The following is a 72,089-nucleotide window of genomic DNA, read 5'->3' as shown; positions in this document are numbered from 1 at the left end:
TGTAACTATATTACTTTTGCCAATGCGTTGGTAATTTTAGGTTTCCAAATTAAATTAAAGCTTCCACTAGGTAGGCCTTTCATCCCTTCACCTATATATATGATAACTTGTAAAAATAAAGTTGTTGTTAGCCTTTTATTTAGAATAATTAGGGAAAATGAAAAGAGACCGTCTTAATTTGAGGTGAATACGTAAGAGAAACTCAACTGTGTGATTGCGTGCAAGCAAAACTCAATTACCTATATATTATGAGTTTTTATGATTTTAAGTGTATGAATTGACAAGAACAAACATTTATATTATTAAGGAATGAAAACTATAGTCTCAAACGCACAAAAGGAAGAAGATAACCAGAACTTACAATGTGAAACCCAAAATTTCTTTAACCTTTGGATTTGCTAAGATTAGTCAAGGAAAAGAAAAAATAAAATTTATGGAAAAAGAAGGTATAAATATTTGGAATTTTAAATTTCGGTTTGAGTTTAAGAAAAAAATAAGAGAAAAGTTGGAAAATTTTGGCTAAGTGTCCAAAAGAAGTGATTTTCTTTTTAGAGGTTAGCATGGACGACAAGGAAGGCCAAAAGAACCTTTAAATGAGAATCTTGGACAGTAAAAAAGGTTTGAGAACCTCTAAGGATGGACATATGGACATGATGTGAGTGGCCAAGGAGAGAAGAACCTCCAAAGGAGTGTCACTAGGCAAGGGACTTGTTTTAAGAGGTTATTTGGCTAAATGTTGGCATTGCAAACGGCCTAAGCGAGAAAAACATGTGGGCATGAAGAGCCTCCAAGGACAAGGTGTGGTGTTGAGATGTTAGGTGTTGAAGCTTGCTAGGTGTTTGCCTAGGCGAGATAACCTCCAAAGAGGTTATTTATAGGCAAGGCAATGGGCTAGACGAGCAAGGAAACATGCTAAGCGAAAAGACTTTGAGAGGTTGGTAAGAGGTTTGTTGGGCGGTCCAAGGACTAGGTGTTTGAGAGGTTAGCAAGCTTGCAACCAAGACTAGGTGTTGAAAGACTTGTGCACGTGAAGAAGGAGTATTAGGCAAGGTCAGGTGACCATAAATATGGTGTATACTCGTAAGGAACTCCAATTGATTAGTGTTGTTTAGAAAAACCTAATGAAAATATGAACTATTACCAAAATGCTACTTTTATATTTTTAATTAATCAAAACACATTTTATCATTTTTGTTTGTTTACTAGAAAGATTAACGCTAAAAGAGAATTTTGGCTATTTTTGGGATTTGATACAATGGATTTTTTTTGGTAAAAAGAGAATCAAAACAAGCCTGACGCGAAAATAAAAAAATATAACATTGAAATAAATAATTAACCAAGTTACAAAACGAACAAAATATTTACTGTCATGAATTGAAAAAGTCTATGAAATTTACAATTTTTTAAAAGAATTTCAGTTTTATTTTCCTTATGATCGTCTTTCTTCTTTTCTCTATCTTTTTTTTTTCTCTTATGCGACATTTTTTTTTCTTTGCATCGTCTTTTTATATTCTTCTGCAATTTTTTTAAAAATATTTCCTTTTGTCTTTCCTTTTCATATTCATTCTTTTGTAATTTTTCTTTTCCATCCCATTGTCATTTTTTCTTCTTTTATATTTTTTTTCTTTCCAATGTCTTTTTCTTTCTTTGGTAATTTTTTAATATTTTTTCAACTGTTATTTGGTTCCAAATATCAAAGATCGTGGAAAATAATCGTTAAGATATTGAATTGTGAAATATAAATTATCATGTACTAAAATAGACAAATGTAAATAATTCGTGTACCAAAAATATCTTAAAAAAATGGTTGAGATTTGCTACCCTAATTTAAACAATCAAAGCGATCGTCCGTCGAATCTAAATTAAACGATCGTGTGCCAAATCTAAACGATCCTATACCAAAAACATCTTGAAAAAAACAGTTCCCAAATATAAACGATACCAAATCTAAACAATCGTGTTGGATGTCAATTAATCATGTAACATTTTTTTAATTTTTTAGGCTTGTGGAATTTTTTCATTTTTGAAATTGTTTCATAGACGGTAAATATTTGGTCTTTTTGTTCTATGTTGTAAAGACCCCTTAAAAATATAGTATTTTTCATATTTCTTTTTTTCTTTTGAAATTCACTCCAAATTTCTTCCATTTATCACTATATATATTTTTTAAAAAATCCAATATTTAAAGACAATTGGACAATTAGGGTGTGGTTCTACACATTTATTAGGAGTGTATAATTACAAGACATACAGATGACAAGTAAAAATACACATAAGTGATAGAGAAAATGAAATTTGATCTTTTAAAACACTAAATTACATACATATTATATAAACAACTTTTATTTTAATTAAATATAATGGAATTCTCATTTTTATTATAGGTTTTTTAAATCTTAAATTTACAATTTAGTTATAAAGTTTTATATTTTCAAGTGAAGAGAAATATGACGCCTTAGCTTTAAAAAAGGAAAAAAATATTGATTTCAATGAAAATTTTAAAGAAATAATTTATAATTTTCAAACAAATGAACATATATCTATTATTTAAATTATATTTAGTATCATTTTGATGCTTATTTATTATAACTATTGTTTTTTTGTTTCATGAATTTTCAAATCAAACAAGTGAATTAGTTAAAGTGAGACTAATCAACACTGTATATTTTCTAAATTCCTAATATTTCTCACCTATAACATCTACTAAGCTAAGTCCAATCAATGCTATGTAGCCAAAAAATTGTGAAACTTTAATACCTACTTACAATAATTCTTGAAAACATATGTTAGATCATGCTATTTTTAGTTAAATAATTGATGATAAAATAATAGTGGAAGAAACATACAATATTTTTGTAGGAGCAATACTTTTGGTTGTCACTTTAATATGAAACTCAATTGAATTTGGCCCCTTAAGGTTGGTTGTAGGTTAAAACATAGGGTTTGAAGAGTGAGTTGATTTGATTTGATGTTATTTATTTTGTTTGGTGTTGAGCATAATTTCTGTCTATAGTGCTATTTTGTGTTATTGTATTTTATATTTTTAGTATTTGAAAAGTAACTCACTTTCGAAAAGACTCATCAATTTGTTTTTCTTGATCAATTTCGGCCAACCTCGACATCGAGATTCTTCTCAAATTTTAGACAATTGTTTCAACATAATTTCTTGGTCCAACTTGGCCGAACTCGGCATCGAGATTGTGGGTTTTGTTTTTAAATTTCAAAATAAAGGTTATTCTCAATTGACCAAAATACTCATGGAAACGTGAAAGTTTGATATTCGTAAGCCCTAAACTCTATGCTCACTATGGTTGAAATGAAATATGTTTGCTCTCAAAATTGAAGAAATTTGACTAATTTTTACTCGTCAAGATTTCTTGAAGTCATTCTCAAGCTTAAATCTATGAAGAAAATTTACTTTGAATGATTTCATAGTTTAAGGCTGGATTATTTTAGGTTCTGTTATAGTGTTTTCTATGAAATCTAAGGCGGATAGAAAAATATGTAGTTGATTTTTTGGTGTAGTTGGATGTAGAACTAGATTTTAAGTTAACATATAGGTGGTTTCCTTTGATGAATCTCAACAACTTTATCAATCTAGGCTCGTGTAGATGAAAAATCTCGAAAGAAATTGATGAACTTAGCTCGAAACTTTTTAATGAGTTTCAAGATTGGTTGCGTTTCACATGCATTTTATGGTGTAATCTCGAGGACGATTTCACTTGAGATTGGTCCAAGATACATCACAGTTTTGACTTCTTCCTTAGTCAAGATTGACCCGAGATATCATCGAGATTTAGAACAGAAAACTTATTTTTTTTTATTATGTATTTTTCTATTTTGCAGATGCCTCTTGTCACCAAAATCCAAAGTTCTGACTTCTTTCTTGCAAACGTGTTGTTCGCATTTATCAAAGACCGTCTCAAACATAAAAAAATAAGTTAACTCTTAGGTAGCTTTATATGTTTAGGAAAACTGTGTTTGAACATTTCTTGGATGTCAAGTTGGTGTTCAATTAACCTATGTGCCATTACATCTTATTGAGGGAGGTTGAGGAGCGACAAGAAGACATAATTAGTTTAAATTACTAGGTGATAAGGTATCCTTTGGGCAAGAGGATTTTGACATTATAACGGGGTTGAGGTATATGTCGAGACGTGAGGTTCAGTTTGAACAGGCAAAAGCTCTTATATTAATACAATTATATTTGGGAGATAGCACAAACATGAATGGGGCTGAGTTGGACAAGAATAACCTAAACCTTCGGTTTGAAAGTGACGATGATGCATTGAAGATGTTCATATTCTATTTCATTGAGCTTGCAATGATATGTATGAAGATGAGGTAACATATGGATTGGACCATGTTAGGCCTCATTGATGATTAAGAGGACTCATCAGCTACGATTGAGGTGAGTTGATATGGGTTAAGACTCCGAGGACTTGTTATTCACAGGTTTCTTCTTGTGCAAGGCTACTTTTCCATTAAATGCCCCTTTTAAGTTGGCAAGGGTTTTAACCCATATCAACTCACCACAATCGTAGCTGATGAAGTCCTCCCAATTGTTAACAAGACTCAACATGATCCAATCCATATGTTGCCTCCTCTCCCTATCCATCTCGCTAGCTCAATGAAATAGAATACAAACATCTTCACCGCATCTTTGCCACTCTCAAAATTCAAGGTTGGGTACTCTTTATCCAACTTAGATCCATTCATATTTGTCATATTGCCCAAGTATAATCGTCTCAATCTAAGGGCTTTTTCATTTCCAACTGAACGTCATGTCACGGCTAAACCTCAACCCTGTGATAATGTCAAATCCTTTCACCCAAAGGAAACCTTTAGATCGAGTAATATAAAACTAGTTACATCGTCTCGTTCATCCTCGACCTCTCCCAACAAGATGTAATGGCACATAGGTCCATTAAACACCAACTTGACATCCAAGAAATGTCCAAAGAAGATTTTCCTAAATATATAAAGTTGTCTAGGTGTTAACTTACTTTTAATGTTTGAGACAGTCTTCGCTAAGTGTGAACAATAGGTCAAATTAGCTAGAAAGAAATCTTTAGTATTGATTTTAGTGATAAGAGGCATCTGCAAAACACAAAACGCACATAACAAAAAAACTCAATAATTTGTCCTAAAACTCAGAAAAATCTCAGTCGAGAATGTTAGAAATTAGCAATTGAACTTGAACAACATTGCACCGGGATACCATGAGATAAGGGTTTTATATGCATTCTTCTGTGATGTATCTTGGTCCAATCTTCGACGAAATCGTCCATGAGATCATCCCACAAAAAGCATGTGAAACACAAACAAATCTTTGGACTCATTCAACAAATCTGAGAGTAATTTCATCAATCTTGTCCAAATTTTGTTTGTATGTGTCTTGATTTATAGGTGGAAAATAAAAAGTTAGAGTATGATTGTTTGTAGTTGAATATTCTTCTTTAACATGCAAATAAAGACTAAAATGACAGCAAAGGGAAGTTACTAAATTTGAACCAAAACTTATGAGCCTAAGAAATGAAGTTGGACAGTTAGTTGGAATGAAAAGAATTACATTCAAATTGAAATCTTAAAATTAAAATTAAATGCTGTAGTTGACTTACTTAAAGAAAAGGACACATGTCCAAATCATTAACTTCAAAACACAAACCAAATCACCTCTAAGTTTGAGGCTTTAATTACTTTTAAATGGATAATAATAAATACAAAACATACCAAAATAAAGTTCATCATGAGAATTACTAACTTTTCCTATTTCATTTTTTAATTTTGTTTTATTATTCCTCGTCACTCTGTCGCTATTAAAAGAGTATTAATGAAAAGACAAAATCTCACAAATCTCATCTCATCTCAGGCTCAGATATCACGTGCACCCACGTGGAGCAAACCCGATCCGAGAACCCGCCAAATCGTACACAACCCGAAAACCTTGCTGTTGAATATTACCAATAATCGACAAACCCGAAATGGTACCCGCAAATGCAAAGCAAAAACTCCCATTCTCGTCCACCGGAATCAAATAATTCGTTGCCGGTAACGCCATGTCCGCTCCCCGAAAATGCAACACCACCGTCGGCACCTTCACCGACGACTGACCCGACAGGTCGTAACAAGTATCAAACAACGAAAACTCCGGCCCTCTTTTCAAATGTCTCGCTCCCACACGAAACGCGTCGCGAAGAGCCGTGTAAGCTGGCCGAGTCAGCCGGGTCACGGACGTACCGGAATCGATGATGACACCACCGTTACCGGCGGAATCAAGCTTGAAGAGAGAAGGGGAAACGCCACGTACTCGGACTCCACCGACGCTGATTCCAATAAGTCCAACGTAATAGAACGTGTCTAATTTCGGGTTCCGAATTAAAGGAGTGAACCGGGCGAGTCGGGAAATTGCCGCATCACCGAAGACCATGGAGGACGGTTTAGATGAAGCGGACCGGTCTACCAAACAGTAAGAGAATTTATGATTGAATCGGATTCCAGTTTGGGAAGGGAAAGACAACCGGCCTCTACCGAGACCCAACAAACCGGCGGCTCCGACGAACAAACCCTCATTATGGTGGCCGCAGCCGAGGGCGACTTTAGCGATTTTATTGCCACGAAATGTGAGGGTTTCGGTGGCGAAATCGCCGGTGGTGAAGGAGCCGTCGCCGTAAGAGACTTGGTAGAGACAGGTGTGGCGGCGGGTGCTGCAGCCGGAGGAATCGAGACGACGGCAGAGAGGGGAGGAACAGGGGATCCCGGCGAAGGATTTGGATTTATATGGGTTGAAAATGGGGTCAGATTGGGAGTAGCATTTGCGGCAAGGGGAGCATTGGAGCCAAACGACGTCGCTGCCGGTGTCGAGGACCATATAAAGGTATCTAGGAGGGGTTCCAACGCCAAGGCGGGTGAAGTATTCGCCGCTGCCTTGGGAGAGGCCGGAGACGACGGAGCTGCTGAAGCCAGCGGCGCGTGAGTTGAGAGCGTGAACGCGGAGGGTGTCGCGGTGGAGTCTGAGATTGAAGAGATCGGTGGGGGTTTTATTGAGAGAGAGTGAGTCCAGATGGTGGAGATCAAGCGTGAGGGGAGCGTCGGGGGAGGATTGGAGGGATTGAGAGTCAGGGAAGAGGGGAAGAGGAGAGGGGGTTGGAAGAGAGCGGAGAGTTAGGGTCTGAAACTCGGATGCGGCGGTGGAGATGAAAAAGAAGAGGAGGAGATATTTGAGTATAGAATGGAAATCCATTATAGAGAGAGGAATTGAGTGTGATTTTTGGTAGAAAAAGAGTAAAAGAGGAGATTATAATGAAAAGGAAAAGAGAGAGAGATGAGCGGTTTGTGCGGTACACTTTTAGAAGTGGGGGATTTCCAAAATGTAATGCAGCTCATTTTTTTTGCCTTTTTGTTGGTGCGGTGATTTCATCATTCAATTTCTTTCTCTTTTTCTTCTACTCTTCCTTCCTTTTTCCCTTTTTTCACTTTCAATTTAGTGCGGTAATGTTTCATCTTTGTTGTAATATAATTAGTATTCTTTCTTTTTTTCTTTCTAAGATTTGCACTTTACTTTTGTTAATTAGTGGGGTTTGCCTGATAGATTGACCCAAATTTTGGGGAAAAGAGAGATTTTGTCCTACTTTTTTTTAATATAAGCTTTCTTGTTCTTTTGCTAACGTTAAATTGGGTTGAAAGTACAAGAACGAACCTCACACATACAAAATCATCTTTCTCACTCTTGCTTCATCTCCTCTCTGTTTCTCTTATGGTCTTGCTTCCTACCACTTGATTTGATGTTTGGTTTTGCTTTGTAACACCTTATGAACAGAAGGAGAGAAGAAGATGAAGACGATAGGAGCTACTCATATGGACTTCTCAGAGTTGCTACATTGTCTCGTTTGGAGAAGTGGTTGAAGTTGAGATTTGAGTTATTATATGTGGATTATTATTCTAAGTAAGTTTGAGCAACTGGATTTATTAATTTAGGGCATTGACAATGGTTTGAAGACGAACATTTTCTTGATGATACATTTTAAGATTGAAAGTTGTCATTGAATATGTTTTAATTTTTCTGTATTAATCAACTTCAATATATCTTCACATTATTAAACATGGTCATCTACCTAAAAATTAACTTCATACGAGTTTCTTTAACATTGTCTAAATGTTATAGGGTTAGAGATCATCTCATAAGATTAGTCGAAGTGTACACAAGAAGACCCAAACAATCACGAATATTAAAATAAGAAAATCAATTATTGTTTTTTATTTACATTATAAAGTCATTGGTTAAGAGAGATAGATAGTTAGATTTTAGAATTGGAATAATCTCACTTGACTAAATTACCATATATACTTCTGCCACGCTCACATACATAAATAGTTTCATCTATGCTACTCTTGCCATTATAGATCTCTATACATATAGATATTCATATTGTTTTTTTTTCTTTCATTTTTTAAAGTATTTCCTAAGATCCAATCTAATATTCTTTATCCCTAACTAGATTGTGTGAATTAATTCACCCAATTTACTTCTAGATCAAGTTAATTCAAATCTTATGTTAGTAGATTTTAACTCTATAAACTCAAAGAAAGACGGGTAAAGTAATTTTGAGAAATAAATAGTAAATACATTCTAAAAAAGATTTAATGCATGTAATTTGCATACACATACTAGTAATAGTCCGTGAGAATATGGTTTTGCCAAAGTAGCAATTATTTAGATGTTGTTAGATAATGTGCGTACAATTGTTCTTAATTTAATTACATGATTTTATTCTTTGCCTTGTGAAGGACTAACGTACTCTTATTCAAGGAGATAAAAGAGTTACTCTAACGTAGATATATGAAACTCTATGGATAATCATCTAGGTTATCTCTCTTTCTATAAATACATCATTATAGCTAACTTTAAAAACAACAATTCAACAAATTTTCAAATATCCTATATATTAATTAGTTTATGAGTTAAACATCAACATGTGGTTACATGTCGTGTTATTTTACCTTCTATGTAAGTTTACCTTTATTGTTATACGAATGTCAAGGTCTTTTGTCTAGGTTTTGTTATGAATAAACTTAAAACGATAATTTTGTGATACAAATAAATACCACACACCAGTTGAAAATGTTTGTAAGTAAATTAAAACAATCATGGAGTTTAGTTTGAAAGAATACTAGTTTTTTAAACCTTCACAAAGTTACTCTACAAAGTACTTTTTTATGGTGACTTAAAAATCATAAAACATATATAGTCTCTCTTGTTTTAGAGAAGCATCAACGTAACAACAATAATAGAGAACATATTTCCTACATATATAACTGATTTATAGGGGAGTGTTCTTCAAAATCCATACACACAAAATATTGGGTTGCCTTGCATGCACCAAAGTTGTTCATAGATAGCAAAGAACGAACAAATTGGTTCTTTTTGCAAAATATAAAAAAGGATCTCCTTGTATCCTATGCCAGAATGACTCCATCCAAAAGTCTATATAAATACCTCTCTCGAGTTAATTTCTAATAGTATGTGTCAACAATAACAAAGTTTATGGCGCATAGCATGAACATTAATAATGTACATCCTCTTGTTAAAATCTCACCGTCCTAGTCGATTTTGTATCCTTAAACAATCTACTTTGTTAAATCAAAAGGGTTTAAATTATACTCCAAAGCTTTCTCCACATTTTAGAGAAACACTCAGATAATTAGACGCGAGTCCCTCCTCGGACGGATTCCTCCTTTTGCTCCTCAGCGTACAGGGTATTAGCAGCTGTTGTTCCCCCCCTCCCCCCCAAAGGGCAGGTTCTTACACGTTACTCACCCGTCCGCCACTGAAAATACTACTTCCCGTCCGACTTGCATGTGTTAAGCATGCCGTCAACGTTCATCCTGAGCCAGGATCGAACTCTCCATGAGATTCATAGTTGCATTACTTATAGCTTTCTTGTTCGTAGACAAAGCTAATTTGAAATTGTCTTTCATTCCAAGGCATAACTTGTATCCATGCGCTTCATATTCGCCTGGAGTTCGCTCCCAAAAATATAACCATCCCCACCCCCTCAAGTCAATCCCACGAGCCTCTTATCCATTCTCATTCGATCACTGCGAGGGAGCAAGTCAAAATAGAAAAACTCACATTGGGTTTAGGGATAAGAGTGTAGCTCGAGCTAAACCTATAGCCCACCAATTGTCTAAATAAAAGTTACTATGAGAAAATTTGATTTTTCTAAAAGAATTAAATTATTATTTTCTTGTTATGTGATAAACGAAGAGACTATAGGGAGGTATGTGTAGCGCCAGTCGCCAAGGCTACACACCTAATTGTTGTTTTACATTTTAGTACTCTAATTTTTTTTTTCTTTTGTATGGAGAAAACTTTATTTTTAGTACAACGATGATAGAAATGGTAGGTCAACATTTAACATTTATAGAAAAATGTCATATCAATTACCATTGAGTTAGACTCACTTTATAACAATAGATTACTATTGATCATTCCAACGTCAATCTATTTAGAGCTCTCAAGATATCAATCATAAAATTAAAAAATGACACATATTTTAGCATTGAAATGGAATACAGTTAGACATGAAATTTCATTTGCAAACATAGAAATTCACTTGACAATATAAATATATAAGAAGTGGTTGGTTAAAGATATGCATTTAAAATGAGAAGGGAAGAAACTCAAATTTCATTAACACAGAAAGGAGGAAAACTTGAAGGCTTTATTGAACAAAAAATTAAAGCTAGCGTTTGTACTCACAATAAATAATACGTAGTAGTACACTAGGGATTGGTAGAAGAAGACATACTTTCAAGTTTCCTCCGTTCGTGCATGCATTTATTGTAATTAAAAGTTTGGCAACTGCGTATGTTTATTTAATTAGTTTAGTTCACAATAATAGTTAAATATATTTATTACGTCCACCCATATCTTAACTATACCTTTATTACTGTTTTAAATTTATTTATTCATACAGTTAATAGAGCTATGTATGATATGGTTGATGCCAAACTTTAACAACGATCTGTAATTAAGAAGAGAGAACATATAAAACAAAGAAAAAAGTTTCAATATATGTCGTTAGGAAGAGAACAAGTCGTAAATTTTAGTTATCTCGTATGAAAATATTATGGTGTATTTATGGAGAATTTGATCAAGTATTTATCTCAAATTTAGTAGAGTTAGGATATGTATGTGATAGATTTTTCTAATTCTAAATAAGATTGTATCTTATATCTTATCTTGATTTTTGGTTTTGTTTTATCAAGCAAAAATTTAGTCCTCAACGTCAATTTCCACTCTAAGTTTGGTTTTGAATACCGACTCCTTTCTTGATGTGTGTGCATGTTGATCCAAAACTTAGAAGTTTTTCTCTAACCTTTGTCCAATTTTAACTATCCAAACCTTCTCATTATATCAAACTTGGCTCCTCTTCTTACATCTCAGAGCATGCATGAAATATCTATCTAAATCCTACTTTCTTTTTCGATGATATAGCTAAGTTCCTAGCGTGCATTCACTATAACTAGCAGCATTGAGCACAAACATTGGTATCGTGCTCGTCTTATCTTGAGGGGCATGGATATACTCGGATTTAGATTTTCCTGTCAATCTTGTCCAACCTATTTGACAAGCCTACTCGTTGAGAGTGTTGATTACATTTTTGTTGTATCTAATCAGTTTTTTTATTTTCATTATCTTGCACTTAGGCGAAGTTAACTTGTCTTTCTTTTAAGATGAATGACTTTGACACATGTCTTTAGTAGAATCCAAGGTGTTTCATTTGATTATGGACTTTGAATTTGCTAATTGACAGGTGGTGACCAACCCTTAATTTTTTACCTAATATCTTTGCTTATAGAATTTTCTTTGAGTCCCAATTGGATTTCTCATACATTTTTTCTCTTCTATAAATGGTTATGTGATGTCCTTTTGAGACCCTTTTGATTGATTTTATAAATTTTTGCATCCAAGTATATAGTTTCACTCTTCCAAAACTCTTAAAAAATATTCATTTGTAAATTTTAATCTGCGGCACTCCAACCAATAACTTGTGATATATGTGAAGTAACATGAAAGTAAAACTAATATTGTATTTTGCAACTTTGTGAAAATCTTTGACATTGATGCCCAAGTGAGACATTATTCTTTGGATTTGATTGAAATGAAGTATTGTTGTCGCTAGAATTCTTCTACTGTCAATAAATGAAAAAAACAGTTCGATCGTTAAAAGTAGAATCTATAAAATAAGAACTTGTTTACGATTGAGTCGTGGAGCTCACTCTCTTTAAGACGTTTTGCAACTTGTCCTTGGTTGTGCAAGTAGTTATCAAGATACCGCAACTTAAAATATGATATTGCACGGAAAGCAATCGACTTAACCAACACCTTTTTCAAAAATATGATATTGCTTGAAAAATAAATAAATAATGTAGAACGTAGAACGTGTTAGTTTGAGGAAATTAGCCCTTCCAAAACATAGTTTTGCTAGATCTTCAAGGTCTATATTTTTAGACCTAAATCTTGTTAGTTTAAGGAAATTTTATAGTTTAATTGTAACGTCCTAGGCCCAGGATCCGAACCAGACAACACCATTCTTACTATCCTCTAAAGCTAATTAGAGTAAGAGTTCTCCACACAAACCAACACGAGTTATTTCAGGATGCTTTGTCCTCACTCACATGCATCCTAGAAAAATTCCCAAGAGGTCACCCAACATAAAATTACTCTAAGCTAAGCACGTTTAACTTTGGTGTGATTGAACCACCAAAAAGGAAGATGCACCATGTTCGTATAGGTATTAACTTTTAATTCTTTTAAGTCTTTCTTAACATTACTCTTATGTCCTCAGGATCCTTTTCATTCAGATGTGATATCGGTTCATTCATGTCTCCCTCCTAATCTCGAACGTTACATGTCCACCAGTTACAGCTTGGTTGATCCCCGAACCACATAAAAATCACTCCATTTTCTATTACCTTATCATTGTTTTCTTTCTTTCTTTTTATATTTGAACTTTTACTTTTTAGAAGTGAATTTTCATGTAATTATATTGAAATTAGAGAATATATAGGTGAGAGTCGTGGTTCTTTGTAAATTTGTTTAGAGATTAGGAACCTAGCTTGTAATTTAATTATAAGGTTTGGACTTATTATAAATATACCTATATCTTAATTAATACCTTTAGTTTTTGTTTAATCAAATCAAGGGTTGATTATTATTTCTTGTCTAATACCTAAAATATCACATAATATATTCATAAGTGTGTGTATAGAATACCTATGAGTAAGATTTGATTCATGAATACAACTTTTTTGTTCCAAGGAATTTATGCTCACATGATCAATCTAGGATTAAGAGAAAAAAAAAAATCAGTTAGATTTACTTAGGTTACTAATGTGGTTAATTGTCCTTGACCTTTTTCCTTTGTGTTCAATCCAAAGTGTTTATACTTACATAGAAAATGCTATTGTGCTAGGTTAAAATTAAGATATGCTTGTAATTAATACCATAAGACACATGTTTCAATCTTATCGAATGACTTTTGATTGACGTACATGTGATCCATTTACAATTTAGTGGATCTCCTCTTCCTCTGAGCTAGGTTGTTTCATGAGAGAATAAACTTTATGTTTAAATAATGGAAGATAATTCAAACCTACATTGAAAGAAACACAATAATTTGAATATATGAACAATAATAAGAATAGTATTACCTTTTTACAATTATTTAGCAATAATTCTTTAAAACAATTATATAAAAAAGAAAAAGAAAAAGAAAAGGAAAGAAAAATATCTTTTCCCAACTAAAGCTCTACAAAGAATAGGTTTTAGAGTAAATTAGAATGGGGCCTCCCACTATAAGCCAAAAAAAAACAACTTCAACTCTTAGTTTTTATCAACTTTTGCTTTGCTTCTCTCTCTCTCTCTCTCAATGTTGACACAAATGGTTGCCTTTTTCTAAAGAGTTGGGAATTTGAGGTCTGAGAGGTTGATGTAACTTACAAGCTTGGAATCAAATGAAACTAAACTCCAAACTTTTATTATCTACCAATTGTTTTTTATTTGTTGAATCCAATGCCCTCTTATATGCTTAACATGTAGGGTTAAATGTGTATTTAAGAAAAAATCATTACAAAATTGTATCCGTCTAAAAATGAAATATTAGTATAGATGTCGTATATTCATATAATTAAATCGATACGAATTTGAATATATAAGGATAAAAGATATTATTATTTTTTATATATATATATATATATTTATTTATTTTGTATCATTAATTATTTAAAATATATATCTTATCTTCTTCCAACTTTATATTTTTTAAAGAATTTCTTTATTGACTTGAGCAATTATTATTGGTATCTACGTAATCTTATATTTACATATATATATTCTTTTATACATTTAGGTTGGTGAATGAAGTGATACTTTATCCAAGCAAAAGAATGAAAGAGATGGCAAGTACTCAACTACATGGTTACTATAGCGTGTATTGAACACTTAGTGAATTTTGTATTTTGTCAACTAATTTATGTTTTGTAATTACATTATATTCAATGAATACTTTATCTTGCATTGTTTTGATTGCTTCTTTATTTGAGCAAATTATTGAATACTTTTCTTCACAATCTAAATGGTTTATAAATTTTCAATATAGAAGGAAAGTTGTTCATGCCTCTTTGAATTTAACTAAAACCAAAAGTAATTTATTTGAATGATACTTAAACAATAAAACTAATTTATTTCTGGAACCAAAAGCAAATTAGACGAGAAAGGAAATGATTGTTGAAAAATAAAATTAATTGGTGGTAGGTATTGAGTAAAAGCTATAAGAAATTTTGTATAGCAAAAAAGAAAGCTATCAAAAGTTTATTGCTATACCTATAGTAATAATAAATAAAAACGGACCAACTTTATTATTGCATGAAATTACAGCTATAAACATTAATTATATTATAACGTTAAAGAATAATATTATAAGTTAAAGATAGTTTATAAGTTATAAGTTTCCTAAAACACATCTTGGAATGTTTTGATAGCAACAAATATAAGTTATACCTTCATACTCTATTATAACATGGACTGTTAAAACGGAAAGGGAGGGATGAAAATGAAGTTTGAATAATAAAGTATGGAGTTTATTGAATTGTACGACAAAGGGCCCACGGAAAAAGGAAGAAAAGAAAAGAAAAGAAAAGAATAAGAATAGAAGAAATAGTTAATAGAGAGAAAAAGAAGAAGAGGAAATTTTATGAGTAAAAGAGAGGTCCCACGAGAGGGGTGCACATGAAGAGGAAGAGATGAGATGTGTATTGCTGTCGGATGTTGAGATAATAATAGACAAATTCCATAAATCAAGGGAATCGCATCCCACTCTTCCCTTCTTCTCTTCAATATATTTCTCATACCCATTTTTTAAATATAGTAGTTATTATTTTGTCAATGGTTTTAGTAGTTTGCTGCTTTTAGAAATGACTAATTAATCTTGAGCTAAAACGTGTCTTTTGTTTGCTCATCAAATATTCATAATCTAATCAACAAAGTTTCTTGACTAGTGTGAGTAATTGGCCTCTATGTAGAGACATATAAACGTAGATCAAGTTTCAATAATAGACTAAATGATCTATAGTATATGAATAAAGTTGAGTGTCTTACTTTCGGGACATTTTGGATGTCACATCTTATTCAATTCTCACACCACACGGATAAATGGAGGACGTGCCACATAGACATTCAATGCATCTTTCTCGTATAATGACTCGCCAAACGCTTAGTAAGTAGGACAACTTCTTAAAGTAAAATTTTAAATGTAGGAGATGAGTTTGAAGGCAGGAAGAACACTTCATTGATGAGAAACTATAAGGGTACATTTGATCATTGGTACCCACGTTTTCCAAAAGGGACAAAATACAGACTTGACTCGACTTTACTCGTCTAACCCATACATGTTATGCGTCAGCCAAAGTATTGTTGATGTCAAACCCTCCGTCAGCAAGAACGTCGTCGGAAAACTTAGTCTGACGTGCAAAATGGAAGACGTCGACATTGCTTATCTCCGACGCACTGAATTTCAAAGTGTAGACGACGTCTGTATTGAAATAAGACCGATGTAATCTAAGTGCATCGGAGAACTAGGAATATCGACATCGCATCAGGAAACGTTTCCTCCGACGTGATCTACATATGTCACAGAAAATCATGATACGCGTTGAGATAAATATTTCAACTATTTTGTTATTTTTTTAATTTTTAATTTTGTTTTTTTTTTTGTTTTTGTTATCTGAGGTATTGTTTTTGGTTATGCTTTATAAGACAATAAATTAAATTTGTAACAAATTATGAAAATTAAAAAATTGCAATTTATAAAACAAGATATGAAATATATATCACAAAATTTACAAATAAGATGTTTAAAATAATTACATTAAAATAAAAAAAAAATCTACACCTATGTCCTATTACATATTAGCGGACACCAAATAAAGAATGTCAAAACTACAAATGGTATAAAATTGCAATTAGAATATCACAGATGCAAAATTAAACAAATTAAATGTTGAAAAGTACGTACCCCAAGTGTTCACAATCCTCTCTGTGCCCGACTCATCTCCTCGATCATCTTCTCCATCTCTTCCATTTGTCATGCATGTTCTGCTATTTGTCGATCCCGCTCATCCACCCTTAATCTTCAATAAGGTGGTTAGCATTTTCAAGGCTGACCTTTAGTTTGCTAACTTGTGTCATGTGTGCCTGGTGGTTATAAGAGGAGGAAGAAGTGGAAGCAGAACTCTTTCGGGACTTGAGCTTGGAGCCCCAACCAAGACCTTTTGAATAGCCCAATTGTTTATCCAAAATGGTCTCACATATCTCTCCCCTAGAGAGTGGTTGAGAACTTGAAATCAAGCATGAACCATTGCTACAAAAGAAATAGGTTTGAGGATTAGTCTTCTACACACGTAGGTTCAACATATATATATGTTCAAAAATTTTAAAACTTATTGCTAGGTCGCCCTTGGACCATCGATGTACTCTGGAGGTACATTGGCCCACTTTAGGGTCTGGATAAGAAACATGTCTCGTGTTAACACACCAATCGTTCAGCTGAAACGAGGGGCGTGTGACGAGACAGACCTGTCCCCTCCTAGGGGAATTGAAATGGGGATCCTCCCATTTTATTGTACATACCTTTTCAACTCCATGTTTCGGGAGTGCTGTCATCTCCTCAAGGTAGGAGAGGGTTGAAAAGGATGTACTAAAAAACACACTATCAAATCCAGTAACCATAACTACAAATATTTATGGTAACGAGACTAACCTAAAGTGTTGCGCCCACCGAAGACAATCCTCTCGCGTTATCTAACTCGTCCAAGTTCAAAAAAATGTATGCCTTATGAACACCACTCAGAAATGACATAATTTCTGTAGACATAAAAACCATTAAACGTTAAACAAATGTGAATATCACAAACTAAATATATAGAAAAATGACTAATGTGTATACGTGAAGAAGCCATTGTTATTCATCATCGCTTAACCCACTTTCCGATCTTTCCACCACTGTAGGGTTAACTTCAATTTTGCACAGAGTGTCATTCTTAATAATGTGTTCGTCCACACAATGTCTAACGATGATTTCCATTACATTAAGTTGGTCATTCTCAATATCTTCCACTTATGGCACATCTTATACACGTTTATTTTGTACCACTTGAACAGTTTTCCAATTGGTACCATTTTTAGGGTCCTCGAGGTAGAACACTTAATGTGCTGGATTACGAGAATACATCGGTTTCTCAGCAAACAAAAAATGCGTGTTTATTGATTTGTAGTCTAGTTCCATGTGCGTTCTATGATTTTTATGTTACTATCTATGTCACCACCTACACTTAAATAGCCAAGCACATCATCCAAATGGATATTGAACGTGCAACACTTCATCCAAAATATCGTATAAATTATTGTTGACACGTTCACTACCTTCACCAACTACCATGACTTCACTGTTTTGTGTTGTGCATTGGGAATCATGCTCCAACATGTGAAATCGTATGCCACCGACAACACATCCACTATAAGAGCGAACCTTAAGTGAAGGCTTAAGAAAGGTTTTCTCTCTCACACATTTCTATAACCTGAAATTGATGTAAATGAATTATATATAAAGTATCAAATAAGCATGTACGAATTATTGAATTCTTTTTCTATATATACTTGAGCTCTGAACCATCAGGAAATGCTTGTTAATGTCTTTTTAAAATCTTAGAGATGCTTTCACCTCGATGATGTATCAATCTCAGGTGTTTCTTAAAGTACATTATGGTGAGTTTGTGTGTCGACAATAACAAAGACTTAAGATATAAGATGAAAGTATGAATTGAGGTTAGAAATACGTACTTGCGGTAGTCCGTTATTTCATGCACATTGTTGTGGATGTACCAATGAAAGAGCAGTTCCCCTTCCTGTGATATGCTTAAAAAATATGACGCTCCTAATGGACGTACTTTCTGAATGAATGCTTTGATCTCACCAATCACCTCATCCTATGAAATGCCATAATCATTTCGTTCATCTCTGATGAATCAAGTCTCAATCCCACTTAGATACCTCAAACAAAAAGTCCATAATTTAGTCATCAAATATTCTTTTGCAATAGATCCCTCAAGACGTGATTTGTTACAAACATACTATTTTAGTGTGAAAAGACTTCTTTCAATGGGATACATCTAACTGTAAGAAACCAAACCAATAAACTTGGTTGCATATGGTAAGTGAATGACAAGGTGTACCATTACGCTGAAAAAATGCAAGTGGAAATATTTTTTCCAATTTGCAAAGTATGATTATGATATCTGCTTGTAATCTGTTCAAATCACTTTTATCGTCCTAGCGCACATATCACGAAAACAACTACATAGTTCAGTAATAACGGTATAGACATTTCTCAATAAGAATGCTCGAACACCAATGGGTAGAAGTCGGTGTAGCAAAACATGATAGTCGTGTGTATTGAGACCTGATATTTTTCTCTTGTATCCCTTTCACAATTCTGAAATATTAGAAATAAATCCATCAGAAAACTTAACTACTATTAGGAACTTGCAAAACTCAACTCGCTCACTGTTAGTCACTGTGTAACTCGCATATGGTTTCACCCATTTGTTACCGACTTCTATCAAATGTAAATACTTTCTTATTTTTAAAATCTTAGAGATGTTTTCTCTTGTTTCCAACCAGGCATTCATGGTATCCTTGGTTTTTCCTTTAATATTCAACAATGTACCGACCGAGTTGTTACAAACATTCGTTTCAATATGCATTAGATCAAGTTTGTGATGAATTAGTAATCTCGACCAGTAAGGAAGATTGAAGAAAATATTTTTCTTAGTCCAATTAAAAGCTATTTTTTTTAATCTTTTAACGAATGATGCTTACTCATAATTGAAAACTCCAACAAATCTAATTGTTCTAGGATTTCACGGCCATTCATTACTATTTGAGGTGCCTTACACTCTACTTTTCTATCATGTAGCCTACTTCTACGCCAAACATGGTTATTTGGAAGATAACGTTGATGCCCTATGAAATTTATTTTTCCTATCATCTCAAACAATGATCTATCTCTCATTCAAATGGGACATGCCTAATACCCCTCCATACTCCATCCAAATAGGTCTCCATTTGTCGGAAAGTCATTAATTGTCCACAACAAGGCTGCATCAACTGAAAACATTGATCTGTAAGACAATCATACATACACACACTAAAAGTCCATAAACTTTTTAGTTCCACAATCAATGGTTGTAAGTACACATCAATTTTCGTACCAGGAGATTTTGGATCGGGAATAAGTAATGACACAAAGAAGCCCACATACTGTAAGGAATTAACACCATAGGACACATACTGTACGAGGTACTCATATGATCGAATGAATTAAATCTATCTAAAGCTAACCTGAAACAAACGTTTCATGGATCTAAAGCAAAATCAGGAAATTTAGAATCAAAGTGCTTCCATTCCTTTACATCAGTTGAATGTCTCAACACATCCTCTATTTTCATTCATTTATCCTTATGCCATCTCATGTCCGACGAGCTTTCTAGTGATACAACAAGCATAGTAATATCTGCACCAATGGAAAGTAGCGTAATACTTTTTGCGATATTTTTGTCTTTGATCTTTTAGAACTAACCTTGTATCGAGACTCACCACAAGTCTAACACTATTGGAAATTTCCAAATTCCTTCCAGAATAATATACAGTCATACTTACAGGCTTGAATAGCCTCATATCACAATCCCAACTCATGCAACTTCCGTTTGGCTTCATAGAATGAACTAGGGATTTTGGTACCTTGTTGTGGATTAATTGGAATTAATAATCTCAGGTAATTTGCATTGACATATAATTATTTTCGATGAAACATAAGAATAATTTGTATTCAATTTATATACATGCAGTCCCCTCGTTAATTGGATTATGTAGGTTGTGGGTACAATGTCCAAAAGTACATACACAAAATAGTGCATAATTATAGTACTTCCATTACTACCCTTGTAAGTTTCTACCTTCACTTTTTATATGTTGTAATTCAATAAATGATCTAAACTCATTCTTTCCATATCTTTCTTTCTTTGTGTAGTTCTTTACAAAAAATACATATAGACAAGAGGAGATTGACGAGATTCAAACAAAATGGACAAGTTTTGTTGACCAATTTGTGTAAGGTTTTACATTATCTTTTGTAATATATAAGTTGGTAGTTGACTTTAGTTTGTGGGTTGTTGTACATACTATGGATTTTTCTGCTTGTAGCTTTCTACATGTAGTTTTGAAGGGACGGGTGGTCTTATAGTTTTTGAAATGGTGTGGGGTCCTGTAGTAATTGATGTTTATTAGACATCGTGTACATATACTTTAGTTAGTGGAGGAACTTGTTGTATACATACTTTAGTTTTGTAATATATCATGATCTTACATATTATTTTTAGATGTTGACTTTTCACTTATAGTGGTTGGATATATTGTGTTTATTGATATGTGATTATATATAGGTGTTGGATTATGCGTATTTGTTGTAGTACTATATGGAAGTGTGGACAAGTGTGTTGGTATATTAGGTGTTGGATCTTGTGCATTGCAAGTGAAATAGAAATATTATTGGTTTGTCATGGACGACAATATGCGTTTATTGATACGTGATTATATATAGGTGTTGGATGATGTGTATTTGTTGTAGTTCTATATGGAAGTGTGGAAAAGTGTATGTTGGTTTTTAGGTGTTGATATTTTGCCTTGCAGATGAAATATAAATAATATAAGGTTTGCCATAGAGTAATAGTCATTCTATAGCTAGCAAGCGTGCAACGATTTTTTTTTAATATATTTTCCATAATATTCTATGACAAACATTTCATGTCGTAATTCGTGGTAAATAATGTCGGTTTTGACATAATAAAAAATAGAAAATAATACAATAATTTAATAAAAATGAATTTGAAAAAACGGACCAAACAAAGCTTTGATGTTAGTTTTAAAACTACATTAAAGGTCTCTTTAATGCCGGTTTTAAAACAATACTAAAGGTCAATCGACACTAGAGACCTTCAATAACACCATCATAGTTTAAAAAGGATATTAAAGTGACCTTTAATGTCGTTTCTAAACCGATATAAATCGTTATTAAAGCCAAAATGACATAAAGTCCTTTAATAACGCTAGCAAAGATGTTGGTTGTCAACTAACACTAAAGGCCTTTAATGTAAATTTTAAACCGACATTAAAGGCCAAATTTCTTCTAGTGAGTTGAGTTGCAATGCTAAAAGTCAAACTAAAGTTCTTGACAGAATCCAGCCAGAATTTGGTTTTAATAAAAATCTGAATTTCATGAGAGAATTTGAAAAGATATTAAAACCCGCTTGCAATTTAATTTTTGTGTATACAATTAAAATTTTCAATCAGATGCATGAAATGTTGGAAACAATTAGGTATGAAATGAATGATTTGGTTGGGGACATTTGTGAATATATAAGTTTCATATATTTTATACTTTGGTAAAAATAGTATTTTCTCTTGCAATATAAAAATAATGTTGAGAGTGGGATTTGAACCCACGCCCTTTCGGACCAGAACCTTAATCTGGCGCCTTAGACCAACTCGGCCATCTCAACAATTGATGGCTACAAAGTTAAATTGAATTAAATCTCCCCTTTAATTAATATAGTTAATGAAAAGGTGGAAGAATAAGAAAGAGATTTTTGAAAAAAAAAACAGTGGTGGATGAAACAGAAATTTTTAGTCACCAAAATTTGAGTCCTATCAATTATTTATAAATTAAAATATGTGTGAGGTTAATATAATTAATGCTTAATATTTGTAGACAGTTTAGTGGTAACTATGCTTATCAGCCTCCTTCCAATCAGAGTTCAATTCTATTTATATACATATATACACACACGTATACGTGCGTCCATGTGTTTTGTTGAATTGGCTCAGAAAACAAATATTTGAAATTGCAAAAAAAAAAAAAAAACAGTTTGATTGCGCTCGATTAAAGTAATGGTGTGTTTTTTCTTAAGAGTATGTTTGCCAACTTTTCAACCATTCAATTAAACATACATACTTTGCTTGTTCAATATTTTAGCACTCGAGAAAATCCATATACATGTTTCAATATTTTGCATAACATTCATTGTAGTTCTTTGAAGTTGACAAAAGCTATTTCTTCACATATTCAATAATAAGCTATTTCTTCACACGTTCAATAAAATTTACAACATACGACCTTAAGAATAGGAAATAATTAGACCATCTAAGTTCTATTTATATGTGTTGAATGATAAATTTTGAATCAATAAAAGATTAACATGTCGTTTATCAAATTAAAAACAAAATTACAAACCATCATATTTGAGACTTATTAAAGGTTAACCTGCATTCCAAATTGAAATTGAACTCATACGTTAATTAATTTCAATGATGTCAAGTGTTTTCACTGTGACCATTTGATCAAACAAAATAATTTAGTTCAGTTTCATATTAATATTTAATCTAAAAAGTTGGTTGAGCCCCAAATAGACTCAATTTGGCCAAAAGGCCAGTCACTCAAGCACAAGATCCAATTATTGGGGCATGGGATATGGCCATGGACCAAGCAAGTCCAAGCCTAAGCCTACGAAACCCATAAAAGAACTCTATAAATAGAAGAATTTCTTTTCCATTTAAAGGATTGAAAATTTTACACTCTAAATGGTCTAAAGAGATACAAACACTTGAAGAGTGGAGTTCCTTAAGGATACAAACATTCTCCCAAGACTTCAACTTCTTATAGAACATCACTCTTTGCTTTCATACATGCATCAGGTGTACTCGTTCAACCAAAAAAGAATCAGTCGATCAACTACTAAAGATCAAACCACATTGCATCAAATCAACATAAATACAAATTCAAGTCCACGAAACATGCTTCTTCGAAAACTTCATGTAAACAACTTGTCCACAATAAAATATATCATGACAACCAATCATTCAACTCCATGCGCCCTTATAGAGACACGTGAGGAGGGGCAATGATATTGTATAAGACTGGACCATGAAATAGTCCGAACATGTGAGTAGGGACATCCTATATTTTTCTAAAAAGTTACTTGACGTTTTTTTTTTTAAAATGGTTAATACTAACATTTTTAAAACAAAAACGTTAAGTATATAAAAGTGGTAAGTGTCAAGTAAAGCAGATTTTATCGTAATAGGGTGCTCATCTAGAGATATGTGAATTAGGACATCATGTGCAATGAGATTGTACAAGACGGGGTCATGATCTTTCCCTTTATTGACTTTCTACTTCAGGCCTATTTCACCTTTTCTCTTATCTTCTTTCACATGATAGAGTTTGAATGAGAAATTTTAACTTAAATAAAATAGTTTTGAAAATGTTTGCGAAGTCTTCACTTTTTTAACAAGTTACTTGAAGTTTTTTCTTTAAAATGGTTAATACTTGACATTTTTATAACAAAAGCGTCAAGTATGTAAAAATTGCAAGTGTCAATTAAAGCAGATTTTGTAGTAATGTGCTCAGTTAGAGACACATGAGTAAGGACTAGATATTATTGTCGGTTTGCAGAAGTATTCTTTAAAATAGCATGCTCATGGACTAACTTGATGAAAAAGAATAAAAGTTTGTGTGGATACAGAAGAATATGAACAAAGCTTTCCAGAACTGAAGAAGAGGCTAGCCTTGACTTCTATATTATCCTGTTTTGTGTCTGGTGAGAAGTATGTTGCTTATATTGATGCTTCATATTAGGGACTTGGATGTGTTTTGATGCAGAAGGGTAAGGGGTAGCTTACGTATCTAGACAATCGAAGAAACATGAACACAATTATCCAACTCATAACTTGGAATTAGCTGCTGTGGTGTTGGCATTGAAGGTTTGGTGACACTATTTGTTTAGAGAAAAATGTCATACATATTCGCATACCATAAAAGTTTGAAGTATATTTTTTATCAAAAAAAAATTGAACCTACGATAGAGAAAGTAGCTTGAGTTGATAAAAGATTATGATATTATCATGGAATACCATCCAAAAAAAGCTAATGTGGTAGTTGATGTCATAGGAATCCTATAAGTCTAAAGATATTGTTGAATACGCTTGGTTTTTCTTTATTGCATGAGCTAAAAGGTTTGAATGTTGAAGTAGTAGTGAATAGTTTTGGGAGGTTTACTTGCTCACTTCCAAGTAAGACGTACTTTCATTAATAAAATCACATAGGCTCAAATGAGGGTTCAAACTTAAGTAGAGTGAAAGAAGAACTGAGGAGCTATCAACAAATTAATTGTGCATTGAGCTCTGATGGAGCTCTGATGAAATGTAATGCTCATGTGTATGAAACAAATTGGAGCTAAAGAATGAATTCTTGAAGGAAGCACATACCTTAAAGCATTAAAATGTATAGAACCTTGAAAGATCATTATTGGTGGCATGAAATAAAAAGGGAGATTATAGAATATGTCTCCAAATGCTTAATTTGTCAGCAAGTGAAACTAGAACGTCATAAAACTAGTGGACTTTTAAACCCACCTCCTGTTCTTAAATGAAAGTAAGAACATATTACTATGAATTTCTTATTTGGACTTTCTCGTACAAAAGTTGGTCATGATGGAATTTAGGTCATAATTGACAAGTTAACTAAAACAACTCGATTTTTATCTGTCAACATTACATATACCTTTTACATCTCGTACGTGGATGAAATACTACAATTTATTTAAACGAAGTTAGGGAAAGGAAGTTGCTGGGACCTAAGCTTGTTCAAGTCACATCAGAAAAAGGTGAAATTCAAAAGGAAAAGATTGAAGTGCCTTAGGATCAACAAAAAAGTTGTTGAACATTGAAAAGATTAAAACTTCACGGTGCGTGAAAAGTGTTTCATATTGTGTCCTTGGAAAGGTGTGTTGAGGAAGTTAAGACTAAATACGTAAAGGTTCATATGAGATACTTGAACATCTTGAACTAATGGAATACCATTTGGAGTTGTCAACAGAATTACTCTATCAAATACATGATGCCTTCCATGTCTTTATGCTTCACAAGTATGTATCAAACCCAACACGTATATATTCAAGAATCTCAACCAGTGAAATTGAAAGAGAATCTAACTTATGTGGGAGAGACAAAGCAAATTTCAGATAAAAAAGAACAGGCGACACAAAACAAAACCATTCCACTGGATAAGGTTTCATGGGGAATCAAGCAGTGGAAGAGGTAACTTTGGAGAATGAAGAACAAATGTGAACTCAATACCGTCAACTTTTTTCTTAATTGGAATCGTAGAATTTTGATGACGAAATTCTTAAATATGGGGTAATATTTTGTTAGGTCCAACTTATATATTTAGGTTTATTATTATTATTTCAAAAAAAAAAAAAGCAAAATAAAAGAAAGAGAGAGGCAGAAAGAAGAGAAGTAAGTCAGTTAGGTGTGTCATGCATCGTCTCAAAAAAAATGAAAAAATAATTTCGAGAGGTAATGAGGCAATCTGGTTAAAAAGATAAAAACTGATGTCTTTAAGATTTGTGCACCGTCAACATGACCGAACCAAGCACGTGTAAGTTGATGATTATAAAGAAGCCATATGATAACTTGTAGAAATACAAATTATTGTAGCCTTTTATGTAAAATAATGAGGTCTAAACACATGAGAATAAAAGAAAACAAAGGAAAAAATAGGCGATTTGGCTAACTTGTAAATAACATAGTGTGAAAGAGCCTTATCTCTCTTATATCGCGTTTTAGTGATTAAATCACTGGATTTCTAGGCAAAAGAAGTGAAGCTCATCGATTCAATGATTAGACGAGAAGAAGCGTCCAACCAAGGCTTTTAGCTACACTAGCAGACAAAAATTAATTGGCGTGAAAGTTGAAAAGTACCAAAAAGGACAGTCTGTGAAGCGCCGCTGCAGCTTTTCAGGGCATTAAATGAAGTGTGACCGCTATGAAATGAATTGAAATGAATCGAGGGACGTTCCTCTTGCCCTTATGTGCATCCATTCCTGTTTTGCATGTATGTGTAAATTCAATTCAATGTCTATAAAACTTTCAAACCAAAACACTCTTTGGTAAAAATTAAAATATTAAAATACCAAAAAATAAAATAAAATAAAATAAATTCCTTCATCAAACAAAGGAAAATATGAGGGTTAGAGAAATTGATAAGAACCTTAAAAGTGGAAGCCATCACATCACATCACATCCACACATGCGCGCTTACAAATTTTCTAATAAACATTCTATACTCCGTGATTTTCTCCCCTCTTCTCAAGGAATTAGAATTAATGATTAAATTTGACGTTATTCTTTCAACATTTTAATCATTCTTTTATTAAAATCTTCCAAGAATAATGCTTTTCATTCTTTGTTTTTTTTTTTTTTTTGAAAACTTATGTCAATAAGAAAAGGAAAACCCACTTTTGTTTATACGGATAAATTCTTCTTTATATCATCACTAGGTTTCAAGCAACCGACCTACGTATTCAAGAAAAGAAATCTTAAATACTAGTACATATACAATACTTACAACTCCCACTATTAAAGGTTCTTTGGAGCAGCAACGGGTAGAGTTGTGAATTCTAGAATATCATAGTTTTATCATTGATGTTTTTGTAGTAGCAGAGCCACAAACTCCTTTGATCAAACTAGAAAAGTTCTAAAATCTACACTTTCCAACTCCCTACTCCTTGACCCAAACACTTCTGAGTGGATTAAAATCAAAATATGCACTAAAAATAAAAGAAGCCTTCAAATTGCTCATGAGTGACAACTTCAATGCTCAAATTCAACCTTTTGCAAACATTGACCATAAAAGCTTTAAATTGGTCCCTCTCAAATTAGGTTGTAAGTTGTAACACATGAAATAGAGGTTGAAGAAAGTCCACCCAATTATCTAGATGAAGAACAAACATTGGTTGAATCTTCTTTGCTTTGGAATCGTGTAATAGGTCCAATTGAAACTTGTGGGACACCCCAATCCTCGTTACAAACAAGAAGTAATAATGAAAAATTAAAAAGATGAAGACAAACGTTATCCATCACAGATTAATTTGCTTAAAGTGCTTTGAATGATTAAACTATGAATATGGATGCCAACACCAAAATAATAATAACAATAATAAGTTCAAAATAAAATGTTGAACACCAGGACGCTGAGATCCAACAGGAATACAAAATGGTTCTATGCTAAAGTCAAGTTTGGAATGAAATTATAGGAATTTTGGATGATAAAAAGCCAATAACGAAGGAATATAAGTTATGTTTAAGGAATCTTTCTTATTTCCTATTTAAAGTTAATCTTCAATCTTTTAACCACTTCGAGGTAACGAGGTTCGAAAGTATTAGAGGAAAATAATGTAAATTTGATAGCTTCATAAAGTATAGAAAGGAATGAAATGACTGATACACAAATGTATTCGACCAAAGTATTCGAGACTAGATGACTTTCTTACATTTTCTTATAGTTGAACGATTAGACCCTGTGAAGTCTTAGTCAAAGATATATGTCATAACTAGATAAGATATGTTCAAAGAAACGTATCTTTAGAAGTTAAAACAATTTATGTATTTATGTGTAAATAGAAAAATCAGACTGGTGGACAAAATGATACAATTATATTCTTAATCCTATAAAATAACCGTCTATAGGTATATTTGATTTTGATAACCAAATGGTTTTCATTCCTTGGAGAGCAATAATAGACAGCTCATATTCCTTCAACTTGATTTCTTCCAAGAAAAGGAACGATGGCAAGATGTGTATGTGAGACCTCTAGTCAAGGATATATTGGGATTATTAGTGGAATATTAGTAAGGGCATTAGCTAGGAGTTCCTAAAGAGGTGAAATTTTTTTTATTAGAAATTCAATTGTTGGAACTCGGAGAGAGGTAGTCCGGTAGCCTATCGAGAAGTTTGAACAATGTAAATTCCTACCAAAATCTTCACTCTCTAAGGATCCTAAGACACTACACATATTGTAACCATTGCACTAGTTATTGACCCTTACGTCCTTAAAAATAAGTAATATCTCACCAATAAACCAAATGTCTCCCAAAAACTAGGCTCTCACAGTGTTTTCTGAACAAAGGAAATGACAATGAAGGGATGTATGATACATTATCTGATCTTTTTGTGTTGTCTTCTGTTGATTCCAAACAACCCAAGCAAGCTCCCATTTGCAATTCAAAAACACAACAAACCCACAAATAGAGTTCTGAGCTTGTCTCTTCTAGTTTCCTCCTCAGTCCTTCACAAAAGACCTCAGTACCGAGAGAAGTTCTAACCCTTCAAAGGGTTTCGATAATCAAGAAACAACTAAAACCCAACATTTCTTTAATAATTCTTCTTGGCCAAAGAATGAACCTGGTGGCTATTTGGTTTAAGGAAGAAAATAAGAAGAATAATACATGAAATTGTTAGCATGAGATGCATCAACGTAGAGAAAGTAGGAGAAATTGTTTCCATGTATATATGCACTGACAAATTTAGTATAGACTCGAGAGCTTGAGAAGATAATAAATGAAATTGTTAGCATGAGGTGCATCAATATAGAGAATGTTGTTTTCTATGAAAAGATTATGTGATCATTTAGCAAAAGTACATGCCTAAATACACTAAATGAGAAATAAAGAATCGGCAGAATAATATCTCCTAAAAACTTCAGGTTCGAATCACGAACTTGAGTTTGCTAAGAAAAGAAACAAATCAGTAGATCAGAAACCCATAGAGAACAAACTTACAAAACTTCTAGGCTAAAACAAACCCAAGAAGAACAAAACAAAGAACTACTGGGATAGAAACATAAATTCTCGAATAGAGATCTATAACAGAACCTACGAAGAATGAAACAAGAACTCTTGAGCTTGATAGAGAGATGGCGGAACGACATGGGAGAAGGTTGGCTGGATCTATGGCGGACATATCAGAATTGAACAGAGACAAAGTTGAACAGATCTTGAAACAAAACTGGTCGATAGTGGAGCAAATCGAAACCTGAGGCGAAAACCAAATCAGAGCAGGTTGGAATCAGTGAACACATTCGAAATCTGGAGGTGAACAAAACAAAAACCGAATTGATCGAAGCTGAAAGACTAAGCGAAACTAAACAACGGTGGTGGCGGATTTGCAGATCTAATGGACAGCGACTAATGCGGATTGGAAAATTAGAAGATTTACCAACAAATTCTAATATAAGAATTAGAATTCGTTATTGTAATTGCAATATTCGAGACAAAGTTCGTAAACCATATCTTAAAGTCATACTTTGTCGTTAAGAAATTTGGGTCACAATCAAAAATGTTTAATTCAATTTGGTTTACTCAATATCACAAGCTATGAAAAGATGACGAGGTAGAATAAAAAAAGTTGAAAAATTAAAAAACCAAAAAAAATTAAGTTTAAGTTTTATAAAAATAAAAAATATAAATATAAACAAAGTTGAATAGCCTAGTAGTTTGGAGAAGAGTATAATTATTATTTCTGGTGGGTGGATCGAAGGATTATAATTTAGAAAAAAAAAGAAAAAATTAGAAAATAAATTACATAGGTAAGATTTAAACCTAGGGGCTAACAAACAGGGTAACCACTAAGCTACCTCCGAATATTAAAAATTAAATAATTTTATATATATATATTTAAGTTGAGGGAAGCGCAGGTTTAGATTAAATCCTAGGACATTTGAATCATCATTTTCTATAAACAACTTTTCTTCGCCCAATGGAATCCATTATCATCCGTCTCCTTTCCATTGTTCTTTAATTTCTCATACTAACATAAAACTTTCGAAGGATATTTTTTTTTTTCCTTTGGGAAGCTGAACCGCCTTATTTGGAATTGAATCAATAGGTTGCCATGACTAACTAAGTGGGAATGCAAACTTCAGCATAATCAATTAAAATTGGGAGCTTTTTAAACATTAACCCCACTAAGAGATCGGGTAATTTGATTGACTACCATGAGTTCCCTAATAATCTGAAGGACAAATCACTTTTCAATTCAAGTTGTAAAATCCTCAAACATTCAGGATAAGGAAAACAACTCACGTACCTTTGCAAGGTAGCTATACCTCCTCCCTAGACCATTGTCCACTCTTTCCACCAGTTTTGCTTTCAAGTCGCACGTTTGTAATCTGTATATCTTTTGAAGCTGCTTTACACATATCATAGACCGTAAGGCCAGCAATGGTCACTGCTGTCATTGCTTCCATTTCAACTCCTGTTTTGCCTGTTGATGCAGCTTCTCCTTCAATATCCACACTGTAATTTTTGGGATTTAAATGAAGATCGACTCGTACATGTGTCAAGGTTATGTTATGACAAAGTGGAATTAGAGTGCTTGTATGTTTTGCTCCGCTTATTCCTGCAATTTTAGCAACACTGAGGACGTCTCCCTTGGACATCTGGTTAGCTAAGACCAAATCAAACACCTTCTTGCCAAGAATTACATTGCAACTAGCAACAGCAATTCTGTCAGTACTTTTTTTTGGAGAAACATCCACCATTTGAGCTTCCCCACCTCCTCCAACATGAGTCAAAGCCGAAGTATTTTCATCCATTTGAGATACTATTTCTGACTTTTCGGCAGTAAAATTGCTACTTGAAGAATCTGAAATCCCACTCAGGGGAGGCTCTCCAAATACTGATTCCATTTCCTGATCAAAAAGTACGAAGTTGAATGAGAAGGGATCCAAGAGACATGCAGAGTACAGCTCCAGAAGCAAACTACACGTCTATAATAAGTGTAGCAAGAGCAATTCATAGTATACAGTCCAAATTGGGTGTGCCTGGCCAGCAATAAAATATTTCCGTGAAGCAGATTTTTAATAATGAATTGTTTTTATTTTTATTTTATTTTTACTTTTTTGTGTAAAAGAAAGTGATGGATGAGATTGTTGCACCGAATCATTGCTCTATAAAAATATCAAAGATACTATTTCAAAAAGAGTTCCTAAGCAACCAGAGACTACAACATGATGCTAAATTTTGTAAGAGACCACTGGAAGAAGTTTCCTTTTTCTACTCTTGTCCAGCTCATCTACCTGATAGAACACCAAAATGTGTTCGTATTTATTGATATCGAACTGAGAATTAAAAAGCAATATGAACTACTTTTTGTAGAACAAAAATGTTGCTTACAATTACATCTCAAAGTAAAAGTCAGAACTCAGAACAATCAAATAAAGGACAAACGAGTCAAGATTCAAGAACAATTAAAAGGAACCCTAACCCTCTTTCTTACTCATTCTATTATATTGTAGAATAATAGAATGTCTATCACTACCACACAAAGACGAGCAAACCAACACCATGTTTTCAAAAGAATGTATAGAATACTGTTAGCCAGCAAGTACTATAACAAGGGAAACTTTTGTACAGCTTCTGAAAATAAAATTTCTTTTAGTCGTCAACAAAAAAAGTATTTTTAAGTGACATTATTTATATTTTCTAATTGAGAAGAAGCAGCGGCAGCATAATGTAAGACTATTAAGAAACCACAAATAGACGCCTCCTTTTTCTGTTCTAGTTCAGCAAACCACACAGAAACAAAGTGGAGCAAACCAAAGCCATGAAAAGAATACTGTTATCCAGCAAATACTATATTATGATTAAAACAGCAAATACTATTTTATGGTTAAGCTTGGTTTAGAATTTGTTCATAACTGAGGTATTTTTCTCACCAACACTTTTAGAAAAGGACGAAGAGAAAAGGGTTAGCGTTTGAGATGAATATTTTAATTAGGTGCTTGCTTCAAAATCATTTTTGAAGTGTTTCCAAGGGTTTCTGAACTTCCCCAAAGCAGTTTGTCTGCTCTCAATTCAAACCTTTTTTTGTTTAGTTTTTTCTGTTTTTTTAATGAAAGACCAACTTTTATTGAGATTTATAAAAAATAAAAAATAAAATAAATAAACAAAGACCACAAAAGGGAATGCACTAGATTGTCGCCAATCTAACACAAAATAAAGTGTAACAAATAACTACAAAAAGAACTTATCACAAATGTCTAGAGAGAAACACTAAAGTTTGTCAAGGACCAAGCATCAAAAGATTTCCTCTCAATTCCAAAAACGATCCTACTCTTTCACCCCAAATGCCCTCGTAACAAAGCACATCCCAACCTTCAGTGAAAAAACCCCAACCTTAAGTGAAAATACCCCTCCCCTCCAAGCGGCGAATGGAAGAGAAACTCCTCAATCATAACACTGAAATCTCTGTGACCGTAACCAATAGTCAAACACCCCGATGAAAATGTTTCAAACCAATCCGGCATAAATGCAATTCCAAAACAAGTGATCCAAGTCTTCCTCTGTCTCTTGATAAAGAATACAACAGAAAGACCCAACCACAGACAACATCTTCCTTAAAAAGTCTATCCAAGGTATTAACTATACCATGAATAACCTGTCAAATAAAGAATTTGTGTTTTTCGGAATTTTCACCTTTCAAAGAAAAAAAACAACTCTCTAAAGGAAAAAGGGTCCAATAAGAAAAGAACACAAGATTTAGAAGCAAACCCCTCAGAAGGGTTGAAACACCAACAAAGAGGATCCTTTCTCCCTTGCCCAACCACTTCTGTTGAGAATCGCACACTGGAAACACCAAGGTGACTCCTACTCTTTACATGATAGATGAGTTACTCCTCTTATTCCCAATTGGTTATAGATGGAACCACATATTATCAAATATGGTATTAGAACCCATAAAGCCCAAATGGATATTTGGTCCAAGAAAATGAAATTGAGATCTGTGACCCCAAAGAGGCACCATCAAGAGGAAGCTTGCTAAGAATTCTACATTGGAAAAACAAAGGCGACTCATACTCTTTAAGATAGATGAGGTACTACTCTCGTTGTCAATTGGTTTTGAGATGGAGCCTCGTACTATCAAATAACCTCCATTTTTTCCCTATTAACCAAAGGAAGCGAAAATTGAACAAGAAACATGATGAGCTCCCCAAAAGCAACAAAACATTAGCAGTGAAAAAAAATCTTAGTAGAAAGGTGATAAAAATGAGGACCATCTACTACAAAGGAGTCAGTCCCCCATCTATCCTCCCATAAATAATTCACCAACCCATCTCCCACCACATATTGAATCAAATGAGAGAAAGATTAGGATCGTGTTTGCTTGTGATCATCCAAGTCTAGAAGGAAGAGGACTCAAAGGGAAAACACCATAACCATTTTTTCAGTGACACCCTAATACAAGCCCTTGGGTTCCCTAGCTGCAACCCTCTCAGGCAAACAGGTTCACCAATGGTCTCCCAATTCACCAAGTGGGTTTTTGCCTTCCCCAACATCTTCCTACAAAGGATTCCTCATAAGCTTTTCTAGGCTCTAACACATCGAACACAGGGCTCTGAAAAGCGAGAAGAAGATGGGCATCCCACTCAAAACAACTAAATTCATATGAGTCTTCCTCCTTTTGGAAAATAACTTCTCTTCAAGAAAGCTAATCTCTTCCTACTTTACCCTCCACCGACCTTTAAAGAGACAAAAGTCGCAGGTTATTTCCCAAAGGGAGCCCAAGATACAATATCAGAAAGACAGCTACCTCACAAACAACCCACCATATTGGCCCACTCTCCCACCCTAACAAAATCACAACTCAGACTCGGGATCTAACACTCATGTAAAATACTTAAGCTTGAGAAAATCAGAATGTTTTATTCTATTCACTGAAGAAATATATATACAAGCGAACAAAAGTAACCAAAGAAGGAAAGTGTAGAAAAGGCCATAAAAGAATAATATAACAAAGATATTTACAACAATAAAATATCCCTGAGATTAGAACTATAACATTTCTATTGATCTTAAGCCCCGAGATAGCTTAAAAAAAAGCAGGAATGTGGTTCAAAAGACAAAAATGTTTAGTTATCCCGTCTATCAAGTTTAGCCCTTCTTTCTACAACGCTGTTTGAGTTATTGGTCCTTAACATAAGCAAAACTGACCCTAAGACAAATGGATTGAAGAATAGCCCTTCCACAATGAGTTACAAACAAAAAAAAGCAAACAATTAACAACAATATCATAATCATAAAAGCAAGACCCCATTTGATAACTATTTGGTTTTTGGTTTATAGTCTTTTAAATTTTGCTTTCTTACAACTTCTTTACCACTCTTTTCATTTTTTCTAAGTACATTTGAATTCAAAGCTAAATTTTAAAAAATCCTAGATAACAAAACAAAGAAATCGTAGAGAAGTGTTCATAAGCTTAATTTTTAAAAGCGAAAAGGTTATCAAAGAAGACCTAAATTACTAACCCTTGTTAAACTCTTTGTGTTTTTTTTAATGAAAACAACTTTCATTGACAAAACCCCAGGGATACAAAAACAAAGCCCACAAAAAAGGAGTTTCCCTCTGCAATAAGGGGCTCCAACTAAGCAACAAAATGGCTATAAAATAGTTACAACAAAATCAAAGCCCAGAAAGAAACATGAAAGCGAACGGGAGACCAAAAATTTAAAGGATCTTTATCCACTTTCCTAAACACTCTTCTATATCTCTCAGCCCACAACACCAATAAGATCGCACCCACCCAGCAAACCATAAAAAGCAACCGTTCTTCCTACAAGGTGGATTGAAGAGGAGCTCCTAAGTCGTAGCACTGACATTAAACACTTAATTTAGACAATGGGAGCCATAATAGTATTTAACCATCACTGCCATTACTAGGTTATGTAAAACGTGAACATAATCACTTGACAATAATTTTAAGCAGTAGGATGATTCCGTTAAAACATATAGTGAAAACCGATGTCTGGAAATAACCATCTATGCCTTTCTCCTAAACGTAATAGTACCACCCCACAAAATGGCCAGACACGGAGTATTTTGGTTATCTAGTAAACAATACAAGAAATGCCTCATGAAATTTCCTTTTTTTTTTTTTTTCCCTTTCCCTATGGTAGCGCACCGTATAAGGGTTGATCAGCTATAACAAAGATCATAATTACGATAATATGAACTTCGAATTCTGTACAAACGCTAACTATTGAAACTCAAAGTACCTTGTTAAATTCAGCGATGGTACTTGCTAAATCATGGTCGCTGTTGCTGCAAAATAACCTTCTTGATGAAGGAAATACAGCTCCAAATCGGCGAAGAAGCATTTGAGGAGAACAAAACTATTTCAAACAGCGGCCATGGAATCGTAAAGATTGCAAGAACAACCAAGACTGGGCCGCACCCTTCACCGCGTAAGGCAATACGAAGATGGAGAGGACGGTTCAGTAGGGATTTATTTTGACGTAACAAAACCTAAAGTGCCGTTTGGATCGATGGAATTGCGATGGAAATAACATTGGTGAGAGTTAAGAAATGAAGGATGCCTGTATTGGTTGGGATTTGGAAATAAATCCATTTTGTATTTCTTTTACAAAATTAATCAAGAAAACTCTATAAAAATTTTAATACATTAAAATTAGGATGTAAATTAAACCTAATTCAGAATTTTGAGGAAAATTAATTATGTAACAATAAAATAATAATATTAATTACTACTATTTGTAGAATGAGTCAAATTTGATGAATGTATATAATTATGATGTACTAATCAATATAATAATTAATCAATGATAAACTAATTGTAATATTAGTGAGGAATAAGTTCGTATTATATTAATCCTAATGATCATTAACTAAAATGTGAGGTTATATTGATCTTAGGGCTATCTCGGTGCTTGTTTGGCCGAGATGAAGGACATAATACTTAAGGAGATGGGAATTTGGACAATCTCGAGGCCGAGTTCAACTGAGATTTGACGTAAAGAAGCAAGTCTAAGGAGATCTCGGGCCATCTTGAGGACGATTTTCGATCAAGATTAAAAGCCAAAAAAAGAAATTTAAGGGCTTTTGCACAATTTCAGAGTTGTGCGACCGAGACTGAAGATAGAGAATGTTTTGTTGAGGTACTTGGGGTGATCTCGGGATAATTTTGGTCGGGGTCATTAAGAGTTAAGTGTTCGACTAGTTGGATATCACGTGTATAGTCATGCAAACCCATCATTTTGGATGGATATAGTTCGACTAGTTGGATATCACGTGTATAGTCATGCAAACCCATCATTTTGGATGGATATAGTTCATGGGCATAAATGATGCATGGAATTAGTTTATTCTCATGCCTAAACTATACAAAACCTTGAACCAAACAAGGACATTTGTATCTCATACCCATTCTCATCTTAATTCTCTCAATCCAAACGATCTCTAAGAAATGTTTAGGGCGAGTAGTAACTTATAATAGTTTGGGTATTATAATAGTCAAAACATTTATAATAGTCCGTGTTTAAAATGTAAACTATTATAGTATATGTTATTATAATTTGTGTTTGGGGTACAGTCTGTTATAATCTGTATTTGAGGTGTAGATTATTTATACGTACCATTTTAAAATTTAAAGTTTATGTGTAGTTTTCTAATTTGTTTGAAAGAATCAACTATTATTTTGTTTAATGTGTTAGAGATGTATCCACTTTTTCTAAGGGGACGAAATCTTATGGGGACCCGCTTTGAACGAGGTGGAGATTCTTTGTTTAGGTGAAGAATGGGAAGGAAGTGGGAAAAATATTTCCATGAAACCTAAACTTTTAATATTTATTGGTTAATGTTATATAAATATTATATTTAACTTTGAATGATCAAAATAATAAATAAAGAAATATGTTTTGAATTCTAATGAGTTTTGATTATATTTATGAATAATTTGATAGACAACTATTTTCTTCGACCTTAGAATTTTGGGTTTAGGGTAATTTTTCTTTAATTTCTAGTTGTCCATATGCAACTAATCATATGACACTTAATTAAAACGTTTTCTTAATAGTGATTTACGTTAGTTAATTAATTTTATTTTAAAATATCAAAAAGAAAAAAATTCCCAACCCTTATGGACATTTCTACTAATTCCTAAAACCCAATTGATTAGAGGCATTAAACATTTGCAAGTAATTTAGGTGAAATTAATACTAGGATAGAGCTAATTTTGTAGGTGTGGAATTTTTAGTACAGGAAGTGTGTGAGGAGTATCAAAAGTATCAAATGTATACCAGTAGTATAGAAGTGTATTATTAATGATGTCAATTCGTATCATATATATTGTATCACAATAACAAGACTTAATTTTTAAAACTTATTTTGCCAACTATCCAAAAATATCAATAGCGTATCGTATGTATCATAGTCATAAGTTTGAGCTATTGATTTAATTTTTAAACTTATTTTGTCACCTAAGAATAAGACCATCTTACAACGCACCAAAGTATTTCTCTAGTTTATATTTGCTTTAATAATTTATTTCAATAAAAGTTGCAACTATATCAATATTTCATTTCAAAAACTATATCAACTATTTCAAGTTAATGTTGTGATTTACCCAAGCTTGAGTATTATAACCAAATATCAAACAAAATATAAACATAATAATCTATTGTCGAATAAAAATCCATCAAATATCAAATAAAACACGTATATATTACCTTTGTGATAATTTAATATTGAAATTTGGAGCGTCATTTTTCATCGTTGAAAAATACCTTGCTTGAAGACACTTTTTTTATTTTTATCTTTTCTTTTCTTTTCTTTTTTTTTTTTTTTGTTAATCTCTTTGGTCACTTTTCAACAAGTCCATCCATATTTTCAGCTGCAAACTTTGATGTATATTGTTATTTTAAACCATTTTCCAATTCTTGAAGGCTAAATATATACTTCCCATGTGAATTTTATGTGTGTAGGTCTTGGCTATCATCTGTTTTGTGTTGGCCAATTGGGGGATCCTTTGGAGAAGGGAAGTTATCACTTCAAAGGGGAAGGTGGAGAGTGAGCTATGCTCAAGTGTTTTGAAGTTTGTGTTTTGGATAGGAGGAGACATTTTGAGATAACACTTCACAATAAGAAGTTGATGTTTGAATTAATCTACGAAAAGAATTAAGAGATAAAATCTTTTATGGTTAAGTATAAGTTTTGCAATTTAGAAAGTAATTCACAAGGAAGTTTAGAGAAAAGAAGGATTTTCGGTAGAACCTATAAGTCTAAACGCTCACAAGAGAAAGAGTCTTCGCAAGAAAAGGAGTTATTGCGTTAAGACCTTCGAAAGCTATATTGAGTGGTTGGAGTTATTCGCGGAATGGAGTTGAGCAAGAAGAAAAGGTCTGGCGAATAAAATGACAAATTTGATTTGATAGGAGTTAACGTGTAAGATTAAGGATTTAAACATGACTAAGTTAAATATTAAATTAACACGTGTAAAATTTTAAGCAGGAGCTAGCAAGCTGAGAAGAGCTAAAACATGAATAAGTTAGTTTAAAGGCTCTATAAATAAAGGACTTAGTCATTAAGTAAGCACAAAGATTTTAAAACTAAAATCTTGATGTTTTGCTTTGACGAGAAGAAGAGAAACAAAGTGTTAAGTGTTGCGGTTTGTTCCGTGAGAAGACTCCGTAAAAAGAGAAAGAAGAAGATGATATTTAGTAAAGTGTGGTGAATGTTTTTTCTTAAATGAATTTATGTTAAAAATTTTATTATGATTTCTCTTTACTGATTTGAAAGAAGAATTCAACTATAAAGTGTTTTAAAAGAGATTTCTATGAAAAATTTATATGTTTTCAAGCATGATGTATAATATTAAAGCTTGATTTGATGATTATGATTTCAATATTATAAATGGTTTTCAAATCATTAGTTGTTTCCTTTAGATGATGTTAACTTTTATGTGCATATAAAGTATCAAGGCCACCATGAGAGGTACAGAGCTACACGTGATAAGTAGTTGACTTATGTGTTGAAAGAAGCGTATACAGTTTAGTCGTCTGAGCAACAAGAACGAATTTGTATGTTCTCGGATGTTGTTAATACAATAGTCTACATGTGAGATAATGAGACCAAGCGTAGAGAACGATTCGGAATCCTTGACAAAAAGAATAATTGACTAATTGATGTTTATGCGAAATGCATACTGATATAATTTGCGAGTTATTTAATTCTATTGTAAAAATGATTACATGTATTAAATAAAGTATTTATTGATAAACTGATTTGTGTTGGTATTTATGATTTGGTGAAAATGATTTACTATACAACATAGCAAAAAGGATCTCATAAAACCTCACTAAATCTTTTAGACTTATGTTTTTATCTTCCAGGATTTGGCGTTTGGGCCAAGTAAAGAAGAAAGTTGAAGGGCTTGCGGGAAGTTGAGAAAGCCACTGGCCGTTTAAGAGTTGTTATTTATGTTTGGTCAAAATGTTGTAATTGTATATTCTTACCAAATGCCTATTATTAATAAAGTGTACGTTTTGGTTATGTTATTTATCATTTTTGGCATTTAAAGTTGACTACCATTGTGTTTTGAGTTTTGTTGATAGTTTATAAGGAGTTGAGAATAAGCTTAGCGATAAGACCAGTTCCAAAGTGTAAGTTAAATCGTATCATATTCACACTACTTGCTACATTTGGTTGTCTTGCGAATTAGAGTGTGACACCAACCATTTGATTCAAGAATAATTAAAGACTTCACTAAATAATTAAAGACTTCACTTCACTGGACCCACTCCATAATTACTTCGCTAAATAATTACCAACTCAATTTAACTCAACTCTATATTTTTATCCCCAACCAAACACTTCCTGTCACACCTCAAACCGTACTGCGATGATAACGTCGAAGGAGTAGGAATAAGATGTGAGTTTGTTACAACCTTGAAATTTTCTTATCGCAAAATGTTATTTCAACTCCTTTTAAACTATCAACAAAAATCAAAACGTAACAGTAGTCAACCTAAACGCCAAGTATCATAAATACATATCAAAACGTATACTTTATTAATAACAGACATTTGATACATAATTACAACATTTTGATCAAATCACTAATGTTTAACTATTTCCAAAATGTTTGGAGAAATCTCGTCGCAAATCTTTCAACCTTCTTCTCTACTTGGCCTAAACACCTGATCTTGGAAGATGAAAATTTTAAAACGTAAGTCTAAATGACTTAGTGAGGTTTTGCGAAATTCTTTTAGCAATACGACCCTTTGATAAATCCTTTTTGTCAAATATATATAAATACCAACACAAATCAGCTTATCAATTAAACACTTATTTCGTAAAACATGTCAAAACGCATGTGTTCATTTTCACCATAGAATTAAATCATCCGTAAATCATATCAATATACATTTCACATAAACACGCATAACACATCTTTTTCGCATAACATAAATAATCTCAAACAAACACACATTAGTTAATTATTCTTTGCGTCAAGGATCCCGTATTGTTCTCTACGCTTGGTCTCATTACCTCGCGTTTAGACTACTGTATCAACAACATCAAAAAACATACAGATTCGTTCTTGTTGCTCAAGTCGCTAAGCTTTATACGCACCTTTCAATGTATAAGCCAACGTACTTCTCACCATGTAGACTATACACCCCATGATGTCCTTGATTCTTTATGTGCACATAAAAGTTAGCATCATCTCAAACAAACAACTAATGGTTTGAAAACCATTTAATAGTATGAAAATCATAGTCATCAAATCAAGCTTTAACATTATAAATCATGCTTGAAAACATATAAACTTTTCATAGAAATCTCTTTTGAAACACTTTTCATTTGAATTCTTCTTCAAAATAGTAAAGCGGAACCACAAAACTTTTAAAAAGAAAATCACTCACCACACTTTACCAAAAATTTTCCTCTTCCTTCTCTTATGCTGGAGCCTTCTCGCGGAACAAAAACTTTTAACATTAACACTTTGTTTTTCTTCTTCTTGCCAAAGCAAAACATCAGCATTTTAGCTCTTCTTTTATAAATAAAATCTTTTATGCTTACTTAATGACCAAGTCATCTATTTATAGAGCGCTTAAAACTATCATAGTCATGCTTACATTATTCTCAATTTGCTAGCTCCTGCTTAAAACTTGACACGTGTAAATTTAATACTCAATTCAGTCATGCTTAACTCCTTAATCTTATATGTTAACTCTGTCGAATCAGATTTGACATTTTATTCGGCAGACCTTACTTCTCGCCTAACCCCGTACCGCAAATAACTTTAACCACTTAACACTTCTCGCAAATAATCTTATCGTGTGATTGTACTTTTACTACAAGAAACCTTCTTGCGAACTAACAAACTTTTACTCGCTTAGAACACTTATCGCAATTTTAAACTTCAAGGTTTCCTCGCAACTTCTTCATCGCGTAACCGTTGGTTCTTATCGCGAAAACTACCCAAAGACCTAGTCGTTTTAGTCAAAACTTCACTTCTTAACTTACATGAAGACTTTCTTTTGAGAGCGTTTAGACTTATAGATTTTACTGCAAATCCATATTTTCTCAAATCTTTCTAGCGAATTAACTTCTTAATCGCAAAACTTATACTTAACCACAAAATTTTTTATAGCTTAATCATTTCTGTAGATTTATTCAAACGCCAACTTCTTTAATACTTAGCCAAATTTTACTTCTTATACTCACAAATTAAAAACAGGTCTTACACTTCCTAAGCAGATCGATAAATAACAATTTACTATCTTGAAGGTCTATAATACGAATCTCTCACTTAATCTTAGAAAAAGTTAGATCACATCTCATAAATGTTTAATTATATAAAATACTCTTAAACTTTATAGTTTGTTTATAGAATTTAAGAAATTTTGGGCTTGTTTAGTTTACACTTCAAATTTTGTTATATGTTTTCAAATTTAAACGAATATATACATGTTCGGCACACAACCTAAATTCAAATTAAATTCTATATTTTGAGATTCTATTTTTGAATTTTATGATTCAAATACCACCAAGCCTAAAAACAACACTCTTTATGTTTTCTTTATATCTATAATTTGAATTTTAAATTTTAAAATACACAAATATATTAAACATGAATAAAAGATATAGAAATGTAATAGGTTGTTTAAATTCAATTTCTCGAAATCAAAATATGTATTATTGAATGTATCATATATTAAATTAAGTTAAACTCTAAGTTTGTTCCTATGACTTTGATAAAATTGTAACATGAGAGTTATATGAAATTTAGATAAAGTTGTAACATAAGAGTTAATTTCATATATAGTTCCTATAATTTGTTAAATCCTCTTAAACCGGCCTTACTTTAGTAATTATTTACTTTTATCAAATCCGATAGAGTAAATTCTAATTGTAAATCATAAGATCTAAATTTTAACTTATTCCAAATCGTAGGATCAAAATGTCAACTTTTTTATATAAATTATATAATGTTACAAAACAATAATTATACTTTTTTTTTAAACATAAAACATGTTCATAAATAAAATAATAATAAATTATTATCAAGAGTTTAACTCATCTACAATTATTTAAATTAGAATCTAATTCTCGAATTCTACTATCAAACACATGAGTAAAACCATGAAATCTAACTCTGTTTTTGTTAAAAAAAAAAAAATTCAAATTGTCTACCCAACGGGCGTTCATTAACCTTTTTAACTTTGACATTAATTTGTTATTAAAAATATCAATGTAGACTCTCATCGAAATAAGATGGAAGTTGATGTTAACAAAAACTTAACTAAACTGATATTTTAGTATAAAAAGTTAATATATAATAATTGATTATGTAAGTGGATGTAAATATATCTTTGATATAAAATAAATATAAAAAAATTGGAATGGACAGCCTTTTGAAAATATCATATAGCAAATATAGCACATTGTTTTAGAATTTTGCAAATATAACAAAATTCTCACTTTTTAAAATAGTCTACTTTTTAAATTTGTTATTATTTCCAAACTACCGTTTAATAACTTATTTCTTCTTCCTTTTTTTCAGTTTCGTACTCACCCCTTATTTCTTTTTCCACTTTTAAGGTCCTAATAATAATTTCTTTATACGGAAAAAACAATTTCTTCTTTCTGTCTTAACTTTGATTTCGAGCTATTAATGGTACATTAATTGCAATATGAAAATATAATGGTCATTGATCGGAGTCATTTAACTTCATTTGTGATTTTTCTCTACTTTCTTCGATGTGTTTTTTGAGTTCAATTTGATTTCAAATGATTTTGTTTTATGTTGGTTTTGTTTTGATTTTACTTTGTATCAGTATATCAGTGTTGTGATGTACTTATATTATATGTATTAGTTAGTTGATATACTTGTTACATAATTTTGATTTTTTAATTTTATTAAGTATATGAATGATATAACTCAGCGTATTATTATCAAGTATATCAACAATATATTATTAAAGTACATCAGTATATCACTAAAGTGAATTATTATCAACTATATCAATCGACTTTGCAAGTGTATATCAATAGTGTATCGAGTGTATAAGTAGGGCTTCAAGCATATCAAGTGTATTTAATCAATCAAGTGTATTTAACCAAACAAATGTATCAATGAAAAATACTAAGTATATTTGCAGTACTTCAGCTGTATCAAATATATCACGTACATCAAGTGTAACAAATTTGTTAAGTGTACTAATGAAGCATAACATATTTATTAGCTACATCAAGTGTATAAACTCATCAATGAAGCCTTTTAAGTGTATGAAGACCTAAAAATATCAAGTGTATTAAGAAGAATAAAGTGTAACAAGAAGTATTAAGTGTATCAAGGTGTTTCAAGTGTATAAAAAAATATTGGGTATATCAAAGAGTGTTATTGTGAGACTTGTTTCTAATTTGAGTATAAAAAAAAATGTGGTTAAGTGTTTTGAAAATTTGCGTTTTGGATAAAATGAGGTATTTTGAAGTAACACTTTGCGATAAAAAGTTGGCATTTGAATTAATCCGTGAAAAGGGTTAAGAGATAAAATCTTTTATGGTTAAATATAAATTTTGTGATTAAGAAGTCAATTCGTGAGAAAATTTGAGAAAAGAAGGAGTTGGGCGTTTTGAGTCACAAGAGTCTTCGCGAGAAAAAGAGTTATTCGAAAGTTATGTTGAGTGGTTGAAGTTATTCAAAAAATGGAGTTGGACGAGAAGAAAGGTAAGAAGAAAATGTCAAATCTGATTTGACAGTAGTTAATGTGTAAGATTAAGGATTTAATCATGACTCAGTTAAATATTAAATTTACACGTGTAAAGTTTTAAGTAGAGCTGTCAAATTGAGAAGAGTTAAAGTATGACTAAGTTTGTTTAAGGGCTCTATAAATAGATAACTTTGTCATTAAGCGAACACAAAGATTTTATTAAAAAAAAAAGCTAAAATGTTGTTTGCTTTGCTTTGACGAGAAGAAGAAAAACAAAGTATTAAGTGTTGTGGTTTGTTCCGCGAGAAGACTCTGCGAAAAGAGAATGAAGAAAAAGATCTTTGGTAAAGTGTGGTGAGTGTTTTCTCTCAAATGAATTTATGTTAAAAACTTTATTATGATTTCTCTTTACTAATTTGAAAAAAGAATTCAAATGAGAAGTGTTTTAAAGGAGATTTCTATGAAAAATTTATATGTTTTCAAGCGTGATTTATAATGTTAAAACTTGATTTGATGATTATGATCATTTCAATACTATAACTGGTTTTCAAACCATTAGTTGTACCATTGAAGTTGTACCATTGAGATGATGCTAACTTTTACGTGCACATAAAAAGTTAAGACTACCATGGGGTGTATGAGGCTACATGGTAATAAGAAGGTGATTTATGCGTTGAAAGAAGCATATAAAGCTTAACGACATGAGCAACAAGGACGAATCTGTATGTTCTCGAATGGTGTTAATACAATAGTCTAAACGCGAGGTAATGAGACCAAGCGTAGAGAACGATTTGGAATCCTTGACGAAAAGAATAATTGACTAATTGGTGTTTATGCGAAATGTGTATTGATATGATTTGCGAGTTGATTTAATTCTATTGTAAAATTGTTTATATGCATTTTGACATATTTTGCAAAATAAAGTGTTTATTGATAAACTGATTTGTGTTGATATTTATGATTTGACGAAACAGATTTCATAAAACCTCAATAAGTCTTTTAGACTTACGTTTTAAAATTTTATATTCAAAGATTTGACGTTTAAGCCAAGTAAAGAAGAAGGTTGAAGGGCTTGCATCGAGTTGAGGAAGCCACCAGACGTTAAAAGTGTACGTTTCAGATTATGTTACTTATTGCAATTGGCGTTTAAGTGGACTCCCGTTGTGTTTTGAGTTTCGCTCGATAGTTTAAAAGAAGTTGAGAATGAGCTAGACGATAATACTAATCGCAAAGTTTAAAACTAAATCACGTCCTATCCGCATTACTTCCTACGTTTTGCCTGTCTTGCGGATTGAAGTGTGATAATCATGTGCATCAAGTGTATTAAGATTCAAAGGTTATCAAACAGTGTCAAATTTATATAATGTGTGTCAAGGAGTATTATGTATATTAAATGATAGTAGGTGTATCAAATGTATATAAATAACGAGGGTATTTGTGACATTTTACATTTTGTATATGTGAGTCGTGCTTCGTTTTTATCAGTTTTGCAAAACAATGAAGTTGTGTGGTATCATTTTTGCTCAAAAAAGTGTGATAATCTTTTAACTTTGTTGTATGTATTCATAATATATGTCCATTAAATTTGTACATATAGACTACCTTACCACATGAACTTACATCATTTATGGAAGATATTTTTAGAACCCATTTCAAAGTTTAACACCCCCTCCCAAGAAAAAAGAGAGAGAGAGAACACAAACTTATTATTCCAAACTTCAAAACTATAGTATAGTATTCAAAAACCCAAAATTTTAATTTTTTTAACCAAAAAAGAAAGAAAGAACAAAAGAAAATAAAGGAAAGAAAATTAGGAATGGCCCCCCTCCCTATTTGAGCAAAAAAAAGTTAGAAAAACAGAGCTTTGTTTGTGCAAAAATCGAAGAGAATAGAATGGACCCATTTTGAAAGAGAGAAAAAATGGTGAATGAAATGAGATGGCAGAATTTGAAAGGGTATTGAAAATTGTAAGCTTTGCTTTGTGGGACTGAAACAAAAAAACAGAGTCAGACCTCCATGATTCCATTATATTATACCTCTCTCTCCATTCCAATTCCCACAACTGTTCAACAAAATTCAAAAACACTCTCTACATACATAATAGAGAGTGAGAGAGAGAGAGAGAAATTTCTTTTTATCATAGACGGCGACAGCTCTTGCAGGCAGAAATGGATAGGCAACACAACAGAGGCCTCTCAGAAAAGCCATTTTTTGGGGATTTGGTAACGTTAAGTCAGTTCTTTTAGAGAGAAACAGAGAAATTAAAGACAAACCAACAATTTTTTTTTCCCTCGGAAGCGTTTTTCTATGCTGCAGAAAGCTTGATTTGTAACTGAAGGAGATGAGGGAGAGAAAGAAATTGAGCAGATAATAATCACAGACACAGTCTGTTACAGAAAAAAAGCAGAAAAAGGAAACGAGGGTGGGAAAAATAAACTTGTACGGTTAATTATGATTGCTTGCTTAACCGTCCTGTTTTCTTAGCTTTTTTCCTCTCTCTTTCTTTCTTCTGTGGCTTGTCCTTTGATTGATCGGTAGATGGGGTAGCAGTAGCACGACAGTTTGCCATTCTTTCAGACTGTGAAAAACAGAGCAAGAGAGAGAGAGCTTTTTCCCCTTTCTCTACTTTCTCCTCTTCTTCTTTGGTTTTTCTTGTTGTTCTTCAATCTTTGGCATTTTAGACTGAGACCCATTTTTTCAATTTGGATGACGCTTTACGAAGAGAATCCAGGGGAGTCTCGCAAAGGTTAAACCCAGTTGAATCTCTCTGTTTTTTTTTTTTTTTTTTTTAAATTTTGGTGTTTATCAAAAGACCCAAAGGATTTTGAAATTTCAAGGTGTATTTGGAGTGTTTGATTGATTTTGTTTGGTGGGTAGGTTTGGAAGGTGAGGATCTGTATGAAGAACTGTGGAAGGCATGTGCAGGACCTCTTGTTGAAGTTCCTGTCGATGGAGAAAGGGTTTTTTACTTCCCTCAGGGTCATATGGAACAAGTATTTTGTCATCTCTTTTTCAGTTTCACCCTTGAAACAAAACCCCCTCATAATCTTAGAGGCTAAAACTTCTTCTGCTTTTTGGTTCTCATCAGTTGGAAGAGTCCACAAATCAGGAGCTTAATCACCAAATCCCTCATTTTGATCTCCCTCCCAAGATCCTATGTCGTGTTGTTAACATTCGTTTGCTGGTATTTCTTGTATTCTCTTTTGTTCATGTACTCTTACCTACTTTGTTTCTGTTGATTCTTCATGTTTGTTTTCTTCTTTTGCTTTCAATTTTTCAGGCTGAAAAGGAAACGGATGAAGTCTATGCTCAAATCACTTTATACCCAGAGGCTGATGTATGCATATATTTTTACTTTTTAGCTTTAATCCTTCCTTCTGTTTTTCCTTTGCTTTTTGGGTTTGGGGGGGGGGGGGGGGGGGGTTATGGAAAAAAAAATGAACTTGCCTCAAATTTCAAGGGGAATAGTACATTTAGAAACTGTTTAACTTTCTTTCATTTATAGTCTCTTTCTCTCTCTCTAATGATAACCACAAGATTGAAATTGTTTGTTGTTTCTTGATTGTGTTGTGATGTTTTTGGTTGGTGGATGAGACAGCAAAGTGAGCCCCAAAGCGCTGATCCAGAGCCACCTGAGCGTACAAGGCAAACTGTTCATTCTTTTTGTAAGATTTTGACTGCTTCTGATACTAGCACTCATGGAGGTTTCTCAGTTCTTAGAAAGCATGCCACTGAATGTCTTCCTCCCCTTGTAAATCTTTCTACTATTACTCTCCTTTTTCTTCCATTTTTGTGGCTTCGTTTCTTAATGGTTATTTCTTTCATTAATCATAGGATATGAGTCAATCCACCCCAACTCAGGAGTTAGCTGCCAAGGATCTTCATGGTTATGAGTGGAAATTTAAGCATATTTTCAGAGGTACTTCATTTTTGTATATACTGATTTTCCATTATAGTCAGTTTATTACGAAATTCGAAGCATGTATTTATGTCAATGATCTATAGTCTTTGAAGTCAATTTGTTGTACTTCTGTAACAGGTCAACCGCGGAGGCATTTGCTAACTACGGGGTGGAGTACATTTGTTACATCAAAACGGCTGGTTGCTGGGGATGCTTTTGTTTTCTTAAGGTTTATTCATTGATGCTGTAGATTTTGAGTGTTTTTTTTGCCCCTTAAGTGGTTTTGAACATTGTTTTGCATTTTGGTGTATGAAAGTTGACAAGTGGTTCAATTGTTAGGGGTGACAATGGAGAACTGAGGGTTGGCGTTCGGCGGCAGGCTCGGCAGCAGAGCTTGATGCCTTCCTCTGTGATATCTAGCCACAGTATGCATCTTGGAGTTCTTGCCACTGCTTCTCATGCTGTTCGTACCCAGACCTATTTCGTTGTGTATTACAAACCGAGGTTTGTTTCTTCAAACTAAATTTCAGACCTTTGGCTATGATTCAACTCTAATGAACCTTCATCTTCAGAACTAGCCAATTCATCATCAGCTTAAACAAATACTTGGAGACTGTTAAAAATGGTTATGAAGTGGGGATGCGCTTCAAGATGAGATTTGAAGGAGAAGAATCACCAGAGAGAAGGTGCCACTGATGTAACTCAATAAATTTGTTTTCTTTCAAGCCATTGAATATTTGTTTTTTGTTAATTATGATTTTAGGTTCACTGGAACTATTGTTGGTGTTGGTGATATGTCTCCGCAATGGTCGGATTCAAAATGGCGATCTCTAAAGGTGAAGATAGTTTGTTGATCTACACTTTTGATGGCCTACTTGTGATGCACAACTTCTTCTAATACTTGGCATTATTAGATTCAATGGGATGAACCTGCTACGATTCAAAGGCCCGAGCGAGTTTCTCCATGGGAGATCGAACCCTTTGTACCTTCTGCCTCCTTAAACTTCACTCATCCTGCTATAAAGAGTAAAAGGGCCCGTCCTGTTGAGATTCCTCCTCCTGGTAAGGGGAAAACTGTTTGTTTTCTTATTCTGAAGAATTAGTTTCTTCCGTGTCATTGTGTTTGATTTCAATCCTTGATGATTGGGGCTGTAGAAGTTACTTCTGGTTCAGCTCCTTCAGGATTTTGGCTCCAAGGATCGACGATTTCTCACGAAATATCCCAACTAAGTGGTACGAATGAAGTTCAAAGCAGCAACAACCGGGTTGTCTGGGCTCTCGGACAGCGAAAACTTGATAGCAATAGCAGCCATTGTAATCCAGTAGCAAATGTTGAAGGCATTTGGCCTTCTCCTCCACTCAATATTTCCTTGAACCTTTACCCAGATTCAACATTTGAAAGAGAACTTGTTCAACAAAAACATCCACTATCCTCTCCTTATTCTTCATCTGTCACTTCAAAGCCTAGTAGTGACCTCATACAGCCCGATCAATTGGAGAAAGGGAGTAAACCCGACATTTCTCTTGGTTGCCGAATATTTGGAATCGATTTGAAAAATAACTGTAGCATTGTCCCTACCTTGGAAAGAAGATCGTCTTGCCTAATGATGGTGACCGATGGTGCCAAAGAACCTGTAGTTACAGCTGTTGTGACACCTCAAGTCGATGCGGGAAACCTCTCACAGCCTTCAAAGGAGCAGCAACTCTCAACCGAGCTGTTGACAAAGGGAACACAAACGAAACACATCTCAAATCTATCGTCAAGAACACGTACAAAGGTGTAAACAGAGCCCTGCATACTTCATCAATTTCTCCTTTACAGGAATGTTATATTTTATTTTCCATTTGACTAAAAAAACCAATATTGAATTATTGAGAAGGTACAAATGCAAGGAGTTGCAGTAGGTCGAGCGGTAGACTTGACAACACTTGAAGGGTATGAAGATCTGATAGACGAGCTTGAAAATGTGTTTGAAATAAAAGGAGAACTTCGTGGAATAAACAAATGGTCTATCGTTTTCACAGACGACGAAAACGACATGATGCTTGTGGGGGACGATCCATGGCCAGAGTTTTGTAAGATGGTGAAGAGGATCTTCATATGTTCAAGTGAAGAAGTAAAGAAGATGAGTAGGGAGAGCAAGATTGTTTCTCCATCATCCTTAGATAGCCTGGATTCAGAGCGAAAGACTGAATCCTAATATTGTGTTGATGTTGGAGTTTTATCTTTAATAATTTTGGGTTAGTTTAGCAATGGTAGTAGTAGTAATCAGCAGTAGTGTGGTGCTGGCAAGTGGTTTTGCTTGGTGCTTTTTTCTTCTTTTAATAGTTAATAGAGTATATGCTTATTATGATGTAAGCCAAGCAGAAGTGCTTCTTTTGTAGGTGAGGGGCCTTAAATTGTGCTTCTTACTGCAGTTTCTAACCATCACACTTCTTAATTAGTATGTTTAGCTACATGTCCTGTATAAATTTCCGAATTTTCTACTAATTGCTTTCAATTTTTTTACTAAATTGGACTTCTTATAACATATATAGAGTATTTGATTGAAGAGGTATATTTCATGTTACTAAAGCTATGCTCATGTTAATGTTTAATTATCAGTTTGGTACCTTTGATTTGATTTCGGTTAGTTACAGTTTTAGCTTTTAAATATGCGATTTGGTATCAAATGGTCAAATAAACTTGACAAATCACATTCATAAGTGGGTATGGAATTTCACTTTTTTTCGTTTATTCTTTAGTTTGTCCTAAACCTTCCTTCAAAACAACCAACTAAATAAATTCTAAAAAATATTATAATATAAAGAATGATAAAAGATAGGTTAAAATTAATTTTGATCCCTATATTTTAGTGTTTGTTCAATTTTAGTTGATGTACTTTCAAATGTCCAATTTTAATCCTTAAACTTTCAATAAATCTTAAATTTAGTCTTCACTATTAGTTTATTATAGCTTTTTGTTACTAAATTAGCATTTTCACTAAAAAAAATATACACCTGTTGAGTTTCTGTATGAAAATTATTATGATTTTTAATCAATTTCAAATTTAAGATTTACTGAAAAGTACAAGTACTAAAATGGAACAAATTTGAATGTAGAAGAACAAAAAATTTTAACCAAAAAGATAAAAAGCAAGCTTTTTAACTATAAGAAAAAGTTTGAAAAAAAGTCTAATAATGTAACTAAATTTCCTCAAAAGAAATAGAAAACCTAACTTTATATATATTTCAATTTCACCATATACTAACATCTAACTAGAAACACAAATGAGAAATTATTAACTTAGACATGTTAGGTACATAATAAAAACTTCAAAACACATTTGAACTTTTTCATTGAGTCTAAACTCATGAGTTCTTTTATTTATTTTTTCTCCATGAATGACTTGATGTTTTAAAACTAAGTTTGATGTGTATATATATATAGTATTTTGAAGTTGCCTTAAAGGAGAAAAAAAGGGGCAAAAGTGGAATACAATTATTGTGAAAAAAAAAAAAAAAAAAAAGAAAACCTTGTGTTGTTTGGTGTTTGGTCTAAAGATATGGAGGCAAGAAGTAGCTTTCATTAAGATTGGTTCTTCTTTTAAAGTTACTTTCAACTTTCAACTACAAAATCTGTTGGACAAAGACATACAAGATATGGACTCTTTCCATTCTTCCTTAATTAAGTGCTTAATCTAATTCTACCTTTTTTTTTTTGTTTTATAATTATTATTATTAGTTTTATGGATCATCATTTATATAATTTTGCAACCTTTTCTTTTTCCTAATTTTATTTTCATGGACTTTAGCTTTACTTTTTTTGGGAAAACAGCATAATCTTCCTAGCCTTTGGACCATTGGAAAGTACCACCTATGTTGTTGGAAAATAGAAATGAGTAGCTTCAACAATTAACACACTAAAAACAAATTATTGTGTTTTGATATACATCATTTTAATTTTTATGTCACTTGTCTTGTAAATTTATGGTGTTAAATTTTAATATAGTGAATTGGGTTTGAGTATCCTTGTTAGAATTTGTTTGTTAGTGGATATCCTAATACCTTGTTTTATCTAGAGAAGAAATGATTTTGGAATAGACGTCATGCATTGGAATATGAACTATTTTAATAACTCAAGTTAACCATGTAAGAAGGTAATAAAAGAATTAAGCATACATAGTTATGTGTAAAGAGTCCTTGATTTAAATCAACTTATATCATCTCAAACATTACATCCAAGATCGAAAACATTACATCCTAGATATACAAGTTATTGTTGCCTTTTAGGTAGAACAATGAAGTTTCAATGCAGGAAAAAGGAAGAAAATGTGAAACTAAATATATGAAATAAGACAATTACGCTTACAAGCTCTGTGGGGTTTATTTTTTGAACATTTTCAAACCACTAAAACTTTCTTAAGTTACTCCTGTTAAGTTCAAGGAAGAGGAAAGTCTATCCTCTCATAGGCATAATTCTTAGTTTCTCGAGGTGGTTGATGAAAGATCCTAGCAAAAGAGTTTTATGTCTGTTTATGACAGTTCATATGTTTTAATGTAGGTTTTTAGGGGAAAAAGAGAGGAGTAATCAAGCGACAAATGTCAGGCAAGGAGACAGGCGACCACCCGGTGATCATAGAAATGAAGCTAGGCAATTTACATTGCTAGAAGACAAAATTGTGGTGTAAATGTTAGAGAAGGACGAAGGGAATGTCTGCGACACTGAACAACTTTATCAGAGAATTAATGAAGCCCGGAAAATGTTGTCTCATTTGTCCTAGCCTATAAATAGAAGGTCATCTCTTCAGAAAAAGTGTGCAAAATTTTGAAGAACAAGCTCACTTTATCCTTCATTCTTTTTCTTTGTTTTAGGTGAGAGATTGGAACACAATTGAGAGAAATCCTCATCCATGCTTCCACTCAATGTAATAGGTAGAAACATAGCCGATGGGCACTGGTAATTATACTCAAAGGATGGACACACATCCTTTTACTTCCAGTTAAAATTTTTATGTTGTATCTATAATTTAAACCTCATAATTGAAAGACCTAAAGTTTTAGTTATGAATATAATTTCCTTCTATTTCCATTCTCTCGTTTCTTTATCTATTCATATTATTGGTTCTTTGTAAAAAGGATAAAACATGAGGTGTAATTAGTACTAGACAATCTGGATGTCTATATTATTTATTTTGTTAAGTTAAATGAAGAAACAATGCAGTAATATGAATGTTGTCCCTCAACAAAGTGATGCCCTGAATTTAACTAAACAAGCAGTGAAAAGAATGTAGTAATATATTATTGTCGCTGGATTCCTTTTTAACATACATATCAGAATGCAACGATAAGGCATCGAGAGGTTGCTTGACTTAATATAGGACAAGTTGCATATAAATTAGTCATATGGATTAGATATAAATCATCTAGTAACATCAAGTACTTGGATCTTGAAAGACGAGCAAGTATGGTGAAAGCGTTAGAGATTGCTTGCCTTAAATTTGAAGTTAATAAATGCTTTGTATCACCTTGATAAACTGATTATCCTTGTATTGCATCTGATTACTTAGACATTCTTGCATCCACATCGCCTAACACATAACTGAGTTCACATCCTTCAAATTATGCATGTTAAAATGTACTTTTCATAATATTATATTTTATAGATAGCGCATGATTAAAATCTTAAGTGCATTAATTCCCTGTGTTCGACCTTGGCTTATCCAGGATACCTCTTTTTTCGCTTACATTTGGACAAGAGAGAGGAAAACTTGTAAGTACACTACATGTCTTAATTTGTTACGCTTAATTAGGTAGGTGGCAACCCTTTTTATTGCATGACCCTATCATATTCGCCATTATCGAAGAATTAATTGATTTACTTTTGGATTTAATTTGTGCCCTAATCTCATGTACAAAGATCAATCTCAATTGAATCATATGTATACCAGAAGAACATATGAATAAGTTTATGAGTGATGGAGAGCATCCGAAATTCAAATTTGACCCTAAAATTGAATGAACTTTTTGACAAAGAAGAAGAACACAAAGACAGATGCTACAGAGGCTAACAGAATCACAAACAACAACAAGGTCTCTCTCAACAACAATGCCACCCCAGGACAAGAAAATCTCATCCTTATAGTCCACAATTTGGAAATACCTAAGGAGTATGCATTGCTAAGCGTGTACGATTTCAATCGTGGTATTGCCTACCCCGTATTTGGCGACAATGCCATATTTGAGATGGAGCTCATCATACTTCATTCCATCAGCAACATATATTTTCTGGCCACGAAAAAAACCATTGACATAAATATATTTTTACCCACGATTATCATCATGACGACAAAAATAAACTTAAACGTGGGCAAAAACTGTTTCGGCCAACGAAAAGGTTTTTGTCGGCAAATTGTTTTTCCACGCTACATTTGTTTTTAATAATATTTATTTCTTTTTTGCCCATGCATCGAACGTCGCCAGAGCTTTCTAATTGCCAACATATTTCTACCCACACAAAGAACGTAACAAAAACGATTTAAATTTTTTTCACATTTATTATTAATATTGGATGCTTCTATATAAAATTTCAAATATATAATAAATTTCTTGCCTATAGCAAAATATATTGAACGCTACAAATAAAAATTTAAAAATGAAAATATTTACAACCATTAATATTTTGTCAAAATATGACAATCATAATTCAGTACTTAGTCAGAATATGACAAACAATCATTCTCTAGTGTGCCAAGGATCATGAGCTATATTAAATTTCATTTTGGCATAACAAAATGAACAAAGAAAATATTACATAAAGAAAAAATGGTTAACTCAGTTAAAAAATCTTCATTTCTCGCTCCTTCAAACTACACAAACTTGAAAAAGATACATTAAAATGAAAGTCTCATTTTAATGTGAAGGTTCAAATTAAACAACATGCATGGTCTATGTTAGGTAGATAACTTCAAATGTTTACCTGTCTAAATTAGGTAGCATAGCATTTACAAGAAACCAAGTCTAAAATTTCAATGATAAGGCATGTACACAAAAGCATTATTTCAAGTACCTGACCACCAACTATTTGCATAACATTTCATTCTAAGGTTTCTTGGGATATCATTCTCATGTTGAAATAAGAGATTAACTTAAAAAGAAAGATCAAAACACTCGAATTATGCGTTCTTAGTATTTTCTAATTTCATAGCAACCAAAATCAAGAGCTAACTCAATTTCTTGTTTGAACAATACGTGGCCATAAACTAAAATAAACATCGGTAGAACTTCAACTTAATAGTTGTTCTTACAACCACACAACTTTTTGCCCATGTATATATTTTTGTAAGCAAAAACGATGATATATGCCCACACAATACATTAGTTTTTGTCCACGTCTATATTTTTTGTCGACAAAAACGAAGATGTGCCCACGTAATGAAATTTATATCAGCATATCATATCTTTGCCCATAGTTTTTTTTTACGTTGCTAGAAAAAATTGTCGCTAGAGACAAAAATTCTTGTAGTGAGAGGTTGGTTAAGGCATGCCCTCATAATGGTGTACTTGAGTGCATCTTGATGGAAGTCTTCTACGATGAGCTCAACAAGATGACACAACAGATCGTTGATGTTGCGTTCATAGGTGGGATGTTAAGGACTACATACAACCCATACAACCAGATTAAGGCGACAGATGCAATGACCTACAATAATCAAGGATGAGAGGATAATGACTTTGGCTCTCTCCGTGGAAGAAGGATTTTATAAGAATGCAGTTGTGGCGCTGCAACGACATATGACCGCCATGAATAACGCCCATTGCAGTCCATGGCATTAACTCAAGTGAATATCGTAGGAAGTTTGGTTCAAGCGGTAAAGCAAATGGAGAACATGGGATGTGTCGAAAGTGGTTGTCCTCAAAACACTAATGCATGCCCACATAACATAGTGACTATTGCATTCATCTAGAATGACCTATACTCCAACACTTACAATCATGATTGAAGAGATCACCCCAACTTTTGATGGGGAGGATTGGACTTACAACAACAAAGGTGACAGTGTGACTATGGTGAAGGACGTGGTGAGGCATATGGCTATCACCAAGGACACTATAACGACAAGATCACACAACCATCCACATTGATGGACTTATTATCCTTGTATTGCACCTGATTACTTAGAAATTATTGCATCCACATTGCCCAACACATAACTGAGTTCACATTCATAAAATTATGCATGTTTAGTTAAATTATACTTTCCATAAAATTATATTGTCCATAAAATTATACTATACAGATACAACATGAAATTAGATCGCATGATTAAAATCTTAAGTGCATTAATCTCATGTGTTCAACCTTGGCTTACCCATGAAACCTCTCTTTTTGCTTACACTTGGACAAGAGATAGAAAAACTTGTATGTACATAATGTATGTTCAGAATTATCAACGCTTAGATACGTGTCAGCCCTTTTCATCGCATGACTCTGTCATAGTCGCCTAAAACTCATCGTAAACTTAGAGCTAAATTATCATAAACATATGAAAAAAAACAAGTAATGATCAAGAAAGGGTTGGTAAAAGTTAGTGACGACGATGAGCAAAAAGTAGTTGGAGGTTGGCCATCAATGGCTGCGAAGAACATGGTACACGAAAATTAACTATCAACAATCAAGAAAAGTTAAATACGAAAAAAATGATGATCAAATGATTGTAGAAAAGCAGTAGTCTTAGATTGGTTAGAAGCAATTGGGGAAAAATGGTAGCAAGAAAAAAATTGGTTGTCGAGGATCACGTGAAAAACAATGGTTGGAGTTTCATTGACAATAGTCGCTAGAGGCAATGGTCAGATGTTTGCAGACAACTATCATCAGAGCGAGTTGGCGGAGGTTGATTACGTGTATAAATATATGTTATTATAGCTTCTTTTATTAGAATAATAAGGTCAAAACACATAAGACGAGGATCAAAATGCGTAACTTATATTGTCAATTCATAAGTATTTAGAAATACACCGTACATAAGTCTCATGCCTATTTTTTACATGATTACAATGTCTAAATGTAGGATAAGTAGGAAGGAAAAAGCTAGTGAATCACAGGAGACATCTTGCAAGGCCACGCGATGGAAATTCGCCTGACGAATAACATTTTCAGACGAAGAACCATGTCATCACGTGATGAAGGCACACTAGAGGATAAGAATGATGGTTGGAGTGATGTGACTTTACAAGGCTGTAATTGACGTTGACAATTTCAAAAGAACAGAAGTTTTCCGTCGAAAGTTTCCTATAAAAAGACTTCATCTCCACCAAGAGCAGATGGGCCTTCATGGGCCAGTTGGACGCCTGTATGGGACAAAGGTCTAAACAGGTCAATTCCTAGAAAAAGAGTGGTGGAAAGGAATAGCCTTTTCGCCATCTGTAGATGTTTTCTTCTTCTCTAATCAATTGTAAAAGCGAAAGCTTGGTTCCAAAGAATGGAAGAATCCATACTTTTGTTGTCCCCTAATTTGTAATATTTTTCACTCTCTTTTCTCTTAATTTTTGCATTTCTTTGTAATATATGTTGTTCATATTGTACAATGGGCTAAGGTCTAATTTCTTTACATATATTACATGTTTATACCTTTTCAATCCATCATTTCTTGACTTCTCACTTGTCAATGTGTTGTTAGCAATTAGGTTTGTGATAAGTTCTTGATAATAAGTTTAGCCTATAATTCTTATCGCATTAGTTGAACTATATTCATCATTTGACCAGTGTCAATCGCTAACTACCCGAGAGGGCAAGTAGCAAGGATAAGGCTAATGCGCGCAGGAGGAATTTGGCAACAAACTCCACCTTAGCGAGAAAACTTTCAACATTTTAATCTCGAAAGGCGAACAAGTGTGAACATTAGGCACCGAGAGGTTGTTGTCCTTAAACACGAAGTTCTATAACTATTATAAGTGAATTCTTCTAAATGTACCTTGCCTAATCAACCACAGTCATTTGCATCTTGAAAGGTGAGCAAGTGTGGCGTCTAAACACTTAGAGAAGGTCGCCTTAATCATGAGTTGATTATGCAAGTTATATCGCATCGAAGCTCTTGCATTGCTTAATAGCTTAATAACACGTAGAACTTCTTTCATCATTTTTCTCGCATACAAGTTAGTCCACAATTCCATCCATTCATTCCCTTTTATAGATTCTCTTGGCATGGACAAATAGTTTTATTCCTGGTTCTGATTCTTTTATACTTTATTTAATTAATTCTTTTATACTGCCTAGATGATAAGTAATTCCTAGAACTAATGTTTTGAATCAAATACCTATGTTCGACCCTGGATCATCAAGGTAAATCTATTGTTTTGCTTGCACTTGGGCAAACAGTAGAAAAACTTGTACTCAATGAGGACTTAGCTATTACGCGATAAAAAGGTACATAGTGAGCATCTCACATGCTATAATCATGACTCGTGACTTACCGCATAAAATCAATCACGCAATACAGAAAGATATAGTGAGCATCTTACGTGCGATGAACTTGCTTCATGATGTATTGCGTAGATTAGAATTGCACCATATGAATGCAAAACTACTAAGTTCGAACCAAAGGGAACCCCGACAATAACAAAAATTCCACCATAATCCAAAGGTTAACTAGCAAAGATAGTTGAAGGTGGTGGTTAGATTGTTTCATAAAAAATGGTAAGATTAACTATTAAACACTCAAAATTCATTTTTCTAAAAGTTGGTTTTAAGTATTTATCCTAAAACACATTATTTTATAAACTCATTTTTTCAAAATTCAATTTAGGTTGTTTTCAAACACATGATTTTTTTAAAAAAAACAACTTGTTAATTTTTTAATTTAATCACATGAAAATGCAAAACGTAAACACAATATGCTTTCAAGTAAAAAAAAAATATTTTCACATGTTTTCCCCCTTAAATTAATAGGTCGTTTAGGGGCTTGAAACAAAAAAACCTAAACTTTTATGAGGTGTTGTGTTTTCTTTTTAACTTTTTTTTTTTCTTCTTTGACGTATGAGTGAATGATGATGAATTATTAACTAAATTAAATAAAACAAAGAAAGAAAGAAAGAATTACACAATATAAAGACCAAGAATATGATGCTTGTAAAAAGAGAGGAGCATTTGGAGCACTATGGTTAGATAACAAATTCTAAGAAGAAAAAAAAGACCCAAATCTAAATTGAATGATGCCTATACCATATACCAACATTCATATTCCTCTATTTGCAGACCTCTTTTTATCTTCTACAATTCTTTTCACATTCCTAATGGATTCCCAAAATCAAAATCTTCCAAAAATTTTCAACTTGTCTTTAATTAATTATGCAGTATTCAGTTTATGAAGCTAATGCTTAATTTGTCTCTTCTTGGTCGACTCATAACTTAATGCATATCGAATTTATTAAGCATATAGCTCTTGAGCTTCAAAGGAGTGACTAGTTGATATTATGAACTCTCCCTGTTCAATCCTTAAAGCTTTTAGTTTTAGAACTTTCATAAAAATAGTAAAAAAAATTATAATAATAAAGCCCATATCACAATATTTTCTAAATTTACAAAAATAGCAAATTTAAAAGTGATGATCTTGATAGCTTTTCGATAATCCTTTGAAATATCTGTCTGATATTCGTCCAATATCATTAATTATTTATCATAGTTGTCATATTTGCAATATAAAAAAAAAAATACTATGAATTTTATTTTGGTATATGATGCAATATTCCTTTAGTTTATTGTTTTTAGATTAATTCAGAAGGATCCCTAAAGTTTAATGATGTATTCAGTAGGTCTCCAACATGTTAAACTTTTTAAATAATATTCAAATGCTATATTAGACATAACATTTTATTTTTGGTAATAATATATAGCTCCTATTGGATGTTGTTTTAAATTTTAAATTAGTGTTTATATCCGTTACAAAATTGAGAATCTAACGTATAATTAAATTTTAAAAAATTTGTTTTATGGGATGAAATCATTAAAATTATTTACAAATATAATAAAATATTACACTCTATCAACGATAAACTACTACCTGAGTTTATTGTAACACAAATAGTATTCCTTGTAGTCTCTTATGTGTCATTGATTACGTGTCACTGATAGAATTTTTTTTTAAATTATTTTTTGTTATATTTATAAATATTTTTATTCATTTTTCTAAACACGCCATAAAACTTCAACTTTTCGACTAAAAGTTGAACTTGTCAAATTGAATGTTGACAACCATGATGACAAATTAAAAAATTGAGAGATTATACTTGTTAGGTATAATTTTCATATAAAAGATGTCACATTAAATTCAATCATATACAACATTCAGAAAAAGTAGTGTGAAATCAAAATTATAATATACCAAAGTGATGAAGAGCGTGAAATTCTTTTCTTTTTTCTTCTACATGAACCAAAAGATTTGAAAAAGGATCTTAGAGTGTGTACTGTTTAGGGTTGGGCAAATTTTTTCAACCCTATCTTATGTACTATGATTGGCCCAAAAACACACTCATTCTTTGGTTATGGCCAGACTTTTGCATTGCGAAGTACCATTATGAGCTCAATATGTACAAGTTTTAGGGAAATTGGTATAGATAGCAAGTTCTATTTCGTGAAATAACTTGAATTTCAAAAGTATTTGTACACTTATATGTGTATTAACATGCACAAGCACACACGTCAAATAATAAATATAACGATCGAGTATCAGACTGGAATACAATTTTTCCCTACCTGTTGCTATATTGAATCAATCATTGACTAATTGAGTAAAAGAATCTACAATAAAAAATCTAAAAACCATGGTAGAAGCTCATAATATCCATAATTAACCGAGCTGCTTTAAATATATATATATATATATATATTTTAATATCTTAGGGTTCCTTTCCTTTCCTTTCGCAGAATCTCCAATCTCAATGGAGGAGGAAAAAAAAAGAACAAAATATATAAAGGAGAAAGAGAAAAAACCAAACCACCAGTCCAACCAAATCGAATTGAACCAAACCATATATATGTGTGATTTGGTACGATTCGGTTCACTTTTTCAGTTTGTGGTTGGCTAAACCAAACCGAATGTTTAACACTCCTATCTTTGGAGTGCTTTTCTTGTGTGTACAAAATAATGTGTGGTAATCATGCCACAACAACTTGAATGTTAGTAAATGAATTATACCCTACATGTTAGTCCAAGATGAGAACAAAATGAAGTTGCAACACATGCCTTGTTAAAGACCAGCAAGTGTGTCTACAAAAAAAAAAAGCATAGCAAACTGTTTATTCAGTCTATAGCAGCATGGTATTAACCGTGGTAACATTTATAGTAGCGTTTTTACAACCGTTGGCAAAGGCAATGTCAAGAAGGTCGATTGCAATGGTTTTTAAAAGTGTTGGGGTTGACCGGACCTTACTAGCTACTAATACTACTAAGTTATGGTAATTCTAGATCCGTATTGTAAGTGTTTTTGATCAATTTAACCAAGGTCTCAGGCAACATTTGGCCCTTCACTTTCTTAATTGATGTAACACAATTCTCTATTGAAGCAAGTAATTTTTCCCAATGGTTTTATTGGAAAAACAATTGTGAGGATGGTTGTTTTAAATTAAAAGGATAACAAGTTAATAAGAAAAATAATAATTATAAGTATGTTGGGTGATGATCTTAATCCGAACTCTGTGGTGAATTATGATTTCTTGGCTGTAATGACTTATTTTGGTGAAGAGATATGTTCTCATATCTGAAAAAGAAATCATTGGTTCTACTTCAAATGATGCTAGAGAACAGTGCTCGACGACTCTTTAACGAAGTTGGAGTCAAGCTGTCGAATGTGTGAGTTGAACGAAGTGGTAAACCGTGAGAGGTCAGGATGGTAAGAGATAAAGTGTGAGAGAGAGGGTTTTTTCACAAAACAAACTAGGGTTTCATAAAACAAGGGAAAAATTTAGAAATTTGGATGGTTAATATCGATTATTTTAAACCAACATTGTACACTTACCAAACGAACATTCCGCGAATTTGAAGCAAAATCAGGAAATTCACAATTGAAGTGCTTCCAGCCCTCTGCATCAGCTGGAGGTCTTAACACATCCTCTGTTTTGACTCGTTTATTTTTATGTCATCTCATGTCAAACGAGACTTATTGTACTTACATCATAAATAAACTCGTATCTTAGGCCTAAGTTAAGTAGTTTTCGTTTAGTTTCATAGAATGAAGTGGGGATAGTAGTACCCGTTGGAAAAACTGCTTTTAACAGTTATAGTAACATGTCAAAGGATTTGTTACTCCAACCGTTGAGAACCTCAATATGCATCAACTTAATTAAAAGTTTCAAGAAGGAAAATTGTACACAACCAGGGTATAATTTATTATGTGCTTCATTCATTAAATCCTTAAATAAGTTTGTTGTCTCTTGTTTTACACCATTAAAGGGCATTTCATTCTCCAAACCTTCTTCCATTGTTTCTTCATGTTCAATAAGAACTTGTAAATCATTGACCATATCCAACATTTACTTTTCTTAACTTAAGTAGTGATTGTTGGTTCCTTCATCAACTCTTTCTATATCTCTACGCAAGTTCACTGGCTCCCTGGTGGAATTGAATTTAGTTTCAGGGATTCAATGTGTGTTCCATTTATAGCCTTATTGTATGAGGTTGGGTGATTGAGATATGTAATTTAAAATTGTATCACAAACCTTCTACGCGATGAGACATGGTCATTGCATGCGAGATGCTCACTATGTCTCTTGTCCTCGCGTAATTACTAAATTCTCGTTAAGTACAAGTTTTCCTATTGTTTGTCCATGTATAAGTGAAACAATAGGTTTTCTAAATAAACCAGGGTCGAACACAGAAAATTGATATCAAATCTTACTTATAAAACTTACTTTTTCATCTAGGCAGTATAAAATATCTATATAGTATAAAGTAAATATGTGTGTCTAAGCTAATCTAATATCTACACTACAAAATCTGTAAAAGGGTGGTATGAATGGTGGAAAGATGAAGATGTGAACTAACTTGTATTTAAGGAAAAGTGAAGGAATGTCTTTGTTTTGCAAGATGATTGAGCTGTGCAACAAGCCATAATGCAAAAGAAATCAAGTACCAAACTTCTAATTAAGTCGAGCACCTTTCAGTGCCTTAAACACCACCCTTGCTTACCTCTCAGGATGCAAGTGATAAAGCTTTATGAAACGATTGCTATCTAGAAGTTGTTGCTTGTAAGACTTATATTACCTCTTTTTTAAGGGTGGCTACCTCTCAACACCAATTACCCACACTTATTCTTCTTTTGGGACACACAAGTGATGAAAGTTTAATCATTAAGGTGGAGCTTGTCTCTAAGCTCCCTCTTACGCGTGTTATCTATATCTTTGTTACTTGCTCTCTTGAGTAGTTGGCGATAGATGTTGGTCATTATCTTTATTTTTCAATTTGTAGATTTCTTTTGTGAACTTTGTAGGCTTGGGCTTAGTTGGTCCATTCTATAGACTTGGCTCTTGGGTCCAACTAATTGGATTTGGACATTATTTAGCATTTGAGTTAATTTAAGCTTATTCTTGGCTCAATTGGACATAGAGATGTTAAAAAAAACTGATAACCCGACCGACTTGGATTTTGAACCCAAACTGTAAGAGTTGGGTTGAGTTAAATTTTATGTTGGGTTGGATTGGGTTAGAAAATTGGAGAAAAAAAAAGTTGAGTTGGGTAGCCATACTACAAGAAAATCAGTATATCCTAGCGCTTTTTTAGCACGTCCCGAAACGAAGCTTCAGAAGATAGAGTCTTCGCTGACGTCGTCAAACTTGTGTCCAAAGATTTTCTATTTTTCGATGGCACTTGTAAAAACGTCGGGATTGGTGTGGGTATTCTCGACGCCATTTGTTAAATATCGAAAATTCCCACACCAATCTCGACGTGGTGTTGTCATCAAGGAAATATTTAAATATTATTGTTTTTATCCCAATTCCATGTATGCAGACGTATAGATTTGTTTGGTAGTCTTAACGTTTAATTAATGACATCAGGAATGGTGGGTCACTTCCGACACTTTTGTGGTGCATTGAGAGTTTCTCTATATAAAACCATCTTTCAAATCTGTAAACCAGATTGGGAAGAGAGAAAGACAGAAGGAGTCGAGACGAGAGACGAAGGAGATGATTGAAGAGAATCGATGCTCACTATTCAACCTCAATGAAGTTCGTCTGTCGTTTCTCGCTTGTGACACATCTTCTACCGTCGCCTCCTTCTGGTAAGTATATGATTGTTTTTTTTTTGTTTTCTTGGTTTAGGGTTTAGAAATAAGGCAATCCATGTACTTCTTCTGTTTTAGAGTGTGAATTATGAATACTTGTTTTTGTTCTTTGTTTTGATAGGGTTTAGTGAAGGGTCTAAGTTTGTAGGACTTCCCCTAATTTGCTTCATGTGACTTAAGAAAGGGAAAATAGTTTGAGGAAGAAGGTATGAAATTAAATGAGGTTAGTTATGTAAAAGTTTTCTTGGGCTGTGAATTTGGCGATTGCAATTGTGTATATTAATTTATATGTATGTGAATGTTATTGGTGAATATTATTCTTGTGTACGTATGAGTTAATTTTTGGTCCAAAATTATTTGTGAGATAATTTGGAGTTAATTTGTGGTTGAATGAGAATAATATTTTGTTGTAGAAGCGGAGTTTTGAGACCAAATATTGTTGGTTATTATTCTCCTTAACCTTTTTTTTGGTTAATTAGTGGTTGAAATTTTGTGAAGTCGTTGGGGAGAGGAAAAATAGAGTTTTTTGTGGTGTGAAAATGGATCTATTGAAGTTTGGTCCTTTGTAAGGTTTTAGTTTCATGTTTCTGTTTGGGCATCAGTTTCAAAGACTTTTTGTAATTATTCCCTTGGCAATATCTTATTCAGTCTCATTACTCACCAAAAGTAATAGAGATTCAAACTTGTTTTCATCGATCAAAATAAGAATCTAGTATCCACTCACCAAAAGCCAAGCTAATATTACTTACTAAGTTGATGATATATGTCTTTGATGATCAAACCTATTTATGTTTTAGGTCTTTAACGATGAACAATGGTTGGATCAAACTTAGAACTAAATTGTTGGTTGAGTATAGAGAGGAAATGTCCCAATTTTTAGAAGTTGCAAAGTTTCACGTTGATGATTGATAACTTGTAAAAATACAAGTTATTATGGCCTTTAGGTAGAACAATGGAACTAAAACGTATGATAATGTGTCAAAATAAGGGGATTCTATTGCAAATCCATAAATATAAGAGAATACAACTTGCACAAGTCTCCATATCTATTTTTCCTTTTTTTTTTTTTTTTAATGTTTTATCACAAGATTATAAAAGAGAAAAGATAGTGAATCACAAAGGATCGTGTAAAAAGGCTACGCGATAGAAACCTTGTCTGACGCTTAACATCATCAGGTGATAGGCCATATCATCACGCGATGAAGATTCACTAATAGAAAAGAACGGTAGTTGGAGTTGATATGACTTGAGGAGGCTGCAACCGACGTCGACTTGATTAGGAAAATGATGTGAAGGCTGCAATCAACGTTGACTTGATCAGGAAAATGATGTGAATGCTACAATTGATGTTGACATGGCATAGAAAAATAAAAGTTTTTCGTCGAAAGTAGCCTATATAAAGCCTCCGCCTCAACCAAGGAAATAGGGGGTCAGACGTCTGGATGAGACCGACCACAATCTGGTTTGAATGGATTAGGACCTAGAGAGCTCCATTGGAGCTGTTGGAAAGTACTAGCCTCTCCACCTTCTGTAAAAGATCCTCCTCTTCTCTGACCAATGGTAAAATGAGAGCTTAGAAAAAACTAGAGAGAGAATCACCTCTTTCCTTTCTCCTAACTTGTAAAAGAGCCAAGGAATGCGCAACCATTCTACGGCTCGGCGCATCCCCTTTCTTACTTTCCATTTTTTTATTTGTTAGTTGTAATGTTAGTATTCTTATTATAAATGGCTGAAAGGCCTACATTCCTTTATACATTGCAAGTTTATCCCCTTTGAATCTAGCATTCCTTCACTGTTTATATGTTAAAGTGTTATAAGTAGTTTAAGCTTGTGATAAGCTTTTGATAAGAAGTCAAACTTATAAGGTTTATCATATTAGTTGAGTTAGATTTCATCATTTGGTCAGCATTTGTTGCCAATTGCTCAAGAGAACAAGTAGCAAGGATATAGCTAACATGCACAAGAGGAAGTTTGGAGACAAACTCCATCTTGGCGATGTAACCTCCATCATTTGTGTTTCGAAAGGAGAACAAGTGTGATAACTTGACGCCGAGAGGTTGTCACCCTTAAAAGAGAGGTAATATAAGTCTTACAAGTAACAACTTCTAGATAATTATCATTTAATTGAACTTTATCTCGTGAAAGGTGAGCATTTGTGGTGTTTCAGGCATTGAAAGGTGTATGCCTTAATTAAAAGCTAATTAATTAATCTCTATCGTATCAAGGCTACCGCAAAGCTTAGTTTTCTAGATCGCAAAGATCTTCTTGCACACCTTCTTAATACAAGTTAGTTCATTTTTTTTTCACCATTTCATATCGCCTTTTGCTGAATCTCTAGTGTAGATATTAAGTTAAGTACATAGTTATACTTTTACTTTTATTTTATAGCTATAGTACACTACCTAGATGAGACGTAAGCTTTATAGCTAAAGTTTGATAGACTTCTCTGCGTTCGATCCTAGACTTCCTAGAAAATTTATCGTTTCGCTTACTCTTGGACAAGCGATAGGAAATCTTGTACTACATGTTTATTATTTGGAAGCTAGCAGCGTATAGGTAATCCTATTTTAGTCGCATGATAAGTCGCTCAATTAGAGCCTTAACAAGACATATCTATGAGCAACTCCACGCACGTAAATAAACAAGCAATGATTACAGACGAATAATGTGTCCATACAAGAAATGTATGAACTCAAATTGAGAGTCATTAGAGCGTGTGGAGCAACATCTATTATCAATTCGAATATCCCCTTCTATACAGATTGGATGTACAAAGAGAGTGATAACTTATAGAAAACACAAATTATTATGGCCTTTTAAGTAGAACAATGGAACCCAAACGCACAATAATATGTCAAAATACATAGTTTATATTAGAATTCATAAAGATAAGAGAATGCAAGTTGCATAAGCCTTTATGCCTAAAAGAAAATTTTCTTCTTCCTCTTTATGTGTTCACTCTTGCAAACCTCCCCTTTCATCTTCCAATTTCATCCACCACCTCTAAGCCACAGCGCCATCATCGTCAATCGTTCAGCCGCTGCCACTCCTTCTCCCTTCCAAGTCGTCGTGCTGCTCCTCTTTGTTTCACGCCTGGTCAAGTCGATCGCAACCTAGTTTCAATTATTTGATGAATGGCGTCACTCATATCAAACGCACGCACTACAGTTTCGCTCTCGCTCTCACCTATTGTTCAAAATGGCATTGTTTGTCTGTTATTTAATATGTTTAAGCCTTTTCAGTGAAATCTCGAACAAGGTTAACACCAATATATATTCTAAATCTTAGCCAATTATTTTGCAAAATTTAATCTTTTCCAAAATTTTAGTTTACATTCAAGTAGAGATTGAGGAGCATTTCTAATTTGTCAAAAAGTAATATTTAATGTTAGCAAAAAAAAAAAAAAAACAAAAAAACAAAAAAAATCTTTCTTCTTTCTAATTGTGTGTTTTGTTTTCGGGGAACATCAATTTCCTTTTCTTTTAATGTGAATCATGACCAAGCCTTCAAAATTATGAAGATTAACTTTTAATGTGGAATTCATGACAAATAAATACAATAGCAATTAGGTGGCACAATCAATATAACAAATAGCAATTAGACGTGTCAAAGAATGAAAGTTATCTAATTAGAATCAAAAGACAATAAAATAATATAAAAAATTTACTATGACAAAAAAATAAGAAGATTAATCAAACAACTATGTAATTAAAATTGAAAAAAATAGAAGATAATGAAAATCAAATAATATAAAAAATTACTATGACAAAAAGTAATAAGAAAGTAAACAATGACAAAAAGTAATCAAACATCGTTGATAGATTTGTACGATCTATCAATGATAGACCAATATTTACAACATAGTTTATCGGTGATAGACTTATATCATTGATAGAATTTGACAAATTTTGTTATATTTGTAAATTTTTTAAAATGTAGCTGTATACTTAATTATTTTGAATCTAATTGCTAAATTTGCAACTATCTCTACTACCAAAGCCTCGAAAAAATCAAAATAGATGCATCAAATAAAGATGGTCCAATTTTAAAACATAAAATGTCAAGCCTTCGAAAAACGATTACATAAAGGGAAATTGCAATGGATGACTATTTTAACAATAATAATTAAGGATATAGCAATATTTTAAAAAATACAAATATAGCAAAACTATCACTTATAGACTTGTATCGCTGATAGACTTCATATGTTATATCAGTGATAGACTTATATCATTGATAGAATTTGACAAATTTTGTTATATTTACAAATATTTTAAAATTGTGCTATATACTTAATTAATTTGAATTTAATTGTTAAATTTGCAACTACTTCTTAAATAAATAAGCAAAAGAAAGCGTGTAAAGAGAATGAGAAGAAGGTAGGAGAAAACTATTAGTAAAAAAGTAAATAAGAAAATGTTAAAAGGAAAAGGGACGTCTTAAAAGTACAATATTTTCTTCACCAATTCGTTCATAATTCAAACACTAAAATAATAAAAATTCTTCCTATAAAAGAAAAAAAGAAAAAAAGTAGTGAAATATGAATAAAGTGTTTTAGAGCAAACACGTTTTAATAAAGTAAAAACTTCTTAATAAAACAGCACTTTAATTTCTTTTTTTGTTTATTTGGAACTTTTAATCAACTTTACATAAAGCATTGCCCAATACCTTCCAACTATGGAATGCTTTTATGATTTCAAGTATTTTCTTTTTTTACTTAAGAACTCCTTTTTTCCCCTTTTTTTAAGAGATAATTGAGTAAAGATATATCATTGTTACAATAATAATAATAATAGTAATGAGTCATGCTTCATTGTTACAATAATAATAATCATTGTTGTACTCAAGAATTGGTTTATTAAACTACAACCCAAAATATTCAAATATGTAACACATAATTTAATATTTAAATCCAATCTTATTTCTTCACTAATTCAAACACTTTAGTGCTAAGAAACTTTCCATATTCCTATATTCTCCTACACTAAGAGCATTAATTACACTGAAAATTTGGCCTCCCAAAGGATCAACAGAAGAACAAAAAAAAAAAAAGAGAAAAAAAATCTCTAACCAGCAATGCAGGAGGCCTTGAGTACATGATCCATCATCTCTCTTTCAATGCTGATTTATACTAATTCACAATCTTTTCTTTTCTTTCCCTCTTGTTTGTTTAGAAGTTTAGGAAACAGTTTCAACAGAACATCTCCAAGTTATCAAAACTAAAACACTCCTCCAAATCTCCAATCGAAATATTAGTCATTGAACTAGGAATCGACACAAACTCAGTTTCGAAATCACACCACAATCCAAACATATCATTCGATTCAAACGTCGGAGAACACTCACTTTCCCTAAAAGGGCTTAAGTCATCTTGAACTTCAGAACCAAACATCGGGGACGGGGTACGAAGTGGTTGAAAGAGGCCACCATTAGCATATTCTAAGTCCTCGGATTTTACTCGAATGGGGTCGGAGCTGAACATGAAGCATAAAGGATCATGTAACTGCTGCAATGGCTTATCTTCTTGTTTTGGTGGGATTGGGTGTTGAAGGAATGTGTTTTGGTGTTCTTGTGGTGTGTTTGTTGAATGAAGGGCTTTGTTGCAAGTGTGTCTTCCTTTGTAAGTTACTTCATAAATTGTTGGATCATTGTCTGACTTTTGAACTTGTTTTGTTGCTAAACATCCTTGTGTAAAGCGATGTGAGCATCTAAAATAGCTTCTGCATTACCCAAATACAACAAAATGTTTCAGCTCAAAACTGTTCGGAATGCAACCAAAGTTCGAAATCACTAGCTAAACCCCAAATATACATACACAATTTTTTTTCCATTCCAATCATATTTGAAGTAGCCTATGCTCTGTATCAAAGATATAGAAATATAAATCAACCAAAACCCAGAACTGTTCACTTTAAAACATCCTTATGATTCTGTTTGATATATAATATGGTTTCTAAAAGCTTTGTTATGAAATTTGAAAAACGTTTCTAAAGATTGAAACCAATTTTAAAGAAATGGAGAGAAACCAGCACAATTGCCGAAAACAAAAACCTTTTTATCAATGTTTTAGAATCCAACCCTTAACAATGACGCAAACCATTTCCTTAAATGAGAGAAAATAGACATATTCTTTAAACTTCAAAATTCAAATGATTATGAAACAGAGCCAAATCCGAGCACAGACGAACCATGAACAGAGTTCAGATTTGAGTAAATCATTCTTAGTCCGACATTTGTAATGCATAATGGAACAAAATCATGAACAGAATTAGAAGATAACAAGTTAAGAAAAAGTAAAGTACCTGGGAAATTTGGATCCAAGAATATCCTTCTGACCATACTTTCTCCAACTAAATCCATCACAACCAGGACCTTCAACAGCAGAGGCAGAGGAAACCTTAACCTGTTCACTCCATTTCGCCATTACCTTTCTACAAAACCCCAAAACCCCAATCAGAAAACTCCCTCAAAATCAAACAAACCCCACAACAATCAACCAATCAATAAAAAAAAAAAAAGAAACCAAACCCAGTACCTCTTTTTGGACACATCTCCATCTTGGACAGCCGCATTGACCGGAGCAATGGCGGAATTGACGGAAGCAGCAGCACCGCCGGAGAGAGCCAAAAGTGCGTTTTCGTAAGAACGAAGAATCTTATCGATTAAGAGAATGCCATGGGAGGAAGAGGAAGGATGGAGATGGGTACGGAGTTGGTTAGCGAGTTGTTTGCCTTGATTAAGCTCTTGAATTAGAGAGAGAAACTCCATGATTGAAGGTGGAAAGAAGCGAAATTGAGCATGGGAATGGAGTGAGAGTTGAGAGAAGAGAAGAGGGGGGAAATGGGGTTATAAAGGGAAGAGGAGGAAATTGGAGAGAGAGAGAGAGGAGGAAACTCCATGATTGTGATTGAAGAAATTGAGAGGAAAAGACAAGGAAAAGATTGGTGAAGATAAAATGGAAAAGGTCTAGTTTATGACTGCTTCAAATAAATCATTAAAAATCAAACTCTTATTTTATTTTATCTTTTTTTTCTTTTCAATGTCGAGAATTTGACATTTTTGGTTCTTGTAGGAACGAGGAAGTGAGTGAGAACATTCCTAACAATTTTCCTCTACACAAATAACTCATCATTAATGCCATCAAATTACAAGCTTCCGAATTTTAATTGCTTGCTTCTTCTCATGGACCCTTTTTCCTTTTAATAAAAAGATTGGTTGGTTGTTGTTCATATTCATTATTCTCATTGGATAGGGTACATCATTCAATTATAAATTAAAAAAAGAAAAAAAAAACACACCCTCTCAAATACTCGTTAGAGTAACAAAATCTCACCGTGACATCAAATCAACATATGATAAATGATCGTAATCTATTAAGAATTGTTTGGAGGCTATGGAGTAT

General features: G+C 32.9%; 4 protein-coding genes and 1 non-coding gene across 8 annotated transcripts; 1 reads left to right on the top strand and 4 right to left on the bottom strand.

Annotated features, from left to right (window-relative positions):
- Positions 1 to 5,577: 5,577 nt before the first annotated feature.
- Positions 5,578 to 7,376, bottom strand: LOC101209277 (aspartyl protease family protein 2). Its single transcript, XM_004139610.3, has one exon. The coding sequence runs from the start codon at positions 7,241 to 7,243 to the stop codon at positions 5,882 to 5,884; it is 1,362 nt and encodes a 453-aa protein (XP_004139658.1). The 5' UTR covers positions 7,244 to 7,376; the 3' UTR covers positions 5,578 to 5,881.
- Positions 7,377 to 22,098: 14,722 nt separating this feature from the next.
- Positions 22,099 to 22,179, bottom strand: TRNAL-AAG. Its single transcript has one exon. It is a non-coding gene; the product is annotated as a tRNA-Leu (tRNA).
- A 3,947-nt stretch (positions 22,180 to 26,126) lies between these two features.
- LOC101210756 (cyclic pyranopterin monophosphate synthase, mitochondrial) lies at positions 26,127 to 35,913 on the bottom strand. 3 transcript variants are annotated; one of them, XM_011660854.2, is made up of 3 exons: positions 35,572 to 35,913; positions 30,606 to 31,209; positions 26,127 to 26,562 (listed from the first exon to the last, which is right to left on the bottom strand). In XM_011660854.2, exons 1-2 carry the CDS (start codon positions 35,671 to 35,673, stop codon positions 30,619 to 30,621), a joined length of 693 nt encoding a protein of 230 aa, XP_011659156.1. In that variant the 5' UTR covers positions 35,674 to 35,913; the 3' UTR covers positions 26,127 to 26,562; positions 30,606 to 30,618. The 3 variants fall into 3 exon arrangements, with proteins under 3 accessions (XP_011659156.1, XP_011659157.1, XP_004139664.1); XM_011660855.2 differs by lacking the exon at positions 26,127 to 26,562 and adding an exon at positions 27,127 to 28,929; XM_004139616.3 differs by lacking the exon at positions 26,127 to 26,562 and adding an exon at positions 29,076 to 29,552.
- Positions 35,914 to 46,519: 10,606 nt separating this feature from the next.
- On the top strand, positions 46,520 to 50,985 carry LOC101205805 (auxin response factor 18). Of its 2 annotated transcripts, none has more exons than XM_011660853.2 (13): positions 46,520 to 47,278; positions 47,410 to 47,525; positions 47,621 to 47,716; positions 47,813 to 47,869; positions 48,131 to 48,283; positions 48,367 to 48,451; positions 48,572 to 48,662; positions 48,773 to 48,937; positions 49,006 to 49,119; positions 49,197 to 49,269; positions 49,348 to 49,495; positions 49,607 to 50,211; positions 50,314 to 50,726. In XM_011660853.2, the coding sequence occupies exons 1-13, from the start codon at positions 47,239 to 47,241 to the stop codon at positions 50,632 to 50,634; spliced, it is 2,064 nt and encodes a 687-aa protein (XP_011659155.1). In that variant the 5' UTR covers positions 46,520 to 47,238; the 3' UTR covers positions 50,635 to 50,726. The 2 variants fall into 2 exon arrangements, with proteins under 2 accessions (XP_011659155.1, XP_004139643.1); XM_004139595.3 differs by having other exon boundaries at positions 46,526 to 47,278; positions 49,589 to 50,211; positions 50,314 to 50,985.
- Positions 50,986 to 69,878: 18,893 nt separating this feature from the next.
- Positions 69,879 to 71,455, bottom strand: WRKY50 (probable WRKY transcription factor 46-like). The gene is made up of 3 exons (NM_001280764.1): positions 71,223 to 71,455; positions 70,990 to 71,118; positions 69,879 to 70,407 (listed from the first exon to the last, which is right to left on the bottom strand). Exons 1-3 carry the CDS (start codon positions 71,453 to 71,455, stop codon positions 69,879 to 69,881), a joined length of 891 nt encoding a protein of 296 aa, NP_001267693.1.
- Positions 71,456 to 72,089: the final 634 nt, after the last annotated feature.

Source organism: Cucumis sativus, chromosome 7 (genome assembly GCF_000004075.3).
Source record: "Cucumis sativus cultivar 9930 chromosome 7, Cucumber_9930_V3, whole genome shotgun sequence".
In the NCBI taxonomy this organism is placed as follows: Eukaryota; Viridiplantae; Streptophyta; class Magnoliopsida; order Cucurbitales; family Cucurbitaceae; genus Cucumis; species Cucumis sativus.
Note: the sequence above shows the minus strand (reverse complement) of the source record. Positions and strands in the feature narration are given on the sequence as shown.

Coding starts and splice junctions, on each gene's coding strand:
- LOC101209277 (XM_004139610.3), bottom strand. CDS start 7,243: ATGGATTTCCATTCTATACTCAAATATCTCCTCCTCTTCTTTTTCATC.
- LOC101210756 (XM_011660854.2), bottom strand. CDS start 35,673: ATGCTTCTTCGCCGATTTGGAGCTGTATTTCCTTCATCAAGAAGGTTA. Junction 31,210..35,571: donor CCATCGCTGAATTTAACAAG/GTACTTTGAGTT, acceptor CTTTTTGATCAG/GAAATGGAATCAGTATTTGG.
- LOC101205805 (XM_004139595.3), top strand. CDS start 47,239: ATGACGCTTTACGAAGAGAATCCAGGGGAGTCTCGCAAAG. Junction 47,526..47,620: donor CTCAGGGTCATATGGAACAA/GTATTTTGTCAT, acceptor GGTTCTCATCAG/TTGGAAGAGTCCACAAATCA. Junction 48,663..48,772: donor GATGCTTTTGTTTTCTTAAG/GTTTATTCATTG, acceptor TTCAATTGTTAG/GGGTGACAATGGAGAACTGA.
- WRKY50 (NM_001280764.1), bottom strand. CDS start 71,455: ATGGAGTTTCTCTCTCTAATTCAAGAGCTTAATCAAGGCAAACAACTC. Junction 71,119..71,222: donor GGAGATGTGTCCAAAAAGAG/GTACTGGGTTTG, acceptor GGGGTTTTGTAG/AAAGGTAATGGCGAAATGGA. Junction 70,408..70,989: donor CTTGGATCCAAATTTCCCAG/GTACTTTACTTT, acceptor TGGGTAATGCAG/AAGCTATTTTAGATGCTCAC.